This window comes from Oncorhynchus nerka, linkage group LG2, assembly GCF_034236695.1.
Source record: "Oncorhynchus nerka isolate Pitt River linkage group LG2, Oner_Uvic_2.0, whole genome shotgun sequence".
Lineage (NCBI taxonomy): Eukaryota > Metazoa > Chordata > Actinopteri > Salmoniformes > Salmonidae > Oncorhynchus > Oncorhynchus nerka.
In genome coordinates, this window is record NC_088397.1 from 68,297,236 (window position 1) to 68,362,135 (window position 64,900).

Here is a 64,900-nt window from a genome sequence, read left to right on the forward strand (position 1 = left end):
TGGGCCCACTCCACCTCACCTCAAGGAGAGGGCTGTTTCACTTGTCCTCCAGAGGTCTGGCAGATTCACCTTCACTGGAGGTCCCTCACTTTCAGTTCAACATTTATCACACAAACAGGTCTTAATAGTTGACCACTGGGCATTTTTAGCTGTACTTTGACGACTTAAAAAAAGTTGCAGTATTGAAAGTAAAGTATAATTTTTCTTTATCCTACATATTTCATCTAAAGTGTATTTTCAAGCTTCCAATCACAGTTTTATATAACTAGTCTCCAGATTAAGATATGACACAGACTATGTTTTTCACGGGAAAAACAAGACTCCGAGACCATTCTTACCTTGTGAAGTCAAATCTTGCAAAAGCCCCCAGATCTGTACCTGCGCTGTAAGGTATAGTACCTTTCCCTCAGCTTAGAGTCAACACAATGCACATACACAGGGCATGCAGACACACCTGTTATGCCAGTACCCCCTACACCTCCCTGGTGAGAGTTAATTGAAATGGTTGACTTGGTGCTGCTTAGCCATCCTTCGTTTTCCCACTCCACCTCACCCTCTCTCTGTCAATGTTGAGCCACAGGGAGTTATTTCCATGACTAGGCAGTTCCATCTCCCTAGACACCTCTTCCTCTCACTGTTAGACAAATACACTGAGTACTACATGGGACTATTAGAAAATACAGAAAGACTGGGTGAGTGAGGGAATTGTTGCAATGCTGAATGAATGTGTGGCTCAGTTGGTAAGAGAGGTGTGCTAGCAACGCCAGGACTGTGGGTTCAATTCTAGCTGGAATCACTCAAATGTATGAACTCCCTGTACTGTAAATTGCATTAGATAAAAGCTGAATGCCATACATAGAATTCCTTCATTGATGATGGATTGACCTTGAGTTGGAAAAAACATGAAGATTACCAAGTGCACAGAAATATAGAATTGGTAGAAATAATGTATTTAGGGCTTAATAAACCTGGTGATTAAGAGGAAAGAGTTGATAAAAAGTCTCAGTGTTCTCTTTCACAATGGCTCTATAGTCAGAATTCATTTACCACTGGTATATAAACATGGTGTTGATGAACCTGTCTCTGTCTCAACACTGTCTCTCCTTCCATCTACTGTATAAACACATTCACACACCCTTCCTCTAATTCTCTCTCCTTTACCCTTCTAACACACACACCCACTCCCCTATTCTGTTCGATGCGGTGCTGTGTTATCAGGCAGTGCAGCTGTGGCTGGTGAATTAGGGCTGTCTGTGGGACTCAGTTCAGGCTGCAGGCTCTATAATCAGCTCTATTAGGAGGACTGGAACTGCAGCTAGGATACAGCTCTCTCTCTTTCCCTCTCTGTTTCATTCTGTTGAGTGCAAATGAAGAATGGTAGGGGGGGGGGGGTGACCTGTTTCCTGCTTTTAGCTTGTAACCCTTGACTCAATCCAATACAGGAAGTGATTGGTGAGTACACAAAAAGCTGTGACATGGATATACAAGAGAATGCATGGATATACAATGACTTTAATTGTTTTATAGGGCCCTAAGGTTTCCCTGACCATGTGACCTGAAAGGAACAACTGTGATCACATGGTGAGGAAAAACTCCTGGCCTCATGCATAGGATCACTAGCTAGTGAACTGAGTTAGCCTTTCCCTCCTGCAGTATTTAAACCAATCACCACTCACCTCTCTAGTTTACAGTTAGGTACTATTTTAATTAAAAAATACACACAGCCCACTTAAGGTGCTACTCACTCTGCTATCACCTAGGTACTGACTCTCTCTCTGCGTGTGCGTGTGCGTGTGCGTGTGTGTGTGTGTGTGGCAAATGATCTGTGTCTTGCGGCCTCCCTCCCCTAGCAACCACTCTCTCTCCCTCCCTCTCTCCTTCTTTCTCTCTCAATTCAATTTCAATTTAAGGGCTTTATTGGCATGGGAAACATATGTTAATGTTGCCAAAGCAAGTGAAGTAGATAATAAACAAAAGGGAAATAAACAATCAAAAGAACAGTAAACATTACACTCACAGCAGTTCCAAAAGAATAAAGACATTTCAAATGTCATATTATGTCTATATGCAGTGTTGTAATGATGTGCAAATAGTTAAAGTACAAAAGGGAAAATAAATAAACATAAATATGGGTTGTATTTACAATAGTGTTTGTTCTTCACTGGTTGCCCTTTTTTTGTGGCAACAGATCACACATTTTACTGCTGTGAAGGTATACTGTTCTTTTGATATGATTGAGTGTAGTCTGGCCCAGGAGTGGGAAGGTGAACGGAAAGGCTCTGGAGCAACGAACCGCCCTTACTGTCTCTGCCTGGCCGGTTCCCTTCTTTCCACTGGGATTCTCTGCCTCTAACCCTATTATAGGGGCTGAGTCACTGGCTTACTGGGGCTCTTTCATACCGTCCCTGGGAGGGGTGCGTCACTTGAGTGGGTTGAGTCACTGATGTGATCTTCCTGTCTGGGTTGGCCCCCCCCCCCCCCCCCCCCTTTGGTTGTGCCGTGGCGGAGATCTTTGTGGGCTATACTCTGCCTTGTCTCAGGATGGTAAGTTGGTGGTTGAAGATATCCCTCTAGTGGTGTGGGGGCTGTGCTTTGGAAAAGTGGGTGGGGTTATATCCTTCCTGTTTGGCCCTGTCCGGGGGTGTCCTCGGATGGGGCCACAGTGTCTCCTGACCCCTCCTGTCTCAGCCTCCAGTATTTATGCTGCAGTAGTTTATGTGTCGGGGGGCTAGGGTCAGTTTGTTATATCTGGAGTACTTCTCCTGTCCTATTCGGTGTCCTGTGTGAATTTAAGTGTGCTCTCTCTAATTCTCTCTTTCTTTCTTTCTTTCTCTCTCTCGGGGGACCTGAGCCCTAGGACCATGCCTCAGGACTACCTGACATGATGACTCCTTGCTGTCCCCAGTCCACCTGGCCGTGCTGCTGCTCCAGTTTCAACTGTTCTGCCTTATTATTATTGGACCATGCTGGTCATTTATGAACATTTAAACATCTTGCCATGTTCTGTTATAATCCCCACCCGGCACAGCCAGAAGAGGACTGGCCACCCCACATAGCCTGGTTCCTCTCTAGGTTTCTTCCTAGGTTTTGGCCTTTCTAGGGAGTTTTTCCTAGCCACCGTGCTTCTACACCTGCATTGCTTGCTGTTTGGGGTTTTAGGCTGGGTTTCTGTACAACACTTTGAGATATCAGCTGATGTACGAAGGGCTATATAAATAAATTTGATTTGATATTTCACCCAGTAGATATCTAAGTTGATCAAAATTGGTTTTGCTTTCGAATTCTTTGTGGATCTGTGTCATCTGAAGGAAATATGTGTCTGTGCGGGAAGTGTGCACATAGCATGTCTTCTCTTGAGACCCAGGTCTGCCTATGGTGGCCTTTCTCACTAGCAAGGCTATGCTCACTGAGTCTGTACATAGTACATATGTACAGACATAGTCAAAGCTTTGCCAAATAGCTTTCTAGTTTGCTCAGTTTTTTGTTAATTCTTTCCAATATGTCAAGTAATTATCTTTTTGTTTTCTCGTGATTTGGTTGGGTCTAATTGTGTTGCTCTCCTGGAGCTCTGTGGGGTCTGTTTGTGTTTGTGAACAGAGCCCCAGGACCAGCTTGCTTAGGGGACTATTCTCCAGGTTCATCTCTCTGTAGGTGATTGCTTTGTTATGGAAGGTCTGGGAATCACTTCCTTTTAGGTGGCTGTAGAATTGAACGACTCTTTTCTGGATTTTGATAATTAGCGGGTATCGGCCAAAATCTGGTCTGCATGCATTATTTGGTGCATGTAAATAATGCATGTCACTCGCCCACCACACCCCAGTCACGCCCACGACACCCCAGTCACTCCCACCACACCCCAGTCATACCCACAATGCTCAAGGGGGCTTGACTTCACACAGTCATTTTCCACACAGCTTACCACCATCAACCCCCGATCTCAGCCACCTGCTACCACACACACACACACACACAAGCGAAATAGCTCTTTACTTGAGTTTGTGTCCATCACAGGCTCATCAGTGCTACAGTAACTACATGTACATTTACATGTAAGTCAATTAGCAGACCGCTCACAGTAGTGAGTGCATACATTTTCTTACTGACAGAGTGTGAGGGGAGGACACCACCACCACAGCAAATCACTATAGCACTGGAGTAGCCTGGGGACAACTCAGCTTGAGTTTCTAAACACACACACATACACACCCCAGAGACAGAGAGCGAGAGATAGCCTACCTGACAGAACAATAAAAACAGACATTCATTTTTGTCTTCCAATTAGCAGAATGTCAGAATGTAGCAGATGGTGTTGTGTGTATTCAACAATATTTGTCACAGCTGCCAGCCACACAGGGAGTGAAAACAGTGTTTCTCCAGGTCTAGGAATCATCATGGTCTGCATCTCACGCTGAGAAGACCTCTGTTTAACCTTTCTGTTACCTAGTAACAGTTCATCAAAACACAACCACATACTTGTACAGACACACACAGCTGTATCACCCAAAGCATGTGTCTAATTTAGCTCTGATCTCAAGGCTGGGAGGAATTCCTCCTCCAGGAGGATGAATACATGTGAAATGTGTCTTGTGAATAAAACCCCACTTGTACAGTGAGCTACTATGTGTCTCTGTGTCTCTTTTTCCTTCTTGATGATTTGGAGGTTTGATATGGAAATAGAAAATGCTTTCATTGGATGTAAAAGCTTACAATCTGGTGGAATATCTCAAAGAGTTGAGTTGGCTATCAACATTAGTTGGATTTCATCCACAAAAGCATACATTTGGTGGACGCAGAGTAATCCAGGCCAGTAGTAGGATGCTGTTCAGTGTTTGTATAAATGTTGTAGCATTTTAAACATTTTACAAGGCCTATTGTCTACTTGTAGCATCCTTTTTTTTACCTTCCTGTTCCTAAATAAATATCCTTTATTTTGGAAGACTCTGTCAGTCCATTTTAAGTGCACACAGCCAGGCCAGCATTGTCACAAGTAAAGATAAATACATACAGATGTAGAATCTTAATTTGATCACACTGTTGCAGGACATTTAAAACTTGTAGTGTATTTGAGGTTTTAAAAGGCTTCTGAAGTTTGTAATTTCCAATTTGATACATTTACAAGCCCTACAAAAATGTCCATTAATTATAATCCAAATAATAATTCACATTTAATAATACTAATTTCCCTGCTATAGCAAACTGGCTCAAATTATGATCCTACATCTGTACAAGACACATTTAATCTCCCATTGTCCTGGCTGTACAGAGTAATAAATGAACAAACAGAACCATACAACAATCAGTCAGCTCCATGGAGAGATTTACTGTTACTGTAACTGTCCTGGGAGCCCCGCCTAAAGGGATGTTGTGGGCAGAATGTGTTTTGTGACTAGAGGGAGTACAGCTATGACTGGAAGTGACTTTCCATACCAGGGTAGGAGTGTGTTATAGGTGACCCTAACCATTTTCCTAACCTAAGTCTCCTAACCTGCCACGTTAATTATCCTAACCTGCTGCGTAAATTCTTCTAACCAGCTTTGGAAAAGTAACTTCCGGTCATAGCTGTACTCCCTCTAGTCAGAACCCAGAATGTGTCCCTTAGCTCTGTGCTATGAGGCTGTCTTTAAAGGGATGGTGCTCAATGGTGGACCTAATTGAGGCCTGAGAAGCAGGGGAATAACTACCACAGCACATCACACTCACTTTCTTCACCACACACTCATCTCCTAATTTCTATCACACTGCCAACAAGTTATCAATGGGAGAAGGTATTTCAATACAGTTCTATTGTATTGTGGAAAGAAAGTGTACCCAAAAGCTTAATGAGAGATGGGAGTGTATTTTGAAAGCCTGTTTGTATGTCCCGAAAATATATTCTCAGATCAATGCAGACACAGAGTTCGCCTTTATATTTTTCTGGATAGTCACTCATTGGAGTGTCCTGAGGTAAGGAATGTGTTTAGTTTTTTTCTATTGTATTGTACTTGTATAATAAACAGCATAACTTGTCATTTCCGTGAACAAGTGTAAATAAAAGGTGGCTTAACTAGTATCTTGATGTTGTTTCTAACTGTAGTACTGGAAAATAATTAAATCAGCCAAGTCTGAATGAACATTGAAGATCTGAGACCCACTCCCATTTGTATACCGCCCCACAGATCCATAGACAATGTAATCTCAATTGCACTCCACATTGCCCTCACCCACCTAGATAAGAGGAATACCTATGTGAGAATGCTGTTAATTGACTACAACTCAGCTCAGCGTTCAACACCATTGTCCCCTCCAAGCTAGTCAATAAACTTAGGACCCTGGGACTGAACACCTTGCTCTGAAACTGCATCCTGGACTTTCTGACGGGCTGACCCCAGGTGGTGAGGGTAGGCAACATCACCTCCGCCACCCTGACCCTCAACACGGGTGCCCCACAGGGGAGTGTGCTTAGTCCTCTCCTGTACTCCCTGTTTACCCACGACTGCGTGGTGATGATGGTTTTGGAGTCGTGCATCAAGTTTGCTAACGACACAAGGGTGGTAGGCCTGACGTTTAGACAGGCTACAGGGAGGAGCTCAATGACCTGGCAGTGTGGTGCCGGGACAACAACCTCTCCCTCTACGTCAGTAAGACCAAGGAGATGACCGTGGACTACAGAAAATGGGGGTGGGGGGGAAGCATGCCCCCATCCACATTGACAGGGCTGCAGTAGAGTGGGTCAAGAGCTTTAAGTTCCTCAGTGTCCAAATCACTAAGAACTTAAAATCCTCCACTCACATGTGCACAGTCGTGAAGAAGGCGCGACAGTGCATCATACCCCTCAGGAAGTTGAAAAGGTTTGGCATGGGCCCTCAAATCCTCAAAAAGTTCAACTGCTGCACCATTGAGAGCATCTTGACTGGCTGCATCACTGTATGGCAACAGCACCACCCTCGATCACATGGTGCTACAGACGGTGGTGCGGACAGCCCACTACATCACTGGGGCTGAGCTCCCAGCCACCCAAGCCATAGGCTGTTCTCTCTGCTTACGCATGGCAAGCGGTACCAGTGCAACAAGTGAGTCACCAACTGACTTCAGAACAGCTTCTATCCCGAGCCATAACACAGCTAAATAGCTAACAGAATGACCACAAGGACTTTCTGAGTTGACCCTTGTATTTCTTTTTTTGAACTGTCTCTATTCTATGCACACTCACAGAACTCTACACACTCACGCACACTGACACTCCAACACACACATAACATCCACACACACATACAATAATCATTTACGCTGCCGCTACTCTTGTTTATCATATATCCTGATGCTTAGTCACCTTATCTCTGCTCTATACATATCTACGTCTATCACTCCAGTATGCCTCCCTGCACATTGTAAAAATGGTATTGGAACTGACCCTGTATATAGCTTCTGACTTGCTTGTGTTCTTATTATTTCTTATTTTTATTTCTCATGTGTTTTTGTTATACCGTAAGTTATTTTTAGTACTACACTGATATTGATTACTGCATTGTTGGGTTTGAAGCTTGCAAGAAAGGCATTTCAATGTACTTGTGCACGTGACATTAACACTTAAACTTGAAGTGCTCTATCTCAGAGCAATAATGAATGACCACAGCAGACCCACTGTGCAAAGACGTCAGTGCAACGTCTAGTTTTGATTTTCATTTGATTTAGTTGTCAACTAACGTGAATTCACCATGTCATTGGATTTAGATTAAAAGTTGTGTGGAAAAAATACTAAATGCCCTAACGTTGATTACTTTTTAAAAATCCAATCAGTTTTCATGTTGATTCAACATCATTTTTTGGTTGACATGACATGGAAACAATGTTGATTCAACCAGTTTGTGCCTAAGGCAATAACCATTAACACTAACCGGGGACAAACAACTTAGCTGACCAAGGCAATAACCATTAACACTAACCGGGGACAAACAACTTAGCTGACCAAGGCAATAACCATTAACACTAACCGGGGACCAACAACTCAGCTGACCAAGGCAATAACCATTAACACTAACCAGGGACCAACGACTCAGCTGACCAAGGCAATAACCATTAACACTAACCGGGGACCAACAACTCAGCTGACCAAGGCAATAACCATTAACACTAACCAGGGACCAACGACTCAGCTGACCAAGGCAATAACCATTAACACTAACCGGGGACCAACAACTCAGCTGACCAAGGCAATAACCATTAACACTAACCGGGGACCAACAACTCAGCTGACCAAGGCAATAACCATTAACACTGACCAGCTGACCAAGGACCAACAACTCAGCTGACCAAGGCAATAACCATTAACACTAACGGGGACCAACAACTCAGCTGACCAAGGCAATAACCATTAACACTAACCAGGGACCAACGACTCAGCTGACCAAGGCAATAACCATTAACACTAACCGGGGACCAACAACTCAGCTGACCAAGGCAATAACCATTAACACTAACCAGGGACCAACGACTCAGCTGACCAAGGCAATAACCATTAACACTAACCAGGGACCAACGACTCAGCTGACCAAGGCAATAACCATTAACACTGACCAGGGACCAACGACTCAGCTGACCAAGGCAATAACCATTAACACTAACCAGGGACCAACAACACAGCTGACCAAGGCAATAACCATTAACACTAACCAGGGACCAACGACTCAGCTGACCAAGGCAATAACCATTAACACTAACCAGGGACCAACGACTCAGCTGACCAAGGCAATAACCATTAACACTAACCAGGGACCAACGAATCAGCTGACCAAGGCAATAACCATTAACACTGACCAGGGACCAATGACTCAGCTGACCAAGGCAATAACCATTAACACTGACCAGGGACCAATGACTCAGCTGACCAAGGCAATAACCATTAACACTGACCAGGGACCAATGACTCAGCTGACCAAGGCAATAACCATTAACACTGACCAGGGACCAATGACTCAGCTGACCAAGGCAATAACCATTAACACTAACCAGGGACCAACGACTCAGCTGACCAAGGCAATAACCATTAACACTAACCAGGGACCAAGGACTCAGCTGACCAAGGCAATAACCATTAACACTAACCGGGGACCAACAACTCAGCTGACCAAGGCAATAACCATTAACACTAACCGGGGACCAACGACTCAGCTGACCAAGGCAATAACCATTAACACTAACCGGGGACCAACAACTCAGCTGACCAAGGCAATAACCATTAACACTAACCGGGGACCAACAACTCAGCTGACCAAGGCAATAACCATTAACACTGGCCAGGGACCAACAACTCAGCTGACCAAGGCAATAACCATTAACACTAACCAGGGACCAACAACTCAGCTGACCAAGGCAATAACCATTAACACTAACCAGGGACCAACGACTCAGCTGACCAAGGCAATAACCATTAACACTAACCGGGGACCAACGACTCAGCTGACCAAGGCAATAACCATTAACACTAACCGGGGACAAACAACTTAGCTGACCAAGGCAATAACCATTAACACTAACCGGGGACCAACAACTCAGCTGACCAAGGCAATAACCATTAACACTAACCGGGGACCAACAACTCAGCTGACCAAGGCAATAACCATTAACACTAACCGGGGACCAACGACTCAGCTGACCAAGGCAATAACCATTAACACTAACCGGGGACCAACGACTCAGCTGACCAAGGCAATAACCATTAACACTAACCGGGACCAACGACTCAGCTGACCAAGGCAATAACCATTAACACTAACCGGGACCAACAACTCAGCTGACCAAGGCAATAACCATTAACACTAACCGGGACCAACAACTCAGCTGACCAAGGCAATAACCATTAACACTAACCGGGGACCAACAACTCAGCTGACCAAGGCATTAACCATTAACACTGACCAGGGACCAACAACTCAGCTGACCAAGGCAATAACCATTAACACTAACCAGGGACCAACAACTCAGCTGACCAAGGCAATAACCATTAACACTAACCAGGGACCAACAACTCAGCTGACCAAGGCAATAACCATTAACACTAACCAGGGACCAACGACTCAGCTGACCAAGGCAGCCAAACCCCAATAACCATTAACACTAACCGGGACCAACAACTCAGCTGACCAAGGCAATAACCATTAACACTAACCGGGGACCAACAACTCAGCTGACCAAGGCAATAACCATTAACACTAACCAGGGACCAACGACTCAGCTGACCAAGGCAATAACCATTAACACTAACCAGGGACCAACGACTCAGCTGACCAAGGCAAAAACCATTAACACTGACCAGGGACCAATGACTCAGCTGACCAAGGCAATAACCATTAACACTGACCAGGGACCAACGACTCAGCTGACCAAGGCAATAACCATTAACACTAACCAGGGACCAACAACACAGCTGACCAAGGCAATAACCATTAACACTAACCAGGGACCAACGACTCAGCTGACCAAGGCAATAACCATTAACACTAACCAGGGACCAACGACTCAGCTGACCAAGGCAATAACCATTAACACTAACCAGGGACCAACGACTCAGCTGACCAAGGCAATAACCATTAACACTGACCAGGGACCAATGACTCAGCTGACCAAGGCAATAACCATTAACACTGACCAGGGACCAATGACTCAGCTGACCAAGGCAATAACCATTAACACTGACCAGGGACCAATGACTCAGCTGACCAAGGCAATAACCATTAACACTGACCAGGGACCAATGACTCAGCTGACCAAGGCAATAACCATTAACACTGACCAGGGACCAATGACTCAGCTGATCCACAGACATGCAAACAGTAGACACTGGCCATGTTTGAATACCCATACTTGCCTCCTAAATAGTTGGCCGTTTGAGTATGGAGAAAAAAATGAGTTTAATTTCAGCTTTGACAACAGCTGATCCATTAGATATGGGGATGTGCTACCGAAATCAATGAATAGCAGGAAACAACGCAATCCCGCATGATGCACTCTCAGTATGGGATTATTCTTTTCTTTATAGTATGGGAATTTTCAAAAATCGAGTATAGTTTAAATGCCAGGATGTTATACTCACTTCAGCTCTTCATCTAGTAGAATTCGATACACACTTTTCCACAATGCATTTGGAAGAGGTGGGCTGCGAGTAATAGGCCCTAGTTCTCTTCAAACCTAACAACAAAACTAGGCTAGTTAATTGTGAAGATGCCAAAGAGTGATCTTTCTGTGGTGGTGTTCAAATGTAGGCTAAGTAGTTATTGTTCTCCTCAATATGATCACGAGTATTGTATCATAGGCTACTGATGTCATGTTAATCAGGCCTTTTGATTTGAACACATGGATTGTTTTAGTTTTGTAGGCTAGGCTACCTAATTTAATGATTTAATTCATGGATCAAGCCTTAGCAGTCATTCTGATCTCGTTTCCAATGATCAGTGCTGTAGTTTATTGTGTTGCTGTCTTTGAGTTCTGAATTTGCAATACACCCGCAAGTCCATGTTTTTCTGTGCAATAGCCTTTTGATTTGATTTATATGTTACAGAGCTTTGGTTTCACTAATAATGGAAATGGAACCAATGATCTGTTTCTGTCTTAACTCCTTTTTAAATAGGATAGATGGGCTATTTGGGCTACGCTATAGGTCGAATGTGATAGTCTGCCTATAACCAGCCTGAGTAGGCCTATAACTCCATTCCTATTCTATTCTGAGTTTAGAGAAATTAAACAAATTGGAAATGAACTATTATCAGGCTGGTTGAAGTGATACATGTTGAATTCTGAAAAATCCATCCGCACTCGGCCCCGCCCCGCCTACTTAGCCAGTCACGAGCTGCTACTGTGTTGCGGTCGTGGCATACTGCATACTTTTAACTAAACGAGCCTCTGTTTCATGAGAGCAGTTCTTTTGTTGGGAGAAAATGTCAAATTCATATATGTTAATTACATGCAAATAAAGGTTGCTTCGTTACCACACCAACAACGGAAGCACAATCATGGCCTCGGATTCGCGGGTGGTCATGTTAGAACAGACCCAGGGTCTGTTTCTGTGGCGGCAGAAAGGCTCATGTTTAATGTAGTTTTTAGTGCTCTTTAAAACCAGCAAATTACGGTAAAAACACGACTTCTCCACACAAAGGCTGAAACATTCATAACCGATGGGCACTACACGAACATGCAAATTGTTTTGCCATCCTGGGAGAAACTGGAAGGTCTACGTTGCACAGTAATCCTAATATCACTTACAGATCTCATGGTTTATTTTAGGGATGAGGAGACTCTTTATGATTCCTTAGTAAAAGGGAGTTATGAAATGTGAAGACACGTTACATTAGTTATCACATAAAACCAATCATATTCACTGTTTTAAACATGAACTTCCGCGCTGCACAGTTGTGTGAATCATCTGTCTTTTTAGTGCAATAAACTAAAAACCAGAAACTCTGGTTTCTTTAACACAAGAGGTTGCTGTTATGCCTGAATTCGACCCAAAACCAACGAGGAAGGCTGCATTCTTGCGAGCGGTCGTATGAAACCAATCGGTACGTCATGAGAAGCTCTCAACTGTGCCGGCCCACTCTTCATTTCTATTCAGTTCGACTCGCCATAAGTTTGGCGTCTGAACTGTGTGTAAATCAGGGTCACGGTTATAGGCCCAATAACCTCTCCTCCTACAGGCTACTTCTCTTTAAGTAGTCTACCACTCTCTCTCTTCCTCCCTCACTTTCCTAGAGTCCCCCTCTCCCTTTTATACTTTCTCCACACTCTCTCCTTCCTCCTTTCAACTCAATTTCCACTTCCTTCTCCCTCTCTTTACTTAAGCCCCCCTCTCCCTCTTCTCCTTTTTTCCACACTCCTCCTTTCTCACTCCCCCTCCCTCTCATTCTCCTCTCCTCTTCTCCATTCTCCTCTTCTCCATTCTCCCTCCAGCAGCACACTGACCTGACAGCAGTGCTACAGATCCTGACTCTGACAACTGGGCCTGTCACTTCCAGACGAGGCCCAGTGTGTGAGGGGGGCGGGGCCAGCAGGCCACAGAGGCTGCTGTTCCTCCTCCACATGGCTCATAGTGTAACTGTAATCACTCAGCCCCAGGCCTGGCCCCAGACACCTGCACTGCTACTACACTACAGTCTAACACACTGCTGTACACTACAACTGACCTGACTCAGGAAGAATAGAGAAGGAGTTAGTTCCATAGGACACTAGGGATGGGAGAGGCTGATATCTAAGCCATGAAAGAGAAGATGAGAGAGGGATTGGACAGATGGGGATAGAGAAAGGGGGATGACTGAGGTGAAGGGGTGGGGAGGTAAAGATGAGAGAAAAAGTGGTCTTAGTCAGGTTAAAAAGAGAGAGAGCAGAGAAAGGGGAGAGGAGAGGATGCGATGCATTCACTAGCATTGTTCAATGCCACTCATTTATTTGTGTCTCTCTCTATTTCTCTTTCTCTCTTTACCTTCCTCTTCCCTCCATCAGGACACTGTGGCCTTGGTGGCTTGTGTAGGTGAGAGAATGCAAATAGAGCTCATACAGGGAGGGAAGGGTGTTGTATAATTAATTACATGTGCATCATTCAGCTTCTACTGTGACTTCCTTTGATTGAGGAGGCACTATATTACTAGCTGTGTGGGAGTGTGTGCGTGCATGCGAGTTACCAGTGAGAAGAGGTATCACTCATATCATTTATCACGCATGTGTTTCACCACAACTTTTAATTTTTTTACAGCCTCCGTCACTAAAAGGACAATGCTGCTAACAAACAGATCATAACATAAACATTACAGTGGCTAGTTTTTCCCTCTCAAAGCAATCACTTACAGGTACATATTGGTCTGTCCAAACACAGAGATAAGATCAGAGCCTAATTAAAACTGTGAGATAAGCTGGACAGAACAACATTAAAGGGAGTTTGTCATCACGAAGGGGAGTTAAGAGATTACGGGTTATCACCATGGAAATGTCCTAACTGAACCATAACTGAGTTAGTATCTACAACAAGGTAGTTTGTGAATGTACCCTTGTGGCTTGTCACTGCCAGGTGTCCCTTATTGGACATGAAAGGCATTGCCTAGAGTATAAAAGTTTGGCCTTCCTGTTCAGTCAGGGGATCCCTTACTCTGGTAAAGATGGGCATGCCTTGGGAGGACGGGAGTGATGACAATGACGTAACCAAATTGAAGATGCGTAATTGTAAGAATGTGTCTACCGCGAGTGTGCCGGTCTCCATTGGTCCACAGTCCTTCTCTCATGGCAGGCCTTAGGTTTGGGATTATTTTGTTTGCCAGATTCTAGGTTCCATGTTGTATGCTACACTAATTAGTGAAAATGACTGCTCTAAACTGGAACTCTAAACTCTAACACTGTGCTGTCAGCAGATATTGTGTGAAGCACAAAGACGTTAAAGATGTTCTTGCAGTCCAAACGTCTATTGAGAATTTCTTGTGGCAAACAAATATTATGTCTTTGTATATTCTAATAGTTATTCTCTTGTTCTGTCCTTGATTTGAAGAAACATTTGAGCTGTAGCTCTGAGGATTTCACCTCACAACACAACATGGTGTACTGTACTATGGCTACATTAATAAGGCTTATCCATGTTACATACTTTTATTGATAGTCAAGACTTGGGTTGAAATGGGCCAATGCCATTATAGAAATTCAGTAAGATTTTAGAAAAACGTGGCAGTGAAATCGCTGTCCTTTAACAACACTGTCATATATTTAGGGCTGGTCTGTTTTTGGCATTATCAGTCCTAGATTCCCTACTGTATGACACAGTACATGTGGTGACTCATCAGAACAAACAAAACTATTGAGGCATTATAGGCTCCTTCACGCATGGCGATATCATAGCCTGATATTGCCTAGTTCTGTGCTAACTGGATTCGAGCTAATAGAGTAATGAAATAAAGCATTAACCTTATCACAAGATGATATACAGACAGTGGTAATGGGTTCACTGGGAGGCTAGAGATCTGTAATGTCTGGGTCCAGATGTCTCTGTATGCCTCCCTCCCTTTCCGGTGCTATGCAGTGAAGCCATCAAATGATATTACCATTGTCTTCCCTTGACACCAGTCATTAGGTCTGCCCATGCTCAGTCCAGTCTAGATCCTCCCCAATCACTTTAACCTCAATACTTAGGCTACAATCGGGCTTAATCTAATATGAGACTTTTGGCTCTCTATCAGATCTGTGTATCAGAGCCTATGTATTTGAAGGACACTTACTGTCCAAATAAAGCCCATTTGAAAAATGTCAAGCACCACCAGACTACAGGCTAGTCCAGTTGATAATCTTTGATTAGCTGTTCTGGCACTGGAATGGAATTTCAGAATTTTCTCCTATAATAAATAAAAAAAACACTTGAGTCTCCATACATTCCCCAGCAGTCAGCCAACCAATGACGACATAGGAGACTGTCATCCAGGTACTTTGCATAAATATTCCTATCATTATCCTATCTTAAGCCCTGGTAAGGTACTATGTACACTTATTTCATTTATCGCCCAGAGATGCCTCAGGGTACATTCATGAGCAGTCGCTGTATTTTGAACTGCCTGTATTGTCGGTTGACCATGGATAAAATCAATCAAGTATTGAAAGCTGACGCTAATTATATTTTCTCTTTATCTTCTTGGAAACTATATCTAGCTCTATGGTCCCACCCTAATTAACACAATGGTGAAACTAAAGCTTAATTCGGAGCTCGGTTTCCTTCAACCGCCACGGATTACACATAGGATGGCGTCAAGGTCATTTGAGGGTAATTGAGAATGTATTCCGGGAATGAGTAGAATATTATTAACACTTTAGCTACACTGAACATGTTAGTTGTGTGTTGTAGGCTATCATTGAGGGTGAATGGTTGATGTTGTCTGATGCAGTTCTAAAAGGATAAGTAGACCAAATGCTTCAATTGTTTTGGACAACCCATAGCCTAGGCTGCTGTAGGCTTCATAATCGATACATTGATCAAACTCAATATTCAAACAGTTTTAACAAGTGTCCGTTTTATATTAGCCAACCAATGACCAAACATAGATATACACTAAGCCTCTATCCGTGTTTACACTTGCCTGCCTTGCCATGTCTACCTCGCGAGTGATTGCATGCATCTCCAACATTTTCCTTATTTCTGGCGATGCCAGACACATTTTAAAACATGTTTGAGGTTAAAGAAATGTGACTCGTGAAAGATGGGTCCACACTAGGCAGTGTATTGCAATGTGATATGTCCATTGGGAATTGTGTCATTGCACGTGCCAGCAGTTTCCAAATAATAAAAACACTTCGTGCGCACTAACTCTGCTCCATCCTCACAGGATTGTAGCCTACTACAAAAATGCGTTCCTGTTTTCACTTGAAGAGTGGCAAATTCATCTAAATCTCAATCCGTTCACATTGAGATGTAATTAATAATGATGTTAATATTCGTAACAAACTGCATGAAGCTGCCCTATAGGCAAACATGGCTATTGATCTTCCCACATTTGGTAGGATAAAAGCGCGTCCAGAAGCGTTCCATTTTTCCTCTCCAGATAAAACCGTTATAACGGCATCGGTAACGTTCAGTTAACATTGTTATTTTAGGCTGATGTATAGATCTACGCTACTTTTATTCACTTGACTGTGCCATATTTTGATATTGCATTTTTCAATAAATAAAGGAGTGCACAAAGAAAGATGACAATACCTGGTAGCTCAAAATGCTCTCAGGGTCGTTGACTTCTGCAGGCATGATAGTAGGGTCCGTGTATCGTCCTTTCAGTTGACGGGTGAGCTACTATACACGGAGTCAGAAGCTGAAGCTGATAGCCAAGACGGCTACAAGAGACTCGCGGTGTTTTCAGTCAATTCTTTGACAGATATTCATTGGTGACATTCCTTCCCAATTCTGACAGACATGGTGTGGGAAAACATGTTCCCAGTTGAGAGAGAATCGTAGAAACGCTGCAAATTCCACCTGTTCTGTTATTAGCGTTTTGACGTCCTGATGCGCGCGCTCCTCAAGCTTTCCTCTCTTTGATCCCGGGCAAGGTTAGCGGTGGATGGAGCATCACTGCTTGTTCAGCCAATTATGAGAAGGCAGCAGAAAGACTGCGACGCATTGCTGTTGCCACCGAACTGATGTCAAGATAAAGTCCCGTTTCAAGTTGCACATTCAGGGGGTAACAAAGTAGTCTATGTATCCATAATACTGGAGTAGATTGTTACAAAGTATACGGATTCATTTTCAGATGTTTTACATTATCATTTGAACTTGCAATGTATAGGCCTATGACGACAGCAATCATGGCATAGACCAGGGATGGGCAACTGGCGGCTACGGGCCTGCGACTGCAGCTCCCCCTTTGAAGGCCCTCGGAACAATTTGGTTGTGTATCAGAAATGTTTTCTCTTATGTCAGTCACTGATTAGTCAGTAGCCCATGTCAGCTAAACATTTTCAGATTTCTAAGTTAGTTTCGCGGCCAGCTATCTAAAAATATCATGGTCGAATTACCCGCAGGGGGCACACATTGCATTTTATTAGTCAGTCTCACACATATATCATATTAAAAACTGCACACATTTCTTTCCACCCTATGGCAAATTGTAGAATCGCAGGAAATTGGATGTAAAACAGCACATTTTCATTGCTGCCCCATGACAAAATGAGTAGCATTGCACGAAATTTGTAATACGATTGCAACATTTTCTCTACACCAGATGGAACAATTTGTTGAATTGCACAATTTATTTTAAAACTTCCTCTCCTGTCAAGATGATGACCACTAAAATGTTTTGCTCACAATGTGGGGAGTTGGATGAGTTCAGATCATCATGATGCCCATCCCTGACTATAGCCTATATGATATTGTTATATACAGTGCCAGTCAAAATGTTGGACACACCTAGTCATTCCAGTGTTTTTCTTTATTTTTACTATTTTCTACATTGTAGAATAATAGTGAAGACATCAACACTATTAAATAGCACATATTTAAACAAAGGAGATGATCATGGACTTCAGGAAACAGCAGAGGGAGCATCCCCCTATCCATATCTACGGGACAGTAGTGGAGAAGGTGGAAGGTTTTAAGTTCATTGGCGTACACATCATGGACAAACTGAAATGGTCCACCCACGTGGTGAAGGAGGCTGAAGAAATTTGGCTTGTCACCTAAAACACTCTTTTTAAATTTTTACAGATGCACAATCGAGAGTATCCTGGCGGGCTGTATCACCGCCTGGTACGGCAAATGCTCCGCCCACAACCGTAAGGCTCTCCTGAGGGTAGTGAGGTCTGCACAACGCATCACCGGGGGCAAACTACCTGCCCTCCAGGACACCTACACCACCCGATGTCACAGGAAGGCCAAAACGATTATCAAGGACAACAACCACCCGAGCCACTGCCTGTTCACCCCATTATCATCCAGAAGGCGAGGTCAGTACAGGTGCATCAAAGCTGGGACTGAGAGACTAAAAAACAGCTTCTATCTCAAGGCCATCAGACTGTTGAACAGCCATCACTAACATTGAGTGGCTGCTGCCAACATACTGACTCAAATCTCTAGCCACTTAATAATTACAAATTGGATGTAATAAATGTATCACTAGTCACTTTAAACAATGCCACTTTATATAATGTTTACATACCCTACATTACTTATCTCATATACTGTACTCTATACCTTCTACTGCATCTTGCCTATGCCGTTCCGCCATCGCTCATCCATATAGTTATATGTACATATTCTTATTCATTCCTTTACACTTGTGTGTATATAAGGTAGCTGTTGTGAAATTGTTAGATTACTTGTTAGATATTACTGCATGGTCGGAACTAGAAGCACAAGCATTTCGCTACACTCGCATTAACATCTGCTAACCATGTGTATGTGACCAATAAAATTTGATTTCATTTGATTATGGAATCACGTAGTAACCAAAAAGGTTTTAAACAAATCAAAATATAGTTTATATTTGAGGTTCTTCAAAGTAGCCACCCTTTGCCTTGATGATATATTTGCACATTCTTGTCATTCTCTCAACCAGCTCCATGAGGTGGTCACCTGGAATGCATTTAAATTAACAGGTGTGCCTTGTTAAAAGTTAATTGTGGATTTTTTTCCCTTCAGAATGCGTTTGAGTGAATCAGTTGTGTTGTGACATGGTAGGGGTGGTATACAGAAGATATCCCTATTTGGTAAAATACCAAGTCCATATTATAGCAAGAACAGCTCAAATAAGCAAAGAGAAAATACATTCCATCATTACTTTAAGACATGAAGGTCAGTCAATCCGGAAAAACTTTGAAAATGTCTCCAAGTGCAGTCGCAAAAACCATCAAGCGCTGTGATGAAACTGGTTCTCATGAGTACCGCCAAAGGAAAGGAAGACCCAGAGTTACCTCTGCTGCAGAGGATATGTTCATTAGAGTTACTAGCCTCAGAAATTGCAGCCCAAATAAATGCTTCACAGAGTTCAAGTAACAGACACATCTCAACATCAACTGTTCAGAGGAGACTGCGTGATTCAGGCCTTCATGGTCAAATTAATGCAAAGAAACCACTACTAAAGGACACCAATAAGAAGAAGAGACTGGCTTGGGCCAAGAAACATGAGCAATGGACATTAGACCGGTGGAAATCTGTCCTTTGGTCTGATTAGTCCAAATCAGAGATTTTTGGTTCCAACCATTGTCTTTGTGAGACGCAGAGTAGGTGAAAGGATGATCTCTGTGTGGTTCTCACCATGAAGCATGGAGGAGGAGGTGTGATGGTGTGGGGGTGCATTGCTGGTGACACTGTCAGGGATGTATTTAGAATTCAAGACACACTTAACCAGCATGGCTACCACAGCATTCTGCAGTGAGGTGTCATCCCATCTGTTTTGCGCTAAGTGGGACTATCATTTGTTTTTCAACATGACAATGACCCAACACACCTCCAGGCTGTGTAAGGGCTATTTGACCAAGAAGGAGAGTGATAGCGTGCCTCATCAGATGACCTGGCCTCCACAATCCCCTGACCTCAACCCAACTGAGAGGATTTGGGATGAGTTGGACCACAGAGTGAAGCAAAAGCAGCCAACAATTGCTCAGCATATGTGGGAACTCCTTCAAGACTGTTGGAAAAGCATTCCAGTTGAAGCTGATTGAGAGAATGCCAAGAGTGTGCAAAGCTGTCATCAAAGCAAAGGGTGGCTATTTGAAGAATCTTTGTTTAACACTTTTTTGGTTACTACATGAGTCCATATGTGTTATTTCATAGTTCTGATGTCTTCACTATTATTCTACAATGTAGAAAATCGTTTTTAAAAAATAAGAAAAAACATTGAATTAGTAGGTGTTCTAAAACTTTTGACCTGTAGTGTATTTCAAATTCATGTAACAGAAATAGTGTCTTTCTACCTGTGATCGCTCAATGTAATAGTTTCCATTAAACCACAAATTTAGGATCAGATGATCTTAACCCCAACCTTAACGTTAACCATTATAGGTATGTAAAAGTATCTGATCCTGTATCAGTGGTTAGCAGGAACTTCCACCCAATTCTCCCTATGGGCCCTTGTCCTTCTGCAAGCACCTCTCCACCCCCAATTCACAGTCAACGATACTGTATAGTGGACGTTCATTAGGAATGTCTAATTCCGAAAGATGATAGTTTGCATTATTCCTTCTCTCCCTCGCTCTCCACATTTTTGGAAGACTTCCAGAGGACAGCATGCACTAGACTGCTCCAGTACATACTGGAAAGGAGTGACGGAGAGGGAAGAGCGGGAGGAGAGGGAAGAGTAGAGGAAGAAAAGGTGAAAAGTACTCATCACAATTCAACAGTATCAGAGGTTCAGAGGTATATACTGAACACACAAACACTTAATAAATTGCAATAAATTGTGCCATTCTCGAGACGGAGAGACAGCCTGGTGCGTGGAGCTGCCACAGGAGGCCTGGTGCGTGGAGGAGGCACCGGATGGACCGGACCATGGAGGCGCATTGGAGGTTTTGAGCACCGAGCCTGCACAACTTGTCCTGGCTGGATACTCGCCGTAGCCCGGCAAGTACGGCGGGGTGGAAAAGACCACACTGGGCTGTGCTGGCGAACCGGGGACACTGTGCGTAGGGCTGGTGCCATATAACCCGGGCAGAGGAGACGCACTGGAGACCAGATGCGCTGAGCCGGCTTCATTGCTCCTGGCTCGATGCCCACTCTAGCCCGGCCGAGACGAGGAGCTGCGATGTAGCGCACCGGGCTATGCTAGCGCACTGGGGACAGGTGCCTGCCCGGTCCACCTCTCACCACGGTAAGCACGGGGAGTTGGCTCAGGTCTCCTACCTGGCTTAGACACACTCCCCGTGTGCCACCCCCCAATAAACTTTTGGGGCTGCCTCTCGTCCCTGTTGCGCTGCCGTGCTAACTCCTCATAACGCTCGGCTTTAGCTGCGTCCAGCTCCTCCCTGGGGCGGTGACATTCCCCAGCCTGTGCCCAGGGTCCCTTACCGTCCAAAATCTCCTCCCATGTCCAGGAGTCCAGAACCCTCTGCTCCTGGTTACCACACTGCTTTAACCTCCCCACGTCTACCTTTGACTCATTCCTCTCTGCCTCCTTCTTTCCACTCCTCTCCTCTTTTGACCTCACCCTCTCACCTTCCCCCCCTACTCACAAGGCAGGAAATACGCTCGACCTCATCTTTACTAGATGCTGTTCTTCCACTAACCTCATTGCAACTCCTCCAAGTCTCCGACCACTACCTTGTATCCTTTTCCTCTCGCTCTCATCCAACACTTCCCACACTGCCCCTACTCGGATGGTATCGCGCCGTCCCAACCTTCGCTCTCTCTCCCCGCTACTCTCTCCTCTTCCATCCTATCATCTCTTCCCTCTGCTCAAACCTTCTCCAACCTATCTCCTGATTCTGCCTCCTCAACCCTCCTCTCCTCCCTTTCTGCATCCTTTGACTCTCTATGTCACCTATCCTCCAGGCCGGCTCGGTCCTCCCCTCCCGCTCCGTGGCTCGACGACTCATTGCGAGCTCACAGAACAGGGCTCCGGGCAGCCGAGCGGAAATGGAGGAAAACTCGCCTCCCTGCGGACCTGGCATCCTTTCACTCCCTCCTCTCTACATTTTCCTCTTCTCTCTCTGCTGCTAAAGCCACTTTCTACCACTCTAAATTCCAAGCATCTGCCTCTAACCCTAGGAAGCTCTTTGCAACCTTCTCCTCCCTCCTCAATCCTCCTCCCCCTCCCCCTCCTCCCTCTCTGCAGATGACTGTCAACCATTTTGAAAAGAAGGTCGACGACATCCGATCCTCGTTTGCTAAGTCAAGCGACACCGCTGGTTCTGCTCACACTGCCCTACCCTGTGCTCTGACCTCTTTCTCCCCTCTCTCTCCAGATGAAATCTCGCGTCTTGTGACGGCCGGCCGCCCAACAACCTGCCCGCTTGACCCTATCCCCTCCTCTCTTCTCCAGACCATTTCCGGAGACCTTCTCCCTTACCTCACCTCGCTCATCAACTCATCCCTGACCGCTGGCTACGTCCCTTCCGTCTTCAAGAGAGCGAGAGTTGCACCCCTTCTGAAAAAACCTACACTCGATCCCTCCGATGTCAACAACTACAGACCAGTATCCCTTCTTTCTTTTCTCTCCAAAACTCTTGAACGTGCCGTCCTTGGCCAGCTCTCCCGCTATCTCTCTCAGAATGACCTTCTTGATCCTAATCAGTCAGGTTTCAAGACTAGTCATTCAACTGAGACTGCTCTTCTCTGTATCACGGAGGCGCTCCGCACTGCTAAAGCTAACTCTCTCTCCTCTGCTCTCATCCTTCTAGACCTACGATACTGTGAACCATCAGATCCTCTTCTCCACCCTCTCCGAGTTGGGCATCTCCGGCGCTTGCCCACGCGGATTGCGTCCTACCTGACAGGTCGCTCCTACCACGAGAATCCGTCTCCACACCACGTGCTCTCACCACTGGTGTCCCCAGGGCTCTGTTCTAGGCCCTCTCCTATTCTCGCTATACACCAAGTCACTTGGCTCTGTCATAACCTCACATGGTCTCTCCTATCATTGCTATGCAGACGACACACAATTAATCTTCTCCTTTCCCCCTTCTGATGACCAGGTGGCGAATCGCATCTCTGCATGTCTGGCAGACATATCAGTGTGGATGACGGATCACCACCTCAAGCTGAACCTCGGCAAGACGGAGCTGCTCTTCCTCCCGGGGAAGGACTGCCCGTTCCATGATCGCCATCACGGTTGACAACTCCATTGTGTCCTCCTCCCAAGCGCTAAGATCCTTGGCGTGATCCTGGACAACACCCTGTCGTTCTCAACTAACATCAAGGCGGTGGCCCGTTCCTGTAGGTTCATGCTCTACAACATCCGCAGAGTACGACCCTGCCTCACACAGGAAGCGGCGCAGGTCCTAATCCAGGCACTCGTCATCTCCCGTCTGGATTACTGCAACTCGCTGTTGGCTGGGCTCCCTGCCTGTGCCATTAAACCCCTACAACTCATCCAGAACGCCGCAGCCCGTCTGGTGTTCAACCTTCCCAAGTTCTCTCACGTCACCCCGCTCCTCCGCTCTCTCCACTGGCTTCCAGTTGAAGCTCGCATCCGCTACAAGACCATGGTGCTTGCCTACGGAGCTGTGAGGGGAACGGCACCTCAGTACCTCCAGGCTCTGATCAGGCCCTACACCCAAACAAGGGCACTGCGTTCATCCACCTCTGGCCTGCTCGCTTCCCTACCACTGAGGAAGTACAGTTCCCGCTCAGCCCAGTCAAAACTGTTCGCTGCTCTGGCCCCCCAATGGTGGAACAAACTCCCTCACGACGCCAGGACAGCGGAGTCAATCACCACCTTCCGGAGACACCTGAAACCCCACCTCTTTAAGGAATACCTAGGATAGGATAAAGTAATCCCTCTCACCCCCCCTTAAAAGATGTAGATGCACTACTGTTCCACTGGATGTCATAAGGTGAATGCACCAATTTGTAAGTCGCTCTGGATAAGAGCGTCTGCTAAATGACTTAAATGTAAATGTAAATGTAAATGCTTGGTCCAGTTGTGGTGGGTAGTTCTGTAACAGCTGTTGGAAGGAGAGGACCAAGGTATGTGTCCATATTTATTAAATGAACACTGAAATAACAAAAAAGAACAAAGAGAACTACCGAAACAGTTCTGGCTGGTGCAGACACATAACAGAAAACAACTACCCACAACTCAAGGGCGAAACCAGGCTGCCTAAGTATGGTTCTCAATCAGAGACAACGATTGACAGCTGCTTCTGATTGGGAACCAAACCAGGCCAAACACATAGAAATACAAACATAGAACAAAACATAGAATACCCACCCACATAACACCCTGACCAAACTAAAAATAGAAACATACAAAGCAATCTACGGTCAGGGTGTGACAACTTGCTTATTCACATGTTCCACATCAGTCTTCCTTAGCAAATCAACAGGCAGTTTGGAGAAGAACTGCGCAAAAATATGAGTAGTTAATTCTGTCCTTTTCTCTCTTTCTCGGCCTCCTCCCTCCCTCCATCAATTCGGACCACCTGTGCAACAACTCCATCCAGAAGCACTTCCAGCTGTCTCAATGGCGCCACCCGGAGGTGCCCGAGTACAACATGCGGTCATGCTCCCAGTTCCGGGCCTTCCTGCGTGCCCAGGGCCAGGGCTCAGCATGGGGGGTGCTGGTTGTGCCCAGGATGCAGCGGACGGTGGTACAGGACCTGGTGGAGGGGCGCAGGGGCAGCTTTGACCTCTATGTAGCAGACTTCATGCTGGGTCGGGACCTAAGGCACTGGCTACTGGAGATCAATGCCAGCCCCACCATGACTCCCTCCATGGCCATCACTGCCCACCTCTGCCCTGCTGTGCAGCTAGATAACCTCAGGGTGGTGCTGGACTGACGGGTGGACCCTGGTGCCTATACAGGGGGCTTTCAGCTCATCTACAAGCAGGTAAAGACAGGGATATACACTGAGTGTACAAAACATTAAGGACACTTGCTCTTTCCATGACATAGACTGACCAGGCGAATCCAAGTGAAAACTATGATCCCTTATTGATTTAAATCCACTTCAATCAGTGTAGATGAAGGGGAGCAGACAGGTTAAATGAATAGCTTGAGATATGGGTTGTGTATGTGTGCAATTCAGAGGGTGAATGGACAAGACAAAATATTTAAGTGCCTTTGAACTGAGTATGGTAGTAGGTGCCATGTGCACCGGTTTGTGTTAATAACTGCAACGCTGCTGGGTTTTTCACCCTCAACAATTTCCCATGTGTATTGGGGGAGGGTGCGCAACTCAATATTAAAAAGGTGTTCTTAATGTTTGTACACTCAGTGTATGTATGCATAGACAAACATACATGCAGATCCTTGTGCATTTTGCAATCATGCAGACACACAATTGATGGATTGATGATCACATATTATGAGTTTATGCAATGCATTATCAGGTAAAATACAGCAAAATAATCCCCAGTCAGGAGTGTGTGAATGCATCTCTCTTCCTTCTTCTCCCAGGTTGCAGTTGAAGTCCCTCAGTACTTGGGGGTAAACCTGCTGTTGGAGGGAGCCCCTGTAAGACGACTCCGACCGCCCACTCACAGAATCCCTGTCATCCCAGAAACCCCTCTCACCACACACACTCACACCAACCATTCAGGCCCAGAGGCAGAAGACAAACCCTCCAAACCCTTCATTCATAGACCATCCCCATGCAAAGATAACCAATAGAGATGGGTTCCCCAATAGAGATGAGGGTGGAGCTCTGGGGAGCCAGCACACCTCCCCTGCTATGAGATTATCCCGAAGGATGGCACCAGAGCTCGCCCTGGCAAATGCTTGCCTGAGGCTGAGTCTGAGCAGCGGTGAGCCTCTCCGCCTGGTTCCCAGGACTCTGTCCCACTCCATCAGCACCTCCTGTGGCACATTAGGGGGGACATCCACCCCTCTCACCCAAAATCCCATCCCGCCACAGGACCCTGTATCGCCTGGCCCTTCCTCCCAGAGTCCACACTGGGACCCCAACGTAGGGCTCTACACCATGGCTTGCCCACCCTCTATGGCCCAATCCCAGCCCTGGAGATCCTTAACCTGCACCCCACCCCACTGACAGGACCTCGCCCAATGCTGGCCTCCCACCCTGGCCTCCGCATACACCAGCTCCTCCCCCACTTCCACAGGCAGGCAATGGCCACCAATAAAAGGGGCTGCATTGGCGAAGGACCTAAATCCTCTTGACGTAAATTCTGATCTAAAACATAAGAGGGGAAAACACAAAACTAACTCTGGATTAGCATCTATGGGCAATGTCAACTTTTTTTCTCTCTCTGATGGAAGTCTTGAAAGTAGAATGAAATAGAACATGAAGTAAAGACTTTCCATCTGTGAGGTTAATGTATTTTATTTAGTGTTAGATTTAACAGAACTTCACTTCACATACAGGACAGCCTGTAGATATCACTATCAATGATGGTTCAGGGTACATTCTAAGGATGTGTTTTTGATAACTAGGTTTTTCCTGTATTGGTACTGTTCTTTCCAGTAAATGGTCAAATTGACTTTACACTTGCACACAACATGCCAGGATCTCACTTCATTGGCAGCATCTCATTGGTATGGTCACTATGTGTCGGGATTTCCACTCACCCATGCAAACATACAAACACCCCCCCTCCCCCCTTCCTCTCCCAGGCGGATGTGGTCCAAAGAAGATTCTTTGGATGCAACAGTCTTCAAAAGTAACATCGAACCACAGGGGGTGAACGAGAATTCTGTAAAAATCTGCCAGAAGTTAGACAATAGATACCGCTACACTACCCTGTACTCCTTCAAGCACAGGGTGCCTATCTACAGCGGGTACTACAGCGAGTGTCTTATTCAAGACCACCTAAAGCGAAACCGATTCAAGACCAAGACCGGATCAAATCCAGTCAAGACCAAGACCAGGGAGGGGGGGACTGAGTTAAGACCGGGACCGGGAGGGGGACAAGAGGTCAGAGACCGAGTCAAGACCGAGACCAGAAACATGGGAGTCCAATTCAAGACCATGACTGTAATTTTGTCAAATCGTCATAATAAGAGTTGTCCAGTATTTCTGTGTTCATATTTCAGAAGAACATATGGATTCTTTAGAAGTTCAGAATGGTGAATGCTGAGGGCAAATAGAGCCACAAACCTAAACACAGTGGGAAACAATGAGGGCCTTCTACGCTTTCAGAGAAAGACTAAGGATTTATACAATTATTAAAATAATTATAATTATATTATTATTTTCAATGATGTTCTATCTTCAGTGTTTGTTAGAAAGGAAAAGGTTAACACGGAAGAGAAAAAAAAGATCCAATCAGGATCATTCAACTGTATTCACATTCAACTGTATTAGGGCAAAATTTGGAAGTGACAGTGGAATCAACCAATTACATTGACTTGTAATGGCCAACAGGTCAAAGGCCAGCAGGTCACTGTGCAATAGCGAGCAGTAGTTTCCCACGGTCAAGCGAGCTAGCTTTTGTTGTAGGCTAGGCTACAGTGGTTGCAGCAGTTGTCATCTAAAAGGATGTTGTTGCTAATTTGTTAGCTTCTCCATTTTCAAGAATAACTTTCAACAAGAAGCTAAGTTTCAAATGATCATCATCTGGTGAGTGGAACTGTGTTTTTATTGCAAGCTCGTATGCTGTTGTTAGCCATCTCTTTGAAAGTAATTTATGTGTGTAAAACATTGTTGCATTCAAACTTTAGATAACCGGTTACCTTGTGCTAAACTTGAAATGTTTTTTGTAATGGGAAGCAATAGTTGTACATTTTGAATCGGAAATGCTTAGCCTAAAGGTTGTGTTTTTGTATTCTTATGATTGGGACCTACTGGCTTATTATGTCCGAGTGAATGGACTGCTGTCTTTCCATCGGCTCTATGCAGTGGTGTGGTGGTGCCAGGTGGGTCCACTTTGAAAAAAAATAAAATAACATGTTCTAATTCCACATCAATGCTCAAACCACATCAGGAGACCATTTTTGAGGTCTGGGAAAAATATAAATACACATTTTCGATAGAATTCAGTATTATATCGTTCTGCAATAAACATTTATTTGGGATGTTTTTTGGGGGAAAGCCTTAAATGTTCATGGAAACAGCACATGATGATTAGATTGAACATGATAAATAGCCTATAACCAAGACTAAGGACCATACTTTTTCAATACCCATTGTTGCCTTAATTAGCATTTACTGGTAGATATCATACATTGAAACGTCTTTCCTACCTACCAGCTAAGTTACCAATGTCATTCTTCTGTTAGCTGCTCCATGTTGAGAGCAGCGCGCTCTTGCTGCCTGTAGATGATATTCCGCACAATCTAGGCTATGTGAATATATTACACATGCTTTGCGATTGCGTAGGCTACTTTGTTAATGATTTCTCTATTCTACTACTTAATTAATAAGTCGTATACCTCCACTACACTCATGCTCTCTCCTGCATGAGTGCACTGGCATTTTGAGCCTGTCACACACTGAAGGCCTAGGTCCAATAGGTTCAGCACTGTGTAAACATGTCTATAATGGATAAAGACTGTTACAATTTCCCCCTGTCTCCAGTGGTGTGTATTCATGGATGCCAAGGGAAGCCAGACTTCCCAAAAAACGATTTATCTTTCGTCACTCTGTGTTTGAATCATTTTCCTTCAATTTGCAAGAGGCTGAACGTATCTCACTGGAGAAAGCATCCAAGCGAGCGAAACAGCGCCTCTCTCTCTCTGTATGTGTAGACCATCCATCTGATACTGTCTGGTCCAAAAGAGTATGACATTGTTACCACCAGTAGCATTGAATGCAAGGGAAGCCAGCGAGCATTTGGCCTCTCTTGATAAAAAAAGTATAAAATAATAGTCAATCAGCGTTGAGCTAAACTGAGTGAGCGTCAAGGGAAGCCAGTTTGGATTTGGCCTCACTCCTATCAAATCGCATCGAGAGCATACCTCATTGACAGAAACAACGTGAATTGTTGCATCTTGTTGTGTTGTTGTCCTCTGGTGGCTAGCTAGCTTAAAATTGTCCCTTTACTAACTTAGCAAGGATGGAAATAGGGATTTGGACTTCTGGTTTTACTTAATTCTCTGTACTGGCCAATGACACATTGTGCCCCTGGCCTGAGAGGATGGAAGTTCAGTATGTAGCTAGATGTAGAAGGCTAATGTTAACTAGCTAATGTTGCCCATGAAAGGAAGTTAGGGTAGCGAGCAAGCATTTTAGCCAGGTAGCCTTGGACCAATGTTCCCTCTAAGGTAAATCAAATTTCATCGGTCACATACAGACCAATGGTTAGCAGATGTTATTGTGAGTGTAGCAAAATGCTTGTGCTTCTAGTTCCGACAGTGCAGCAATATCTAACATGTAATCTAACAATGCGCTCATATGCGGGAAATATTAGCCCACAGAGAGAAGCACGAGATTGAACTTCACTCAACTTTCTAGAGCAGTGGTCACTAACTGGTCGCGATCGACTGGTCGATCTCCAAGGCATTCTTAGTCGATCGCCAATCATTTCTGATTGGTAAATCCGATAAAGCCTTGTGTTCCTATTTTTTTTCTTTGTCTGGTGCTGTTGGCAATAGGTGCACCCGATTCAGCGGCCCTGCGTGCCGGGTAGGCAACTGAAGGTGCAAAAACTCTGCCTTCCCGGCAGGCCCGAAGAGCAAATCAAGTGCACTACAAGCCTAGTGCTGGCCAATTGGATGACTTGGATTACCGTGTCTGCAGTAATGTAGCAGGCATAAAAGAAAGCTACAGCAAAGTTGATACTGCGATATTTCAAAACATTTAAAACCATGACTAGAGAGAGACTGTCAACGAATACAGCAAAGAGCTGCTGTTTTTACGAGTAAGTTCTTACTCAGAAGTGTCAACACTTTGTATTCAACACTTTCATAAGCCATAAAATGTGCCTTCTTCCTGTTTCCAATCAGTTCTACAACAAGCACTGCAGCAGTAATGGATGAGGAGGAAAGTGTATCTATAGGCTTGCGCTGCACCGTTGAGAGCATCCTGACGGGTTGCATAACTGCCTGGTATGGCAACTGCTCGGCCTCCTCCGACTACAGAGGGTAGTGTGTACGGCCCAAGTCTAGGTCGAGGTCCAAGAGGTTTCAGCTTCTACCCCCCAAGCCATAAGACTCCTGTACAACAGATGGCTACCCAGACTATTTGCATTGCCCTCCTCCCCCCTCTTCTACACTGCTTCTGCTCTCTGTTATTATCTATGTATAGTCACTTTTATAACTTTACCTACATGTACATACTACCTCAATTACCTCAACACCGGTGCCCCTGCACATTGACTCTGTACCGGTACCCGCTGTATATAGCCCTGCTATTGTTATTTACTGCTGCTCTTTAATTATTTGTTATTCTTATCTCTTGCTTTTTTTTAGGTATTTTCTTAACTGCATTGTTGGTTAAGGGCTTGTAAGTAAGCATTTCACTGTAAGAATTGTCAGGGGTAGTGGCCTCAGAAGAATGCTGGGACATCACAATGGGACTAGCTGGTGTTATGTTCTATCGAGGGAACAAACATGATTGTTACGAATCCTTTTTTATTTTGCTATGTACTACACGATTTGAGTTGCTGTGACAAATACAATTTTATTTTATTTATTGTTATTATTAGTGACTTGGGTCTTTTTTAATATTGAGGAATATTTCACTTTCTCTGTTCATAGGAGTAACAACATGAATTTGTGCATGAGGCAGAAATACTGCGGTGCGACTCGTGTTTCGACATCAGCTGGAGGTCCGTTTTTGGTCAGTGTCAGTGGAGGATAGGGAGAGCCGAGGGATGTTGAGAAGCGCACCCTCAGTCTGCTGCTCTCTCCCTCTACTGAGACTGACCAGCTGCAGGCACCATCAGCACAGTCAAATTGCTCACTCAGCTGTGCCTCAAAAGTAATACAACAAAGGATCTATTACCGGTGTGATCATATAGCCGAACATCAATGCATTGTCAGGGAAATTCAAGCAAAGCCAATATGCGGTGATAATGTATTGGGCCTATACTGTAGCTCACTGCACAAACCTCATTGCTACAGTACTGTTTTTAATTGGTTAATGTTGCATAGACTTACATTTTGTAGGTCATTGAACGGTAGATGTCGGTTGCATTTTGACTCAGAAAGTGATCTTGACTCAAAAGGTTGGTGACCACTGTTCTGGAATTTTCCGTGTTAACACTATCAACGTTTCCCTTTACTGTGGCAATTATGATCTAATCAAATACAATATTAGCCACTTTCAATCCAACATACAGAAACTATCACGTTTTAGGGAAGACCCAGATGCAGACAGTGTTGAAGTAACAAAAGTTTATTACTAGAACAGGGGCAGGCAAAACGACAGGTCAAGGGGCAGGCAGAGGTCAGTAATACAGATCAGAGTCTAAAAGGTACAAAACGGCAGGCTGTCAGAGCAGGCAGAGGTCAATAATCCAGTGTAGTGTGACAAGGTACAGAACGGCAGTCAGGGTAGGCAGAAAGAAGATACTGAGCATTAAAAAACCTTGCTTACGCAAGTTCTAAGAAGCCCATTTGTAACTTTCGCACCTGTGATCTATAAATCTTAAATTAATTTCAAATTGACGGCACCTGAACGTGCCTTACAATCAGCGATTTCTCCTTATCGAATGCTAGCACAAATGAGGGTTTAGTGCACTCTGTCACAACTTACGGTCACAACTTGCAGACTTGTTTAGGTGCTGCTGTGCGTTTTTGTTGCTAACCTTACTTTGCTACCTGACAACTTGACGTTTTTAACTTTTTAATTATTGTTTATATTTTTTTGTATTTCCCTCACTCAACTTTTTTTCATTCAACTTTTTTCTCCGGATGCTTTATCTGGACATGGTTCGTCAGGACCTCCACCAGCCGAAGCTAAGTAGTAACATTAACATGATGGTTTCTGATTGCAGTCGCTGTACTCATAATATACAGGAGAACGATCGTCTTATGGCGAGGATAGCTGTGCTGTAAGCCCAGCTTCAGATGCAATTGTTAGGCATGGGTAATTTTAGTGTAGGAAAGGATGAAACAGCGTCTGTGCCACCAGTAACTACAGATAGTAGTATAAATCCCCTGGCCGGACAACTTTCTCATGGCTTCTGGAGGGAAATGCTGTAGGAATGCTCAACCGGTGTAGCTCATTCAGCCGACAGAAACTTTCAACTGGTTCTCCCCATTAAGCCGCGAGTCAGAGGCTGAGCCTTCTCTGGTCTCTCCCGTTACGGGGTCTGAGACACCGAAGCCTCCCACCATTAGCTCTGACAAATTGAAAACCCTAGTCATTGGCGACTCCATTACCCGCAGTATTAGACTTAAAGCGAATCATCCAGCGATCATACACTGTTTACCAGGGGGCATGGCTACCGATCTGAAGATGGTGCTGGCTAAAGCTAAAACTGATGAGTGTAGAGTGTATAGGGATATTGTTATCCACGTCGGCACCAACGATGTTAGGATGAAACAGTCAGAAGTCACCAAGTGCAACATAGCTTCAGCGTGTAAATCAGCTAGAAAGATGTGTCGGCATCGAGTAATTGTCTCTGGCCCCCTCCCAGTTAGGGGGAGTGATGAGCTCTACAGCAGTCTCACAACTCAATCGCTGGTTGAAAACTGTTTTCTGCCCCTCCCAAAAGATAGAATTTGTAGATAATTGGCCCTCTTTCTGGGACTTACCCACAAACAGGACCAAACCTGGCTTGTTGAGGAGTGACGGACTCCATCCTAGCTGGAGGGGGGCTCTCATCTTATCTACGAACATAGACTGGGCTTTAACTCCCCTAGCTCCACAATGAAATAGGGTGCAGGCCAGGCAGAAGGCTGTTAGCCAGCCTGCCAGCTTAGTGGAGTCTGCCATTAGCACAGTCAGTGTCGTCAGCTCAACTATCCCCATTGAGACCGTGTCTGTGCCTTGACTTAGGTTGGGCAAAACTGAACATGGCGGTGTTTGCCTTAGCAATCTCACTGGAATAAAGACCTCCTCCATTCCTGCCATTATTGAAAGAGATTGTGATACCTCACATCTCAAAATAGTGAGATCCCTCACTTCCAAGGCAGTTATTGTCAATGAACTAATCACTGATCATAATCTTGATGTGATTGGCCTGACTGAAACATGGCTTAAGCCTGGGGAATTTACGGTGTTAAATGAGGCCTCACCTCCTGGTTACACTAGTGACCATATCCCTGAGCATCCCGCAAAAGCGGAGGTGTTGCTAACATTTATGATAGCAAATTTCAATTTACCCCAAAAAATGACGTTATTGTCTTTTGAGCTTCTAGTCATGAAATCTATGCAGCCTACTCAATCACTTTTTATAGGTACTGTTTACAGACCTCCTGGGCCAAATACAGCGTTTATCAAGGAGTTCCCTCAATTCTTATCGGACCTTGTAGTCATGGCAGATAATATTCTAATTTTTGATTACTTTAATATTCACATGGAAAAGTCCACAGACCCACTCCAAAAGGCTTTCGGAGCCATCATCGACTCAGTGGGTTTTGTCCAACATGTCTCTGGACCCACTCACTGTCACAGTCATACGCTGGACCTAGTTTTGTCCCATGGAATAAATGTTGTGGATCTTAATGTTTTTCCTCATCCTGGACTATTGGCCCACCATTTTATTGCGTTTGCAATCGAATCAAATAATCTGCTCAGACCCAAACCAAGGATCATCAAAAGTCGTGCTATAAATTCTCGGACAATCCAAAGATTCCTAGATGCCCTTCCAGACTCTCTCCGCCTACCCAAGGACATCAGAGGACAAAATTCAGTTAACCACCTAACTAAGGAACTCAATTTAACCTTGCGCAATACCCTAGATGCAGTTGCACAAACAAAAAATATTGGTCATAAGAAACTAGCTCCCTGGTATACAGAAAATACCTGAGCTCTGAAGCAAGCTTCCAGAAAATTGTAACGGAAATGGCGCCACACCAAACTGGAAGACTTCCGACTAGCTTGGAAAGACAGTACCGTGCAGTATCGAAGAGCCCTTACTGCTGTTCGATCATCCTACTTTTCCAACTTAATTGAGGAAAATAAGAACAATCCAAAAGGTATTTTTGATACTGTCGCAAAGCTAACTAAAAAGCAGCATTCCCCAAGAGAGGATGACGTTCACTTCAGCAGTGATAAATTCATGAACTTCTTTGAGGAAAAGATCATGATCATTAGAAAGCAAATGATGGACTCCTCTTTAAATCTGCGTATTCCTCCAAAGCTCAGTTTTCCTGAGTCTACACAACTTTGCCAGGTCCTAGGATCAAGGGAGACACTCAAGTGTTTTAGTACTATATCTCTTGACACAATGATGAAAATAATCATGGCCTCTAAACCTTCAAGCTGCATACTGGACCCTATTCCAACTAAACTACTGAAAGAGCTGCTTCCTGTGCTTGGCCCTCCTATGTTGAACATAATAAATGGCTCTCTAGCCACCGGATGTGTACCAAACTCACTAAAAGTGGCAGTTATAAAGCCTCTCTTGAAAAAGCCCAACCTTGACCCAGAAAATATGAAGAACTATCGGCCTATATCGAATCTCCCATTCCTCTCAAATGTTAGAAAAATATGTTGCGCAGCAACTCACTGCCTTCCTGAAAACAAACAATGTATAAGAAATGCTTCAGTCTGGTTTTAGACCACATCATAGCACTGAGACTGCACTTGTGAAGGTGGTAAATTATTTTAATGGCGTCAGACCGAGGCTCTGCATCTGTCTTCGTGCTCCTAGACCTTAGTGCTGCTTTTGATACCATCAATCACCACATTCTTTTGGAGAGATTGGAAACCCAAATTGGTCTACATGGACAAGTTCTGGCCTGGTTTAGATCTTATCTGTCAGAAAGATATCAGTTTGTCTCTGTGGAGATTTTGTCCTCTGACAAATCAACTGTAAATTTTGGTGTTCCTCAAGGTTCTGTTTTAGGACCTTTTGTTTTCACTATATATTTTACCTCTTGATGTCATTTGGAAACAATTTACTTTCACTGCTGAAGTCTGTGTTTCAGACATAAGGAAGTGGATGGCTGCAAAATGTTATACTTTTAAACTCAGACATAACAGAGATGCTTGTTCTAGGTCCCAAGAAACAAAGATCTTCTGTTGGATCTGACAATTAATCTTGATGGTTGTACAGTTGTCTCAAATAAAACTGAAGGACCTCGGTGTTACTATTCTTTAAATTTTACCTTTAACTAGGCAAGTCGGTTAAGAACAAATTCTTATTTTCAATGACGGCCTAGGAACAGTAGGTTAACTGCCTGTTCAGGGCAGAATGACAGATTTGTAACTTGTCAGCTCGGGTTTTGAACTTGCAACCTTTCGGTTACTAGTTCAACGCTCTAACCACTAGGCTACCCTGCCGCACGCTGGACCCTGAACTCTCTTTTGACTAACATATCAAGACTGCTTTTTCCCCATCTACATAACATTGCAAAAATCTAACTTTTTGTCCAAAAATGATCCAGAAATACTAATCCATGCTGTTATCACTTCTAGGTTATATATTTTTTTTCACCTTTATTCAACCAGGTAGGCATGTTGAGAACAAGTTCTCATTTACAATTGCGACCTGGCCAAGATAAAGCAAAGCAGTTCGACACATACAACAGAGTTACACATGGAGTAAAACAAACATACAGTCAATAATACAGTAGAAAAGTAAGTCTATATACAATGTGAGCAAATGAGGTGAGATAAGGGAGGTAAAGGCAAAAAAAGGCCATAGTGGTGAAGTAAATACAATATAGCAAGTAAAACACTGGAATGGTAGATTTGCAGTGGAAGACTGTGCAAGGTAGAGAGAAATAATGGGGTGCAAAATAAATAAATAAATACAGTAGGGGGAGAGGTAGTTGTTTGGGCTAAATTATAGATGGGCTATGTACAGGTGCAGCTGCTCTGACAGCTGGTGCTTAAAGCTAGTGAGGGAGAAGTGTTTCCAGTTTCAGAGAATTTTGTAGTTCGTTCCAGTCATTGGCAGCAGAGAACTGGAAGGAGAGGCGGCCAAAGGAAGAATTGGTTTTGGGGGTGACCAGAGATATACCTGCTGGAGCGGGTGCTACAGGTGGGTGCTGCTATGGTGACCAGCGAGCTGAGATAAGGGGGGACTTTACCTAGCAGGGTCTTGTAGATGACCTGGAGTCAGTGGGTTTGGCGACAAGTATAAAGCAAGGACCAGCCAACACGAGCGTACAGGTCGCAGTGGTGGGTAGTATATGGGGCTTTGGTGACAAAACGGATGGCACTGTGATAGACTGCATCCAATTTATTGAGTAGGGTATTGGAGGCTAATTTGTAAATTACATCGCCAAAGTCGAGGATCAGTAGGATGGTCAGTTTTACAAGGGTATGTTTGGCAGCATGAGTGAAGGATGCTTTGTTGCAAAATAGGAAGCTAATTCTAGATTTATTTTAGGATTGGAGATGTTCCATGTGAGTCTGGAAGGAGAGTTTACAGTCTAACCAGACACCTAGGTATTTGTAGTGTTCCACATATTCTAAGTCAGAACCGTCCAGAGTAGTGATGTTGGACGGGCGGGCAGGTGTAGGCAGCGATCGGTTGATGAGCATGCATTTAGTTTTACTTGTATTTAAGAGCAATTGGAGGCCACGGAAGGAGAGTTGTATGGCATTGAAGCTTGTCTGAAGGGTTGTTAACACGGTGTCCAAAGAAGGGCCAAAAGTATACAGAATGGTGTTGTCTGCGTAGAGGTGGATCAGAGACTCACCAGCAGCAAGAGCGAAATCATTGATGTATACAGAGAAGAGTCGGTCCAAGAATTGAACTCTGTGGCACCCCCATAGAGACTGCCAGAGGCCCGGACAACAGGCCCTCTGATTTGACACACTGAACTCTATCAGCGAAGTAGTTGGTGAACCAGGCGAGGCAATCATTTGAGAAACCAATGCTATCGAGTCTGCCGATGAGGATGTGGTGATTGACAGAGTCGAAAGCCTTGGCCAGGTCAATGAATACGGCTGCACAAAATAGTTTCTTATCGATGGCGGTTAAGATATCGTTTAGGACCTTGAGCATGGCTAAGGTGCACCCATGACCAGCTCTGAAACCAGATTGCATAGCGGAGAAGTTATGATGGGATTCAAAATGGTCGGTAATCTGTTTGTTGACTTGGCTTTCGAAGACCTTAGAAAAGCAGGGTAGGATAGATATAGGTCTGTAGCAGTTTGGGTCAAGAGTGTCCTCCCCCTTTCAAGAGGGGGATGACCGCAGCTGCTTTCCAATCTTTGGGAATCTCAGATGATACGAAAGAGGTTGTACAGACTAGTAATAGGGGTTGCAACAATTTCGGCAGATAATATTAGAAAGAAAGGGTCCAGATTGTCGAGCCCGGCTGATTTGTAGGGGTCCAGATTTTGCATGTCTTTTAGAACATCAGCTGACTGGATTTGGGAGAAGGAGAAATGGGGAAGGCTTGGGTGAGTTGCTGTGGAGGGTGCAGTGCTGTTGACCGGGGTAGGGGTAGCCAGGTGGAAAGCATGGCCAGCCGTAGAAAAATGCTTATTGAAATTCTCAATTATAGTGGATTTATCGGTGGTGACAGTGTTTCCTATCCTCAGTGCAGTGGGCAGCTGGGAGGAGGTGTTCTTATTCTCCATGGACTTCACAGTGTCCCAGAACTTTTTTGAGTTTGTGTTGCAGGAAGCAAATTTCTGCCTGAAAAAGCTTGCCTTTTCTAACTGCCTGTGTATATTGGTTTCTAGCTTCCCTGAAAAGTTGCATATCATGCGATGTTAATGCAGAACGCCATAGGATGTTTTTGTGTTAAGGGCAGTCAGGTCTGGAGAGAACCATGGGCTATATCTGTTCCTGGTTGTAAATTTCTTGAATGGGACATGCTTATTTAATATGGTGAGGAAGGCATTGTTTTTAAATAACCAGGCATCCTCTACTGACGGGATGAGATCAATATCCTTCCAGGATACCCCGGCCAGGTCGATTAGAAAGGCCTGCTCCCTTGAAGTGTTTCAGGGAGCGTTTGACAGCGATGAGTGGGGGTCGTTATGGATGCAGGCAATGAGGCAGTGATTGCTGAGATCTTGGTTGAAAACAGCAGAGGTGTATTTAGAGGGCAAGTTGGTTAGGATGATATCTGAGGGTGCCCATGTTTACAGCTTTGGGGTGGTACCTGGTAGGTTCATTGATAATTTGTGTGAGATTGAGGGCATCAAGCTTAGATTGTAGGATGGCTGGGGTGTTAAGCATGCTCCAGTTTAGGTCACCTAGCAGCACGAGCTCTGAAGATAGATGGGGGGCAATCAGTTCACATATGGTGTCCAGAGCACAGCTGGGGACAGAGGGTGGTCTATAGCAGGCAGCAACGGTGAGAGACTTGTTTTTAGAGAGGTGGATTTTTAAAAGTAGAAGTTCAAATTGTTTGGGTACAGACCTGGATAGTAGGACAGAACTCTGCAGGCTATCTTTGCAGTAGATTGCAACACCGCCCCCTTTGGCCTTTCTATCTTGTCTGAAAATGTTGTAGTTAGGGATGAAGATTTCAGAATTTTTGGTGGTCTTCCTATGCCAGGATTCAGACACAGCTAGAACATCCGGGTTGGCAGATTGTTTTATTCACTGCTTTAGCACAAACTTAGGGAGGAGGCTTCTAATGTTAACATGCATGAAACCAAAGCTATTACGGTTACAGAAGTCATCAAAAGAGAGCGCATGGGGAATAGAAGTGGAGCTAGGCACTGCAGGGCCTGGATTCACCTCTACATCACCAGAGGAACAGAGGAGGAGTAGGATAAGGGTACAGCTAAAAGCTAACAGCTATGAGAATTGGTCGTCTAGAACGTCCGGAACAGAGAGTAAAAGTTTCTGAGGGCGATAAAATAGCTTCAAGGTATAATGTACAGACAAAGGTATGGTAGGATGTCAATACAGTGGAGGTAAACCTAGGTATTGAGTGATGATGAGAGAGATATTATCTCTAGAAACATCATTGAAACCTGGTGATGTCATCACATGTGTGGGTGGTGGAACTGAAAGGTTGGATAAGGTATAATGAGCAGAGCTAGAAGCTCTACAGTGAAATAAGACAATAAACACTAACCAGAACAGCAATGGACAAGGCATATTGACATTAAGGAGAGGCATGCTTAGTCGAGTGATCATAAGGGTCCAGTGAGTAGTGTGGTTGGTTGGGGTCACGGCGATTCAGACAGCTAGCCGGGCCATCGGTAGCAAGCCAGCATAGAATGGAGGTCTGTTTTTAGCCACCTCCTCCATTTCTGTCGGTAGATTAGTGGGGTTCCGTGTGGTAGAGGGGATCAATCCAATTGGCAAAATAGATATAGTTATAGCGAAATCGTCCGATAGACCTATTCAGATAGCAGCTGATAAGACATCTAACGAGTAGTGGGCCGCAGATGGGCGTTCAGGTAACGTCGCGACGGAGGGGCCAATTGGATAACTCCCTCGGGCAGATAACGTCAGACTACTGCAATGCTCTTGTCACATTTGTCGTATTGATGAGAACAAGGCCCAGCGTGATATGAATACATTCTTCTTTATTAAACGAAGAACACTAAACAAAATAACAAAACAAACGTGAAGCTATAACACGAGTGCTGACAACTACACATAGACAATAACCCACAAAACCAAAATGGAAAATGGAAACCTAAATAGAATCCCCAATCAGAGACAACGATAAACAGCTGTTTCAGATTGGGAACCAATTCAGGCCACCGTAGATCTAACTTTTACCTAGACACACCAAAACAACAATAGATGTACAAAAACCCTAAACAAGACAAAAACACACATACCACCCTTGTCACACCCTGACCTAACCAAAATAATAAAGAAAACAAAGATAACTAAGGTCAGGGCATGACAGCTCTACTTTCCGGCTACCCGGATAAAGCACTAAATAAACTTCAGTTAGTGCTAAACACGGATGCTAGAATCTTGACTAGAACCAAAACATTTGATCATATTACTCCAGTGCTAGCCTCTCTACACTGGCTTCCTGTTAAAGCAAGGGTTGATTTCAAGGTTTTATTGCTAACCTACAAAGCATTACATGGGCTTGCTCCTACCTATCTTTCCGATTTGGTCCGGCCGTACATACCTATACTGTACGCTACTGTCACAAGATGCAGGCCTCATTACTGTCCCTAGGGCTTTCTCCTCTAGAGCTCCATTTTTATGGAATGGTCTGCCTACCCATGTGAGAGACGCAGACTCGGTCTCAACCTTTAAGTCTTTATTGAAGACTCACCTCTTCAGTAGGTCCTATGATTGAGTGTGAAGGTGAACGGAAAGGCACTAGAACAACGAACCGCCCTTGCTGTCTCTGCCTGGCCGGGTTCCCCTCTCTCCACTGGGATTCTCTGCCTCTAACCCTGTTACTGGGGCTGAGTCATTGGCTTACTGTTGCTCGTCTATGCCGTCCCTGGGAGGGGTGCATCACTTGAGTAGGTTGAGTCATTGACGTGATCTTCCTGTCTGGGTTGCCCCCCTTGGGTTGTGCCGTGGCGGAGATCTTTTTGGGCTATACTCGGCCTTGTCTCAGGTTGGTAAATTGGTGGTTGAAGATATCCCTCTAGTGGTGTGGGGTCTGTGCTTTGGCAAAGTGGGTGGGGTTATATCCTGCCTGTTTGGCCCTGTCGAGGGTTATTGTTGGATGGGGCCACAGTGTCTCCCGACCCCTCCTGTCTCAGACTCCAGTATTTATGCTGCAGTAGTTAATGTGTCGGGGGACTAGGGCCAGTCTGTTATATCTGGAGTATTTCTCCTGTCTTATCCGGTGTCCTGTGTGAATTTAAGTATGCTCTCTTTCTTTCTCTCTCTCTCTCTCTCTCTCTCTCTCTCTCTCTCGGAGGACCTGAGCCCTAGGACCATGCCTCAGGACTATCTGACCTGATGACTACTTGCTGTCCCCAGTCCACCTGGCCGTGCTGCTGCTCCAGTTTCAACTGTTCTGCCTGTGGCTATGGAACCCTGACCTGTTCACCGCACATGCTACCTGTCCCGGACCTGATGTTTTCAACTCTCTGGAGACAGCAGGAGCGGTAGAGATACTCTTAATGATTGGCTATTAAAAGACAACTGACATTTACTACAGAGGTGCTGACCTGTTGCACCGTCAACATCCACTGTGATTATTATTATTTGACCCTGCTGGTCACCTATGAACATTTGAACATCTTGGCCACGTTCTGTTATTATCTCCACCTGGCACAGCCAGAAGGGGACTGGTGACCCCTCATAGCCTGGTTCCTCTCTAGGTTTCTTCCTAGGTTCTGGCCTTTCTCAGGAGTTTTTCCCAGCCACCGTGCTTCTACACCTGCATTGCTTGCTGTTTGGGGTTTTAGGCTGGGTTTCTGTACAGCACTTTGAGATATCAGCTGATGTAAGGTCTTTATAAATAAATTTGATTTGATTTTGATTTGATTTAGTCAGGAATAGCCATGCACCAAAAGAGAAATGCAAACTTTTTGTAAGACGAGATCACGGCGATGGTAGAGGAGATTGAAGACAGGCAACACGTATTATTCGGTGGACTAAATAGTGGGTTGACAAACAAAGCCAAACGAGTAGCTTAGGAGTGTGACGCCGCTGCAGTGAACGAGGTGGGGCAGCAAGACAGAACTGTGTCTGATGTGAAAAATAAATGCTTTGACCTTAATCTGCAAGGGAAAAAATAATATCCATACATAACCAGCAGGAAAATCACCTACATCAAGTCTAGAATTTGTGTAGAGATAAGATCATTTCAACGTCAAAGTAAGGTTTTATAAATAACTACGTATACGTGTTTTTTTGCATAAGTCATACTTAAGATCAAAATTGATCGTAAATCCATTTTATAAATGAGGCCCATGGAGGGGGGTGGAGACGAGCAGAAAGACAAGTGAAACAGATCAGGGTGTGACAGAAACAAAACTATGCAAGATATTTTGTTGTAGGCAGAACGCATTGGAGTAGCATTCTGTTGCATTGAAAAGCAGGACTCAACCCATACTCCACAGACCGGTGTGGCATAAACAGTAGGCATATATGCAAATAGACCATTGCCATATACTGTATGGATCTGTGCCATTTACTTTGATTTAGACTGTGTTTACAGCATGAGTTGCATATAGCCACGTGTGCACATTTTATTAATATCCTTTGCTAGTTATTGAGTTATTAGCCCAGTTATAGATCATTTGTAGTCAGCAATAGGGGAGTGATTTGCTTTCTACATTTTTAGCCATCTTTGAAAGGCGAGTCAGGTAAAGAGGTTTTTTTAGTCTTAAGGGGAAGTGTTGCATTTTGAGACAGGCTAAGTAGTCAATAGGCAGAGGGTAGCATAATTAGTGTGATTGTAATAATGGTATGGAAATATCAAAACAAAGTGTATTTGTCACGTGCGCCGAATACAACAGGTGTAGTAGACCTTAGTGAAATGCTTACTTACAGGCTCTAACCAATAGTGCAAAAAGGGTATTAGGTGAACAATAGGTAGGTAAAGAAATAAAAACAACAGTAAAAAGACAGGCTTTATTCAGTAGCGAGGCTATAAAAGTAGCAAGGCTACATACCTGTGCGCGGTAGCGTGTGTCTGATTACCACACCTGTTAGTCAGGCTGATTGAGGTAGTATGTACATGTAGATAATAATGCATTTTATTTTGTAAAGTGGTTTCTTGCATCAAACAACAATATTTTCAGTCACATCTTTGTCTGAAGGACGAGTGGATAAACAGTTTAATGTCAAGCCCTGACTTTTTTCAAAAGTCTCATGGAATATAGGCCTACATTGAATACCACACATTGACTGCTACTGTAGGCTGAATGATAGAACAGCTATTTCCATGTTAAAATATTACGGGATGCATTTTCTTCTGTGTTGATGGTAGGCCGCTCTAGTAGGCCTACATTATGATAAAATAGCCACAGTAGCCTACTTGGCCACTGTTAAAACTGTAACTTAAAGCGGGTACAGCCTCAGCTTTCACAGTAAACGCTCTCTGGAAGCTGCACAGAATGTTCACAACGTTCAAGTTAATGCTCAGAAGACCTGAAATTTGCTCAATGCCAAAAATAAGGAGGGAACATTGCCTAGGACAACAGAATAAAAAGTGTGTAATATATGACAGTGATAGACTGTTTAGTCATCATGAAAGAGAGGACTGCTTTGCCATTTCTCTACAAGTAGGGTGAGTCAACATGTTTTTTATAAATCAGAACCATGGACAGCCACAAACTATTTTGCTTATGTTGATTAGACCAAATTGTTTTTGGTATCTTTTAGTTGTCACTGTATTAGACGTTGCATAGGTGAGTTGATGATGTTGAAGTTGAAATGGTGCTGGAATAGTGGAGGCAGCTCCTGTTTTCTATGCGACTTACAGTACCTCTCCGTGGTTGTAAATCAATAGTTGTTTAGTGCTCCGAAAATGCAACATTAACTTGCTTGACCATGCTGTAGGTCATGTAACTGTTTGTTATATGCAATATGCTTTGTGGACTTTCATCACAACTCTCAGGTTGTGATGAAACAAAGGCGTAGTTTTATTTTATTCTGCCACTGTGTCTTCTTATTGTCTTGGGCTTTAGGTCTATATATCACTGTCGCAAGGTATATGAACAGGTTATACAGCAAAAAACGCAATTACCACAACAGTAGTTTTACCCATATGCTACCACGCACCGCTACCACGCACCGCTACCACGCTACCATGCACCTCTACCACGCACCGCTACCACCCAGTTAAATATAAATAGTAAAGTACAGATATCCTAAAAATGACTTTTGCTGCTCTAGCCCCTTGCTTTAGCTACTGTCATAGAGTTTGTGAAATATTTTCATAAAGAAGCTGATAGAACACACAGGTGCTGAATCAAGGTGACTTACAAAGATGAGGACCAAGAGCAAGAGGGGGAGCGCGGTGATGTGTTCACAACTAAATAATCATTGTGGAATCTGAAAAGACACCTATCCCGAAAACATGATGGTGTACTTACTACGTGCACATGCTAAAAGAAAGGAACGAGGTGGGTAGATAACTAAGTGTGTCATTGTACCGTTTCAGTATTTATAAACAAACAAATCTTATCTCTTAAACGCTTCCTTCATTTCTGTTCTATCGTCTAAATAATTGATTTTGGCCCGATAGGCCTGTCTAAGGACCCTAGGACTAAACACCTCCCTCTGCAACTGGATCCTGGACTTACTGACAAGCCACCCATAGGTGGTAAGGGTAGGCAACAACACATCTGCCATGCTGATCCTCAACACGGGCCCGTCAGGGGTGCGTGCTTAGTCCCCTCCTGTACTCCCTGTTCACCCACAACTGCGTGACCAAGCACGACTCCAACACCATCATTAAGTTTGCTGACACAAAAGTGGTAGGCCTAAGTACTTAATGTGACAAATAAAATTATATTTGATATTCCAATGTTCAAGGAGCTTTCCATTTTGATTGGGTTATTTTGCCTAAAAACCTTTAGGCCTACCTATAGAAAACAAAAACTGCATCTCTGCCCAGCCTGGCAAGAGTGACCAAAAGGGTGTTTAGCATCCCCAGTGGCTCTGCAAGTGAGGAGAGGATATTCTCTGCTGCTGGCCTGCTCTCCAGGCACAGATTGGCAAAACTTGTAAGGACAGACGCTGGAGACGAGAAGCAAGCCCAGGGAGTGGCCTAAGGCCAGACTAGCTGGCTGAGGTGTAGAAGCCCGACGAGCTGGCTGAGAAATGGGAGCCCGAAGATCCGGCTGAGGCGTGGGAGCCTGACGAGCCAGCTGAGACGTGAAAGCCTGATGATCCCACTGAGGTGTGGGAACCTGACGAGCTGGCTGAGGCATGATGTGGGATGTGAGCCTGATGAGCCGGCCGAGGCGTGGGAGCCAGCTGAGGCACCCACGGTTCTGAGCCAGCTGAGGCACCCATGCGTAATAAAGGGCAGCCTGGCACCCTCGAACACAAGAGAAATGCACTAATAAGTCTTTTTTTTGTGTTTAATTTGTATTTCATTCTAAGTAAATCACTTCTTATATGCACAATTTAGACTGTAATGATTTTATACATTTACATTTAATACATGTTGTAATGTTGTCTAAATTATGAGTGATTTATGTCCCTACCACCCTATTGTGTTGCACTCACAAATTCTTCACAATGTATTTCTTTGTAGGTTCTAGCCTTGAGACAATTAAAATAATATAGTCTAAATAATTCATGTTCGTTCCGTCTTAGGCTACCTGTCTGGCTCATGACCTATTTAGAGTGTTTTATATGGTGTTTAATATGACATGTTGCCTATTTGAAATGATATGCACTTCTTATAGGCCATCATTGTAAATATGAATTTGTTCTTAACTGACTTGCCTAGTTAAATAAAGGTTATATTTAATGTTTATTCAAATCCCTTTAATTCAAATCCATATGGTTTGGTTTCAATACTTCAAAACCAAATGGAAGGTCCAGGTAGTCACACAAATAGATGTTGGTTAAATTGGGATTTTAGAGAATGCAGCAAATTTGGAGCAGTAATTTGTTGTCCTGTGAGCATGAAGCGGAGTTGTTAAAAAGGAAATGGAGTGCATGAGACATGAGCGGGACTTTCAACCCCGCTCACATGCTCTGCTCTTGGAGCGTTCAGAGGGCACACTGGACGCTCTGGCCAAGGAGTAGTTTTGATCCAAGCTATTTGACCACACAAAGGCAGTCAAACACCCAAGGTAACTGACTAAAGTTGGCTAGCTTGCTAGCTACTTCCAGACACCTCACTCTAACCATTTTACTCGCCCTAGCAAACTGGTTAGGCTGTTTTCATGTTATCTAGAGTGTTGGTGACTGTAACTGCTGCTGGCAACAATTGAATAAAAACATTTTTACCAACGTTTACTGACACCGTTCATATTCAACATATTCAACTGGTTTTGTACATTCGTAAATGCATCAGTTATTCTGCACTCTGACACAATCAGAAGAGAGTGATCTAAAACCATCCCCAGAAGAAAAAATGTGTCCTGCGACTGAATCTAGTTGATGATCCCTGATATAGGCTATGTATTGGATAACAGCACAATAATTTGGGCTTGAGCTCATTAAATGTATTTAATGTATGGCTCATCAGACTTAAGTAGCATCAGGCATGAATTTTCTATCAAAGCTCTAATCAAATCCAGACAGGCCTCTTTATATGCTTTATAATGCTTTTGAATGACACTTCCTGTTTTGGCGGGAAATACCGGGCTACCCGGGAGAAAATGTATTTTCGGGATGGAACATTTGTTAAATACCTGGAAAATATTCAACCCTACTCTGGACAGCTGTCTGTTTCCTACACCACGACAAAATATTAAATAAATAATTTTCTCTGGGCTACGTGGGGCAGAACGTGGTCAACGGCAGAGTCACTGTGATGACGGTCCCCAAGCTCAACCCCACACATCAACCAAAGGGCTGGAGTCAAAGAAAAGACCCAGAACCTTCCATCAAACCCCCACTAGCAGGACAGTGAGGACAGATATAAGTATGTGTATTGACTCAAGCCAACAACTTTAAAGGAAGTATGAAATGATTGCTTGTCTTAACTATTGGCTCAACCATTGTAATGTTTTGTTGAAGTCATTCTATCCTATCAGTGAGGTGATGGTTCTCTATTCTCCCAATAGGGGGCCACACATGGCTGAGGATCTCTACTGAATAACGGAGCAGAAAAACAGGATGATAAATGGCAGATGTATTATCATATCTACACACTAGGGGGAGAAGACACCAAAGAAGAGTAGGATACGTGATATTTAATAGTGTCTATGAGGCTTTTTTTGGTCAATTAAATGAGCTGTATTTGTAAACATATAGAACTTTGTCAGCATACTAGAGCAGGGTGAGGAAAGAGATGGTGAGGGAAATGGAAGAGCAGGTCGGTGTGTCCATGCTCATTTACACCAGGCTGCCGAGTAGCCCTCCCTTCCCCTTCCCATCAACTCACCAATCACAGCTACCCAGGAATAGCAATGTGGCCGTTCATGTGACAGCTGCGTGTGTATGTGTGTGTGAGCAAGGTAATGTTAAGTGCCTGCTGGCTTCTCATTTGTGTTTGTCTGTTAATGTTCTTTCCCTCTTATCTTCTTGCAGTCTTGACATCTTCTCCATTTGGTCTCTTTTGATCAGCCTGAGGTTTGTTAAACTCAACATCTATGATTTAAACTTACACCTGTGCTTTAAACCTTGATCCCAGTTTATTAATTATCATTGCACAGGAACTTTGACCCAGGTCCAATTCTGTATTTACCATGAACTATATAGACTGGACTATGGAGTGATAACATTTTGATTGTAACTATTTATATAAAATGGATGTTAAATAATAGTTATCTTTATTGTGCTTCTACTTGTGTGTCCACTTTAAACTAGAGGTCTTCACAGGTCCTACTGAACCCGAAATCCAACCAAAATTCAAACCTTTCCCTCGGGTCCATGTCGGGTCCTGTTTGATTATCATCGGAACCGACTGGACACGAATGGCTCCAACAAGGGCTCTGCATAGCCAATAGCATATGTATTTTACATTAACAACATGCATTCATGGATTTATAGAAGACCTAACCAACAGATAAAGACTTGGCTGATTAACATTATTGTTTGTCACTCGGGTCGGGTTTAGACCCGGACCCGTTGGGGTATGGGTTGGGTCTAGGTCTGGTTGTTGTCGAGTCCATTCAGGTTCGGGTCTGATTGTTCTCGTGTCCGTTAGTGTCCGGGTTCAACTTTTTGGAAATGTGAAGCGCTCTACTTTAAACAACCTAAATATATGAAAGATAAAATACGGCCTTTAGAGCGCACTGATTGTTCAGGGACACCACAGTATCTGTCTGTCTGTCTGTGTGTGTAAAAAGCAGAGAAAACATCCATAGCCGTGTTTCTCTTCTTGTGACTAGCAGTGCCCGTCCAGTAAGCAGACTGCAGCAGCTCTCCCCATTCTAGAAGAGTTCTGTCACGCCCTGGCCATAGAGAGGCTTTTTATTCTCTGTTTTGGTTAGGCCAGGGTGTTACTTGGGTGGGCATTCTATGTCCTTTTTATATGTTTTTGTATTTCTTTGTTTTTGGCTGGGTATGGTTCTCAATCAGGGACAGCTGTCTGTTGTTGTCTCTGATTGAGAACCATACTTAGGTAGCTCTTGCCCACATGGGTTTTGTGGGTAGTTGTTTCCCGTTTTATGTTTTGTCACCTGTTTCGTTTTTTCCTTGTTTCACCTTTGTTATTTTGTGTTCAGATTAATAAAGTTAACATGGACACGTACCACGCTGCATTTTGGTCCGATCCTTCATATTCCTCATCAGACGAGGATGAGAATCGTTACAAGTTTCCACAGACAGATTTGTGGTTGTGGGAGAAATATATCCCAGGAGATTACATTTCACCTCAAGATGCACTCTACTCACTCATGCGGAACCAAGCAGACAGGCTTTCCACAGGAAAAAAATATTTTATTAATACGCTTATATAATGTATATCACCATTTAGACAAAATATGTACATCAACAACTTTCTGGTAGGTCCCAAGTACATCTTTCTATAAAAAACAAATATTCTGTTAAAACGTATACATTCACTTCTCGCCAACTCCTTAGACTGCACTATTCATACAAATACCTTTAATAAACATCCAATGATGTTTTTATCAGCTTTTCACAAGTAAAAGGCAACAGCATGAACAAACACCAGGTTTGACTTGAGGAGAAGCGGATTGCTGAAAAACGCAGACCAGGGCCAGCACAGGGCTACAGTATGTACAGGGTTTAATGTACAGGGTTTATTTTACCCTAAAATGACTGTCCACACTCTACTACCCCTCTCTCTAGTCCGAGAATTAGGACACATATCAAAAATAGAGATGTACAAGAAGTATACACAATAATGACAGAAAATCCATCTCAACAGTCAGTGAATTGCCAACTCGACATGGTGACGTGATGACATCACTAACTCCATAAAGTGTGAATTGGCGTACCCTTTGCTCCTGGCTGTACAGTTGTGGGGATCATTATTTTAGTCAGAGCGCTTGTTGTTGTCATAGGAAATGGGGCAAAGGGCATTGTCAGCGATGGCAATGGTTACCTAAGGTAGATAGACAGCGACCTTTGGGTGAAAGGTGACTGTTGACATTAGGTGTAACATGATTTAGGACGTGTATGTGTCTCTATGGCAGCAGCTACAACTGAGACCTGTCAGTGTCATCAGCATGTAGAAACCTCAACAACAGCATCTACGGGATTGCCTCTCTTTTACATTCAACCAAGGGTGTGTGTTCAGGGCAGGTCCAGATCAGTGGGGTCAATGATGCACTCAGCGCTCTGGTGGGGGAATGCATTTTAAGTCAAACATTCAGAGGGTTGAGGGTCAGGTAACAGGTTCAGCTGTCTTCATTCTACACCTTCACTCTTTCTTGTCTTCGCAGCAGTGTGGCTGTGGATGATATATCACCAGTCCGGGACCAGATCAGCTGCATGCTCTCTGTCTCCCTTCGGTCTTCTGACCTCTGGGGTGAGGGACCAGGGGAGAGGGGTGATGGTGGGTGATCTGACTGTTAGTCATGTTGTCCCCCATGTTCCCTCTCGGCAGAGCAGTCTCTATGTTCAATAACACTGTTCAGTGGTCTCTCAGTCTTTGGTTTCCAGGTTAATGGGCTTTAACGCTTGGATGAGGGCTGGTGAGTCCATGGGGCTCTGGGCCACGGTGGGGGGAGAGGGAGAGTGCCCCCTGGGGGATATCGTAATCAGGGAAGTTTGGGCATGCGTGTCGCTAGGCATGCCCTGTGCGGAGCCCCCCAGGCCAGGGTAGATCATGGGCATGGCCCCAGAGTACCAGCACTTCTCCAGCATGGGCAGATAAGCGGCAGCAGAAGGGGGGATGAGGTAGAAGGGCATGCAGAGAGGATGAGGTTGGGCCTGGTGGGGGGAGTAGGCGCTCATGTAGCTGCCGTGACCGCTGGAGGGGGATGAAGAGGATGAGGATGACTCTCCACCTGAGAGAAACTCGTCATCGGATGACTCCACCCGGGCATGTTTGTGGCGAGGTTCATCTTCCTGCTTGACGCCCAATGATGTCGTCTTTTCGCCCAGGGCTCTCTTCAGCTGTCTCTCTTGGCCATAGTACCCTGCACGCAACGCCAGATGCTCACCCTGCTCGCCACCGTAGCCGCTGTCTGTGTCTGTATCACTGCCACTTTGCTCACCGCCAACCTGGGCATACGCCCGCTGTATGACGGGCACACAGTTCTTCCTGTGGCCCTCGCTGGGCTTGGGGGGCTGGCCTACAGGCTTCTCCCTCAGGGCCTGGTGGTGGTGGTAGCTGGGGGTCTTTTCGGGCCAGGGGCTGTGGGGAGGGCACTGGAGGATCTCAGTGGCCACCTTGTGCAGGTGGTTGATCATGTGGGAGGGTGTGAGGTCTCCGTCACCCTCCTGGTTGGCCAGGTACTGTAAAACCTCCTGGGCACAGACGTGGAAGCCTGAGCGGAACATCCCCTCGCTGTTCTCCTGGCTGGGAGAGGACTGCTCTGTAGACAGGAAGGAACAACAACATCAAATACAAAACTACCACAATGCATTATTTTGGAAACTACCAAACTACTCTCATCACATTTGGGGAAATTCTCATAAGTTATACATCTTATTATGGGTATAATGTCCCCTTATATTCAACCACAACCATTCTAAAACTGAGTTATTCTGTCTCAGTTTCTTATTCCGGTAACATGTTATAATAATGCAATAGATGAGAAATGCACTGTGCTGCATTTGAGAATTAGTGAGGATGTTGTCTGCATCCAAATGGAAACTAGTCAAGGCAAGAGATGACAAGCTATATTTAAATTCACTGATTTGCCTGCCCTTCTGCAGAATCATCTTGTTGTGGGTGTGTGTGTGTATGTTTCTTCTCACCGATTTGCATGCCATTCTGCAGAGCAAGGATTTTCTGCTGCTGGTTTTCCAGTAGAGTGGTGAGGGCTTTCACATGCTTGAGCGTGAGTTCCAAAACCACAGCCTTCTCCAGATGGCCAAGAGTCTACGAGAATAACACACACTACTGTCAGCAGGGGCTCGCTGCACTCAGCAGCACACACACAAACTTGGAGGCACAACAATAACTAGTTATACTGGAATTAAAATTCGATCTTCAACATTTGATAATATATCAGATATCACTACCAGAATCATAAAAAAATACTGATCTAAGGAAATTTGCATCATTTCAGAATTAATTTAAGTACTTAATTTCATTGATTTAAATGATTTTATAAATCTCAACTGTTAGTCACGCCGATACCAAAACCTGAAGTACCACAAAGCAACCACTTAACGGCGCCTTAGCTAACATCTACAAGCAGTGAACAATAAACCAGTTATTACTGTGCTACTTCCAGATAAATAGGAACTTACTGTAAGTTTCAGGTGCTCAGGTAATAAATCTTTCAACTGAGCGATGCACTCGTTTATCCTGTCTCGCCTTTTCTTCTCAATAAGTCGATGAGGTAGTTTGTAGTTTTCCTAAAGGCAGGAGTGTGAAAGTAGGTTAGGTGGAGTCATATTGAGGTTACCGAACACCTACAGCAATTTGACAAGCAGCCCTGTCAACACTAACATGGACTTCAAGCCTCACATCAGATGGGAAAACGGGTCACCGCATGATCTGAATGATCAGGCCGACTGAATGACTTAAAACAATGTTTAGTTTAAATATTGTATAATCACAATATTCTTATTGTAATAAAATGACATTCAAAAGTATTATTTCACATGAAAATAGTGAATAAACACAAATATTTCTACCAACCTTGCATTCCTCTGCTCGTTTCATTCCCCGACGGGATTTGTATACATATATAGGGAAATCCATCCTAAAGAAAGGCAGAAGACAGTCAATGAGATGTGAGTTTTGTGAAGTTGCGCACTCAATGTCAAGAGAGACAAATGTGTGACACTATGTAGAGGCACAGCACAAGCACAAGCATGGCCATTGCACAAGTATCTTTCTCAACAACTTACCCTTGCATGTCAGACAGCTCAGCCTGCTGGTACTTGGGAGGGGGTTGCGCCTCTTGAATTCTTTCCATTTCCATTATCTTTAGGCCTACTCCAAACTAATCACGAAAGGGCAAGCTTGTTTCCCAATGTATTCACTCAAGGATGCATATGAAATGTAATACAAGTAAATCGTCCAGTATTCCTACTAACTCGAGATTAACAATATGTAGAGAAAATGTATTTTCCTTTATATTTCAATTGTTGTTATTATTATATTTGTCGCCGAATGGCTGTAAATTGTCCCGGAGATCACGAAGTCAGTCAAAAGGTAGCCCTGAAGATGCACTAATCTTGGTTGCGCGTTGGGAAAGTGGGGGAGGACACTAAGAGCTACGTGTTAAATAAACCCCTCTGACTCTCGCTCGCAGAGTGACCTACCTCTGTCACATGAGTCACGTTTTGGACGCCGCTGTCTCCTCGGTGGAGGGACTGCCCATTTCTACTGATAAGGAGGATCTGGGGGCGGACGTCGATTCACGTCACACCGGAGGACTGAGTCCCGGGTCTCGTGTACCACCATGCTCAACTGTATGGTAACCACTATACGCGCCACCGCTAAGGAGCATATAGACAGGTTACAGTTTACAACACAGAGCTACACTTCTCACCAAAACTGCTCCGCAGGATCCACTACTAACAAGACATCAATAATATTGATATGGGGATAATTTTGCAAATATATCGATGAATTGATAGAATGGGGAGTTAAATGTGATATCTTATCCCAATCCTTATATTGTTCATGGGACTCATTCACCTTTTGCCTCATACACAACATAATTTAATCGTAAGTGTAGACCTATGCCAATAAGCAAAATCATGTCATTTGTAAATACAATAAATTATTATATTATTTAACTTTAACCACTATGATAAGTTAATAGCCCTATGTTGTAGGGCTTTATAATAGGGGTATTGACATGTAGGCCTGCCTGGTGGATGCTGACTAAACTAAACTCAACACGATTTAGGATGGATTTGAGCAACGACTAGTGTGGCCTGACTGGAACTCCAACTTCACACAAAAAAACGTGTTTATTCTTTTTAAATCAAAAACGACAGATTTTAGCACCCAAATATTACCCAGCAATTACACAGAACAATGTGAAGACAGGAGCTGTGAGGACAGATTATCGTAGGCCCCGGAACTCCTGCTCGAACTCTTCATCCCTCATCTCAAGGTAGGTGAAAAGTTGCTGGAAAAGGGCTACCATGGTTGGTTGTGGTTCGGGTCCTCCAACTGCTCCTTCAGTTGGCTGGTCTTTTATGTCTGTATCTGGTGATTCAATCTACAACTCAAGCGATTCTGGTTGTGTTTGGCCCCTTGGCCAGGCTCCTAGTTTCTCAGCATTGACCTCTTCTTCGCCGGATGATTCCATCGTATTCCACCCAGTTTCAATTTGAGGTACCTTTTCTGACAGTTGATGCTGCTGCGAACACAACTGTAGGCGTTCCTTTATATCTCTTTTTGGAATTCACTGATTTGCGGTGCGCCATCCCACTACTGCCACCATATGTAGCGTAGAGTAGGCCAGAAGGCTAAACTGAAAAACCTAACCTCTATCAAATAAAACGATGGCCGTAAAAGTACTCCTGTGCAAGGGTGTTTATTTACATAGTGATTCTGGAAGAAAAACAGTACTGCCACCAAAAGTATACATTATGGGACAGCTAAAACAGTGCTGCCCCATCAACAACTCAATCAAAACGCCACCCGCCCCCCTTACCAACATCAAAGCCTACATTTTCCACTAAGCTAAACATATCATGAATTATCTTCAATGAACCTTAGCAATCGGTTTTTAATAATACAATATAGCGCAATATAACACAGTTACATAATCCCATCAGTCCTGACATGCTATCTTCAATTGCACAGTCACTACAAAGCCAGCCCGATTGCCATATCTCGTGTCCTTATTCCAGAATACCCGGAAGCTACAGAGAGAGGAACAGAAACAAACAAACAGAGCGCTCATCCAAAACATTGATAAGTACAATAAACTTCACATAAATTAAACATGAAAGCTTGTCTGCGTAGTTCTTATAACATACCAAACTGTTACTGCAGGGAGGTAAGAATGCGTGTAATGTATGAACTGAAATCGCTAAATTAACGTGTGTGTCAACCCACATTGTTAAGGTAGCTAAAAACAGAGCAGGGAAGGGGAGATGAGTGTGGGTGTGTTATCTTACCAAATGCTGCCCGGAGCTAGAGCAGAGCGTGTCCAATTTGACTGAAGCGAGATTCCCAAAGGCTGACTTGTCGGCCTTTTCACCCGCTCCAAGTAGCGCTCACGTCAAAAGCTCAGGGCATGCCGGGCCCAGCATGCATTTGTAGTCTACTTGTGTGCTGCTATAGCCCCTTGCTTTAGCTACTGTCATGGAGTTCCCTAAATATTTTCATAAAGAAACTGATCAAATGTAGGGGTGCAAAATCAAGGTGATTTACAAATATGAGGACCAAGAGCAAGAGAGAAAGTGCGGTGATGTAATGTCCACAACTAAAGAAACATTGTGGAATCTGAAAAGACACATCCAAAAAGCATGATGACTTACTATGTGCACATGCTAAAATAAAGGAATGAGGTGGGCAGCTAATTAAGTGTGTCATTGTAGCAAAGTATTTAAAACTAAAAAACATATCTCTTAAAAGTGTCCGTAATTTTTGTAGTATTATCTATACAATAAGCCATAATTGATTTTGGCCTAATATGCCTGGCATATTCCAACTTTCAAGGAGCTTTCCATTTTGATTGGGTTATTTTGCCGAAAAACCTTTAGGCCTACCTATAGAAAAAAACTCCCCAGTGGCTCTGCAAGCATGGAGAGGATATTCTCCGCTACTGGTCTGCGTTTCTTAAAATTAATTCAAAGGCATGCAGACTAAGGCTAATAAGGCATTTTGAATGTTTTATTTAATTCTAGTAGGTCACAGTGTATATGTGCAATTTTTAGACTAAAATTATTTAATACAACAAAACGTTTTTTAAATGCTGAGCGCTTAATGTCCCTGACTCCCTACCAGCCTAGTGTGTTGCACTCGCAAATACTTCACAATGTATTTCTTGTAGGCTATAGCCTTAAAAAAAATGAAATAATTTACCCCCAAAAAAATATTTTATGTTCCTTCTTAGGCTCCCTGTCTGGCTCCTGACCTATTTAGTGTGTTATGCTGTTTAATATGACATGTACTGCAGCCTATTTGAAGTGATGAGCGCTTTATACAACACAAGACATGCAAACAGGTCCAGAACAGAGGCAGGGAAAGCACAATCTTAAATAGAGCCTTGGCTACAGGTAACTAAAGCTTTCAATAAAACCAATTTAAAAAAAAGAGATTAAAGAACACCTTACTGCACAAAGGGGACTGTGAAGAGACACCGCCATTTTACATACACTGCTCAAAAAAATAAAGAGAACACTTAAACAACACAATGTAACTCCAAGTCAATCACACTTCTGTGAAATCAAACTGTCCACTTAGGAAGCAACACTGATTGACAATACATTTCACATGCTGTTGTGCAAATGGAATAGACAACAGGTGGAAATGATAGGCAATTAGCAAGACACCCCCAATAAAGGAGTCGTGTCTTCTCAGTTCCTATGCTTCCTGGCTGATGTTTTGGTCACTTTTGAATGCTGGCGGTGCTTTCACTCTAGTGGTAGCATGAGACAGAGACTACAACCCACACAAGTGGCTCAGGTAGTGCAGCTCACAGCTCATCCAGGATGGTACATCAATGCGAGCTGTGGCAAGAAGGTTTGCTGTGTCTGTCAGCGTAGTGTCCAGAGCATAGAGGCGCTACCAGGAGACAGGCCAGTACATCAGGAGACGTGCAGGAGGCCCGTAGGAGGGCAACAACCCAGCAGCAGGACCGCTACCTCCGCGTTTGTGCAAGGAGGAGCAGGAGGAGCACTGCCAGAGCCCTGCAAAATGACCTCCAGCAGGCCACAAATGTGCATGTGTCTGCTCAAACGGTCAGAAACAGACTCCATGAGGGTGGTATGAGGGCCCAACGTCCACAGGTGGGGGTTGTGCTTACAGCCCAACACCGTGCAGGACGTTTGGCATTTGCCAGAGAACACCAAGATTGGCAAATTCGCCACTGGTGCCCTGTGCTCTTCACAGATGAAAGCAGGTTCACACTGAGCACATGTGACAGACGTGACAGTCTGGAGACGCCATGGAGAACGTTCTGCTGCCTGCAACATCCTCCAGCATGACCGGTTTGGCGGTGGGTCAGTCATGGTGTGGGGTGGCATTTCTTTGGGGGGCCGCACAGCCCTCCATGTGCTCACCAGAGGTAGCCTGACTGCCATTAGGTACCGAGATGAGATCCTCAGACCCCTTGTTAGACCATATGCTGGTGCGGTTGGCCCTGGGTTCCTCCTAATGCAAGACAATGCTAGACCTCATGTGGCTGGAGTGTGTCAGCAGTTCCTGCAAGAGGAAGGCATTGATGTTATGGACTGGCCCGCCCGTTCCCCAGACCTGAATCCAATTGAGCACATCTGGGACATCATGTCTCGCTCCATCCACCACAGACTGTCCAGGAGTTGGCGGATGCTTTAGTCCAGGTCTGGGAGGAGATCCCTCAGGAGACCATCCGCCACCTCATCAGGAGCATGCCCAGGCGTTGTAGGGAGGTCATACAGGCACGTGGAGGCCACACACACTACTGAGCCTCATTTTGACTTGTTTTAAGGACATTACATCGAAGTTGGATCAGCCTGTAGTGTGGTTTTCCACTTTAATTTTGAGTGTGACTCCAAATCCAGACCTCCATGGGTTGATACATTTGATTTCCATTGATCATTTTTGTGTGATTTTGTTGTCAGCACATTCAACTATGTAAAGAAAAAAGTATTTAATAAAAATATTTCATTCATTCAGTATTTAGTCAGCCATAGTGGAGTTTGGAGTGTGACTGTTTGAGGTTGTGGACAGGTGTCTTTTATACTGATAACAAGTTCAAACAGGTGCCATTAATACGGGTAACAAGTGGAGGACAGATGAGCCTCTTAAAGAAGAAGTTACAGGTCTGTGAGAGCCAGAAATCTTGCTTGTTTGTAGGTGACCAAATACTTATTTTCCACCATAATTTGCAAATAAATTCATAAAAAATCCTACAATGTGATTTTCTGGATTTTTTCCCTCATTTTGTCTGTCATAGTTGAAGTGTACATATGACGAAAATTACAGGCCTCTCTAGTCTTTTTAAGTGGGAGAACTTGCACAATTGGTGGCTGACTAAATACATTTTTGCCCCACTGTATGTAGGCTGTGTGTGATGTTTTAAATGTATGTATTTCAGTCCTTGACTAATAATGTTCTGTACTATGTATGATGTCATGTTTCATGTGGACCTCAGGAAGAGTAGCTGATGCTTTTGCAGCGGCTTACGGGGATCCTAATAAATACCAAATAGCATTCACCCTTTCATGTTTATTAAAATACTTATCTTTCCAATCAAAAATAGATTGGTGTTGGTTAAATTGTGATTTTAATGAATGGAGCAAATTTGATGTGGCAGTTTTCCCTGGGTGCTTGGTGCTGTTTTTAGCGGAGCGGTTGGAAATGACATGGAGCACAGGATAACTTCATAAGCAATGAGCGGGATTTCTGACTGCTCAACTTTGCTCCCAAACTCTACCCTCAGTTCTATTGGCAGACATACAATCACTAGAGAACAAACTAGATGAGCTTCGTTCAACACTATCCTATCAACAGGACCCGAAGAACTGTGATATCCTATGTTTCTCGGAAGTAGTGGCTCTTTCCATGACATAGACTGACCAGGTGAATCCAGGTGAAAGCTATGATCCCTTATTGATGTCTATGATCCCATATTAGTGTAGATGAAAGAGACGAGACAGGTTAAAGAATGATTTTTAAGCCTTGAGACATGGATTGTGTATGTGTGCCATTCAGAGGGTGAATGGGCAAGACAAAAGGTTTACAGTGCATTCGGAAATTATTCAGACCCCTTCACTTATTCCACACTTTGTTACGTTACAGCCTTATTCTAAAATTGATGAAATAGTTTTTCCCTCGTTAATCTACAAACAATACCCCATAATGACAAAGCAAAACACGTTTTTAGAAATGTTTGCAAAAAAATAAAACATACCAGTGAAATTTCACACTTGCATAAGTATACAGACCCTTTACACGCTACTTTTTTGAAGCACATTTGGCAGCAATTACAGCCATGAGTCGTCTTGGGTATGAGGCTACAAGCTTGGCACACCTGTATTTGGGGAGTTTCTCCCATTCTTTTCTGCAGATCCTCTCAAGCTCTGTCAGGTTGTATGAGGAGCGTCGCTGTACAGCTATTTTCAGGTCTCTCCAGAGATGTTCAATCAGGTTCAAGTCCGGGCTCTGGCTGGGCCACTCAAGGACATTCAGAGACTTGTCCCAAAGCCACACCTGCATTGTCTTGGCTGTGTGCTTAGGGTCGTTGTCCTATTGTTGTGAGAAGGTAGGGGTGGTATAAAGAACAGAGCCCTATTTGGTGAAAGACCAAGTCCATATTATGGCAAGACCAGCTCAAATAAGCAAAGAGAAATGACAGTCCATTATTACATGAAGGTCAGTCAATTCGGAAAATTTCAAGAACTTGGAAAGTGTCTTCAAGTGCAGTCGCAAAAACCAAATCACTATGATGAAACTGGCTCTCATGATGACCGCCACAGGAATGGAAGACCCAGAGCTACCTCTGCTGCATAGGATAAGTTAATTAAAGTTACTTTAGAAATCAGCAATTACAGTTGAAGTTGGAAGTTTACATACACTTAGGTTGGAGTCATTAAAACTTGTTTTTCAAATGTCTTGTTAACAAACTATAGTTTTGGCAAGTCGGTTAGGACATCTACTTTGTGCATGACAAGTAATTTTTCCAACAATTGTTTACAGCCAGATTATTTCACTTATAATTCACTGTATCACAATTCCAGTGGAAACAGGAAAGTCATATTGCATGCTCATGAATGTGCTGGTTGTCATACACCTGCTGCCATTTATTTTTTGAAAACTCTGTTTATTCAGTTAACCACACAAGACAACACAAAACAATATAAATAATATACTCAACAAGAAAAAAGAAAAAAAGAATAGCTTTAAAGATACCGTACTTTGGACAAGTTAAACACACCGGACAAAAGGCTACCAAGGTTAAAGGGCAATCTGTAGTACAGGGACAGAGCAGACACCTCACCATTGTTCCTGTAAACAGACAAGGGATAGAGGTGGAAAAATGCAACCACTCACAGACAGTCATGGCCTCAGACCGACCATCCACTGGACCAAAAATAAAGTTTACAATGCTTTTTTTGTATTTTTTTGTAAGCGTGAACAAAATAAAACATTTAAAAAACAGGGAAAAACAAGCTTACATTTTAGTCTCTGACAGGGCAAGATGAACAAGGCATCTGCAGGTCACATTCAATAAGAATCAATAGGCACATCATCAACCTTAACCCCCCTCCCCTGTTTAAAGTAAGACCGGAATGGTGCCCAAGCCTCATAAAACAGTTTGGGGTTCCCACACTCTCACACTACGTATAGGCAGGATGGTCATCGATGAGCTGCTGCAGCAGGAGACGGGACTGGGACAGACAGGTATAATCAGGGATACATGGAAGGTAGGATGGATCCATACCTGGTAGGTAAACTGGGGTCCTCTGTCAGAAACGATGTCAGTGGGGATGCCATGCAGACGACACACATAGGATACTAACAGGTCCGCAGTCTCCCTGGAGGACGGGAGCATGGAGAGGGGAATGAAGTTAGCCATTTTGGAAAGCCTGTCAATAATGGTGAGGATGACGGAGTTACCGTTAGATGGGGGAAGGCCATTGACAAAGTCCAGAGCTATGTGTGACCAGGGGCGACTGGGTATGGGAAGAGGGCGGAGCAGACCGGAGGTGTGATTTGTGGAGGTTTTGTTCCGGGTACAAAACGAACAGGCTGAGACAAACACCCGGACATCTCTCTCCATGGTGGGCCACCAAAAGCGCTGACGCAGAAAGGCGAGAGTCTGGTTCATAACAGGGTGACAGGTGAGGTGGGTAGAATGGCCCTATTGAACAACATCAGAGCAAACTGAATCTGGAACAAACAGAGCATTACTAGGACTGTTATCCGGGTCAGGCTGGTTTTGCTGAGCCTGGTGGATACAGGACTCGATCTCCCGGCGGCAACGATGCAGGTGGATGGCACAATGGCTTCTGGCTCGGTACCCGTGTTGTCAGTGGTGAACTGGCAAGAGAGGGCATCAGGCTTGGTATTCTTCGAAACGGGGCGATAAGTGAGTGTGAAATTGAATCTACCAGAGAACAAGACCCACCTGGCTTGCCGAGAGTTCAGACGTTTGGCGGTTTGGATGTAGGACAGGTTTTTATGGTCCGTCCACACAATGAAGGGGCTTACAAAGCCCTCCAGCCAGGGACGCCATTCCTTCAGAGCCAGCTTAACTTCCAGGAGTCCCTGATTTCCAATGTCAAAATTCCTCTCTGCAGGTGAGAGTGTGAAAGGAATACACATGGGTGGACCTTCTGATCAGAGGGGGAACGTTAAGACAGAACAGCACCTACCCTGGTGTCAGAGGCGTCCACCTCCATGATGAACTGGAGTTCTGGGTCGGGCTGTGTAAGGACCGGAGCGGAGGTGAAGCTTCGATTGAGTTCCAGGAATGCTGCCTCTGCCTCAGGAGTCCAGTGGAACGGAGTGGAGGTGGAGGTGAGAGTGGTGAGAGGTGCAGCCAGACAGCTGTAGTTGCGGATGACATGTCTGTAAAAATGTGCAAATCCCAGGAAACGCTGTAGCTGCTTCAAGTTGGAGGGCGTAGTTCACTCTGACTGCCATGACCTTGGCATTGTCCATATGTAACTGTCCCTGTGCAATAATATAACCCAGGAAAGACACTGTGGCAGCATGGAATTCACATTTTTCAGCTTTAACGAAAAGCTTATTCACCAAAAGCCGTTGAAGAACGTGTTGCTGGTGAGCCTCAGGATCCTTGGAAAAAAATCAGGATGTCATCTAAATAGACAAAAACGAAGTGTCCAATTACATCATTGACTAGGTTCTGGAACACAGCAGGGGCGTTTGTAAGTCCAAAAGGCATGACCAAATACTCAAAGTGACCAAGTGGTGTGTTGAGCGCAGTCTTCCACTCCCCCCCTCTCTTATGCGGACAAGGTGGTAGGCACTCTGCAAAAGCAGAGCTGATGTGTGGCAAGGGGTACTTGTTCATAACAGTGATATTATTCTGCCCACAGAAGTCTATGCACGGCCTCAGTGACACATCCTTCTCCTTCTCAAAGAAAAACCCGGCACCCACCTGGGAGGAAGATGGCTTGATAAGTCCTGCAGCCAGAGAATCCTGGATGTACCTCTCCATAGCCTCTTGCTCGGGACGTCTGAGGAAGATGGGCAGGCGATTTGGCTCAACAGTATATCCCCCACTACTGCCGAGCCCCCTCTTTTGCTGGACGGAGGGAACAAGTGGAGACAAAGTGACCAACCTGGCCACAGTATAGGCAGCTCCTAGCGCTAATTTGTCGTTGCCTCTCCTCTGGAGAGAGAAGGGCCCGGCCGAGCTGCATGGGTTCAGGATCTGGACGAGCCTGGGGATGGGATGCAGTCAGAGGACAAGGTAATAAAACAGATTTTATTTTATTTATTTCACCTTTATTTAACCAGGTAGGTCAGTTGAGAACAAGTTCTCATTTACAACTGCGACCTGGCCAAGATAAAGCAAACCAGTGCGACAAAAACAACAGAGTTACACATTAAAAAACATACGATCAATAACACAATGGGAAAATCAGTGTGTGTAAATGTAGAAGAGTAGGAATGTAGGCAATAAATAGGCCATTGAGGCGAAATAATTACAATTTAGCATTAACACTGGAGTGATAGAAGTGCAGATGATGATGTGCAAGTAGAGATACAGGGATGCGAAAGAGCAAGAGAGTAAGTAATAATATGGGGATGAGGTAGTTGGGTGTGCTATATACAGAATGGCTGTGTGCAGGTAAAGTGATCAGTAAGCTGCTTCTTTGTCAGCTAATGCTTAAAGTTAGAGAGGGAGATATAAGACTACAGCTTCCGTGATTTTTGCAATTTGTTCCAGTCATTGGCAGCAGAGAACTGGAAGAAAAGGCGGCCAAAGGAAGTGTTGGCTTTGGGGATGACCAGTGAAATATACCTGCTGGAGTGCGTGCTAAGGGTAGGTGTTGCTATGGTGACCAGTAAGCTGAAATAAGGAGGGCTTTACCAAGCAGAGACTTATAGATGACCTGGAGCCAGTGGGTTTGGCGACGAATATGTAGTGAGGGCCAGCCAACGAGAGCGTACAGGTCGCAGTGGTGGGTAGTATATGGTGCTTTGGTGACAAAACGGATGGCACTTTGATAGACTACATCCAGTTTAGTGGGTAGGGTGTTGGAGGCTATTTTGTAAATGACATCGCCGAAGTCAAGGATGGGTAGGATAGTCAGTTTTACGAGGGTATGTTTGGCAGCACGAGTGCAGGAGGCTTTGTTGCGAAATAGGAAGCCGATTCTAGGTTTAATTTTGGATTGGAGATGCTTGATGTGAGTCTGGAAGGAGAGGTTACAGTCTAGGCAGACACCTAAGTATTTGTATTTGTCCACATATTCTAGGTCAGAACCGTCCAGAGTAGTGATGCTAGTCGGACGGGAGGGTGCGGGCAGCAATCGGTTGAAGAGCATGCATTTAGTTTTACTAGCATTTAAAAGCAATTGGAGGACACGGAAGGAGTGTTGTATGGCGTTGAAGCTTGTTTGGAGGTTTATTAGTACAGTCCAAAGGCCAGATGTATACAGAATGGTGTCGTCTGCGTAGAGGTGGATGAGAGAATCACGAGCAGCAAGAGCGTCATCATTGATATATACAGAGAAAAGAGTCAGCCCGAGAATTGAACCCTGTGCCATAGAGACTGCCAGAGGTCCGGACAACAGGCCCTCTGATTTGACACTGAACTCTATCTGAGAAGTAGTTGGTGAACCAGGCGAAGCAATCATTTGACAAACCAAGGCTATTGGGCCAGCCGATAAGAATGCAGTGATTGACAGAGTCAAAAGCCAGTACTGTCTTTTATCGATGGCGGTTATAATATTGTTTAGGACCTTGAGCGTTGCTGCGGTGCACCCATGACCAGCTCGGAAACCAGATTGCATAGGGGAGAATGTGTGGTGGGATTCGAAATGGTCGGGGGTTTGTTTGTTAACTTGGCTTTCGAAGATTTTTAGAAAGGCAGGGCAGGATGGATATAGGTCTGTAACAGTTTGGGTCTAGAGTGTGTCCCTATTGAAGAGGGGGATGACCGCGGCAGATTTCCAATCTTTGGGAATCTCAGATGATACATAAGAGGTTGAATAGGCTAGGAATAGGGGTTGCAACAATTTCGGCGGATCATTTTAGAAAGAGAGGGTCCAGATTGTCTAGCCCAGCTGATTTGTAGGGATCCAGATTTTGCAGCTCTTTCAGAACATCAGCTGTCTGGATTTGGGTGAAGGAGAAGTAGGGGGGGGCTTGGGCAAGTTGCTGCGGGGGGTGCTGAGATGTTGGCTGTGGTATGGGTAGCCAGGTGAAAGACATGGCCAGCCGTAGAGAAATGCTTATTGAAATTCTCGATTATCGTGGATTTATCGGTGGTGACAGTGTTTCCTATCCTCAGTTCAGTGGGCAGCTGGGTGGAGGTGCTCTTGTTCTCCATGGACTTTACAGTGTCCCAAAATATTTTGGAATTAGTGCTACAGGAAATAAATTAGTTTTTGAAAAAGCAAGCCTTAGCTTTCCTGACTGACTGAGTATATTGGTTTCTGACTTCCCTGAAAAGTATTCGATGCTAATGCAGAACGCCGCAGGATGTTTTTGTGCTGGTCAAGGGCAGTCAAGTCTGGGGTGAACCAAGGGTTCTGTTCTTAGTTCAACATTTTTTGAATGGGGAGTGCTTATTTAAGATGGTGACGAAAGCACTTTTGAAGAGCAACCAGGCATCCTCTACTGACGGGATGAAGTCAATATCCTTCCAGGATACCCGGGCCAGGTCGTTTAGATTAGGCCTGTTCACTGAAGTGTTTTAGGGAGTGTTTGACAGTGATGAGGGGTGTTCGTTTGACTGCGTACCCATTAGGCACGCAGGCAATGATCACTGAGATCCTGGTTGAAGACAGCAGAGGTGTATTTAGAGGGCAAGTTGGTAAGGATGATATCTAAGAGGGTGCCCATGATTACGGATTTAGGGTTGTACCTGGTAGGTTCCTTTGTGTGAGATTGAGGGCATCTAGCTTAGATTGTAGGATGGCCAGGGTGTTAAGCATGTCCCAGTTTAGGTCACCTAACAGTACAAACTCTGAAGATAATTGGGGGGCGATCAATTCACATATGGTGTCCAGGACACAGCTGGGGGCTGAGGGGGGTCTATAGCAAGATGTTATGGGGAATGAAACCCTACCTACCTTTTCCCTCTGATGCTCATGGAGATGGTTGTCGATGTGGATAGCGAGAGAGATGAGTTCTTTAAGTCCATCAGGCTCATCCCTGGACACCAACTCGTCCTTGAGGGTCTCAATGAGCGAGTTCCGGAATGCTCCCTGAAGGGCCTCCTCATTCCAGCCGCAACGTGGCGAAACTCACATTCCATCTCAGCAACACTATGGGGGCCTTGACTGAGGGACAGTAGTCGTTTAGCGGCATACTTACCGCAGACCTGGTGGTCGAAGACTTTCTTCATCTCCTCCGTG

General features: G+C 44.4%; 1 protein-coding gene and 1 pseudogene across 1 annotated transcript; one reads left to right on the forward strand and one right to left on the reverse strand.

Moving 5' to 3' along the window:
• Positions 1–6,651: 6,651 nt before the first annotated feature.
• Positions 6,652–25,810, forward strand: LOC135572925 (tubulin monoglycylase TTLL3-like; annotated as a pseudogene).
• Positions 25,811–48,492: 22,682 nt separating this feature from the next.
• Positions 48,493–52,514, reverse strand: LOC115140371 (class E basic helix-loop-helix protein 40-like). Its single transcript, XM_029678722.2, has 5 exons — positions 52,079–52,514; positions 51,867–51,930; positions 51,473–51,580; positions 50,975–51,098; positions 48,493–50,589 (listed from the first exon to the last, which is right to left on the reverse strand). Exons 1-5 carry the CDS (start codon positions 52,150–52,152, stop codon positions 49,694–49,696), a joined length of 1,266 nt encoding a protein of 421 aa, XP_029534582.1. The 5' UTR covers positions 52,153–52,514; the 3' UTR covers positions 48,493–49,693.
• Positions 52,515–64,900: the final 12,386 nt, after the last annotated feature.

Excerpts from the sequence above, each read along its gene's own strand:
- LOC115140371 (XM_029678722.2), bottom strand. The coding sequence starts at position 52,152 with ATGGAAATGGAAAGAATTCAAGAGGCGCAACCCCCTCCCAAGTACCAG. Across the intron at positions 51,099-51,472 it reads CTGAGCACCTGAAACTTACA|ACTCTTGGCCATCTGGAGAA; the intron begins GTAAGTTCCTAT and ends TTATTCTCGTAG. Across the intron at positions 50,590-50,974 it reads GCAGAATGGCATGCAAATCG|AGCAGTCCTCTCCCAGCCAG; the intron begins GTGAGAAGAAAC and ends TCCTGTCTACAG.